Source organism: Tachyglossus aculeatus, unplaced genomic scaffold, assembly GCF_015852505.1.
Source record: "Tachyglossus aculeatus isolate mTacAcu1 unplaced genomic scaffold, mTacAcu1.pri scaffold_122_arrow_ctg1, whole genome shotgun sequence".
Taxonomy (NCBI): Eukaryota; Metazoa; Chordata; class Mammalia; order Monotremata; family Tachyglossidae; genus Tachyglossus; species Tachyglossus aculeatus.
In genome coordinates, this window is record NW_024044851.1 from 295,136 (window position 1) to 367,224 (window position 72,089).

At 46.7% G+C, this 72,089-nt stretch overlaps 2 protein-coding genes across 2 annotated transcripts; both read right to left on the minus strand.

Annotated features, from left to right (window-relative positions):
• Positions 1-20,858: 20,858 nt before the first annotated feature.
• LOC119922721 (olfactory receptor class A-like protein 1) lies at positions 20,859-47,372 on the minus strand. The gene is made up of 7 exons (XM_038742404.1): positions 47,354-47,372; positions 45,266-45,399; positions 30,774-31,151; positions 30,396-30,686; positions 22,189-22,261; positions 21,166-21,239; positions 20,859-20,885 (listed from the first exon to the last, which is right to left on the minus strand). The coding sequence occupies exons 1-7, from the start codon at positions 47,370-47,372 to the stop codon at positions 20,859-20,861; spliced, it is 996 nt and encodes a 331-aa protein (XP_038598332.1).
• Positions 47,373-49,322: 1,950 nt separating this feature from the next.
• Positions 49,323-56,390, minus strand: LOC119922722 (olfactory receptor 14A2-like). The gene is made up of 4 exons (XM_038742405.1): positions 56,106-56,390; positions 50,310-50,468; positions 49,664-49,802; positions 49,323-49,600 (listed from the first exon to the last, which is right to left on the minus strand). The coding sequence occupies exons 1-4, from the start codon at positions 56,388-56,390 to the stop codon at positions 49,323-49,325; spliced, it is 861 nt and encodes a 286-aa protein (XP_038598333.1).
• Positions 56,391-72,089: the final 15,699 nt, after the last annotated feature.

The following is a 72,089-nucleotide window of genomic DNA, read 5'->3' on the forward strand; positions in this document are numbered from 1 at the left end:
TTAGTGGAAAGAGCCTTGGGAGTAAGAGGTCGTGGGTTCTAATCTCACCTGTCAGCTATGTGACTTTGGGCAAGTCACTTAACTTATCTGTGCCTCACCCCATCTGTAAAATGGGAATTTCATTCATTCATTCATTCAATTGTATTTATTGAACGCTTACTGTGTGCAGAGCTGTGTACTGAGAGCTTGGGAAATACAAGTCGGCAACATATAGAGACGGTCCCTACCCAACAACGGGCTCACAGTCTAGAAGGGAGAGACTGTGAGCCAAACGTGGGACACCCCTATTGTGCACAGCGCTTAGAACAATGCTTGGCACAAAATAAGCGCTTAACAAATACCATAGTTATTATTATTATTATTATTACAAGCATACCTCATCATTCATTTAGTCCTTTCCTAAAGCATCGCTCGGCCCACATCTCCCCTCTCCTCAATCTCCCCTCATGACAAGTTGTGTCTTATGGCAAGCAACAAAAATTCACAATCGGCTTGAGGGCTTTCCACCCGATGGCTGTACTTCATACCCTTTCCATTGTCCAAGTCGTCTTCTCATCTTTCAAAGCAACCTTCTAGTTGTTACTCACTATCTACTCTCCCATTTCCATCCTAGTCTGGAACTCCCTCTATTATCCACTCAAAATTACAGAAAGCACAGTTCTTTCCGAATTCTGAGCACTGCTAAAATTCCTCCCTCCTCCAATCACCTACCCCAATTCATTTTCCAGCTCTCTAAACACACTTCACCTAATCAAGGGCGAATCAACTCATTTACATCCTCATTTAGTGGAAAAGGCATGGGCCCAGGAGCTCTTTTCTTGACTGTGGGCTCCTTGAGGTTAGCATACACATCTACCAGCTTTGTTCTATTGTACTCTTCCAAGCATAGCTTAGTGGGTGTCAGAGGACTTGGGTTCTAATCCTGCCCCTGTCTCTTTGCTGCTATGGGACCTTGGGCAACTCGCTTCACTTCTCTGGGCCTCAATTTCCACATCTGTACAATGGTATGCAATAATTGCATATTCATGTTTCCATTGTTTTTTCCTTCTAGAAGGGGTATGGAATGTGTCCGGTACGGAGTTAAAAAGTGGATAGAGCACGGGCCTGGGAGTCAAGAATCAGAAGGACCAGGGTTATGATTCCAGCCCTGCCTCATGGCTTCTGTGTGACCATGGGCAACTCCTTTACATTCTCTGAGCCGCAAGGTACATCATCTGTAAAATGGGCGTTAAGGATGTGAGTCCTAGGTGGAACAAGGACTGCATCCAACCTGCTTAACTTGTATCTACCCCAGCGCTTAGGACAGTGCTTGGGACATGACAAGAGCTTAACAAGTACTGCTGCTACTACATTATTATTATTATTATTAATCTCTCAATGTCTTAGTGTACATAGTAAGCGCTCAATAAATATTATTCAAGATTAATTGTCTGTTACTGAATAATACTGTGAAACCTAGCCCAGGAGATTGCAAAGTTCTTGAGGGCAGAGATTACAACCTTTCCCATTATTTGTCTTCTCCCAACATTTGGGAAGAACTGTTACAGGAAGGATTTTCTGACAGAGCCAGTGGCTGTCCAAAGCGGTCATACTCTCTCACTCCTGCCTGTCATTTACCCTCTACAAGGGATTCTGGAACCCACTGAAGACCGAAGTGACTATCCGTAGTGCTGACACTGTGCTGGAACACCGTAGCCCAGTGGCTGGCATGGTAGCGAGGTTTGAGGAGGAAGGAGGAGAGGTGTGTTATGGTTAGGGCTTACTTAACTGTAAAACACCTCCCCTATTGCTAGCACACCTTCCCCTCTGGGGGCCGAGGCCCTGGTCCGAATCCCAATTTAGGCCCCAGACTGGCTTCATCCCTTCCATCTTCATCCTCGCCCCACCCCGCCCCTCCATCCCACTGACCCCGGGTCGCTCTCACCGGAGCAGCATGGGGCTGAGCGTGGCTGACTTCTGCAGGGCCAGGTTGCTCCTCCCTTTCCCCTCAAACGTCTGGATTCGGTCAGCCAGAAAGGAATAGAGAGGAGTCCTAGGTCCCTCTCTGCTTTCCCTCAGACCCTGAGAAGCTCTCCAGATGGGCCTCTGTCCTAGTATATAAAGGAGGAGCTGCTTTGAGGAGGATCCCTGGAGGATGGCTCTGGACCCTGCCGAGAGACCTCGTGGCCTGGACTAGCCAAGCACCCTTTGGTCACGTGGTTCCTGAGGCTCTTGGGAGACAAGGGCCAGTTCCTTGCAGCGTCAACAATGCTGCCGTCCCTCGGGGTTCACATGGAAACAACGGTATCTGCAACTCAGCTTCCCAACGGATCCTGTTTTCAAAGACAGTCTTTAGCCACTGTGAATGGTTTCACCTTTGTCTAATTCACAACCTGAGACATTCAATCTGCAAGTCAGTCAGCCAGTTGTAACTTTTTCTTATCGTCTTCGTGAATCGCTTACTATATATCAGGCACTATACTAAGTGCTGGAGTAGTTACAAGCTAATTGGATTGGACACAGTCTATGATGCCCGTGGGGCTCACATTTCAATTCCCATTTTACAGATGAGGAAACTGAAGCATTTAGACGTTCAGCGAGTTGTCCAAGGTCACACAGCAGACGAGTGGTGGAACCGACATCAGAACTCATGTCCATTTGAACCTCAGGCTCGTGCTCTACCCACTAGGCAACGCTGCTTCTTATGACTTGTCCTCATAGCAAATCCGTTGAGGCTCTGTTCATACTGTACTCTTAAATCAAGCTAAATTTCTGGCTAGGTCCAAGTGCAGTTCCTTGGTTAAGCAATTATTTGCTGGGTGAGTTACCCTTTTAGGATCCTGCCCATGGTAGCCTTCATGTCCCGGTTCTTGAGGCTGTAGATGAGGGGATTCATGGACGGGGGCACCTCCGTGTAGAACACAGACACCAGCAGTTCCACGATCAAGGAAGAGTCGAAAGGCGGCTTGATGTGGAAAAATGCACCTGCAGAGAGGAAATTCGGTGACGACAGGGAGGTGGGACAGGCAGGTGGAGAAGGCTTTAGCTCAGCTCTTGGTAGCCGGTATCCTCGGCACGGCCTAGAAGATGTGCATGTACGAGATGATGATGAGAATGAAGCAGACGACATCTACCTCTACCCCTGCAGTGACGTTCACGTCGTCAACGACTTGGTCTTTGGAGCAGGTGATCTTCAACAGGACAGAGACGTCAGAGAAAAAGTGCTAGACGATGTTGAACACACATAAGGACAGGGAGAAGGTCGAAGCTGAAAACAAGACTCCAAGAAGGCCCTCACTGAACCACGAGGGGGTGGCCATCTTCCCACAGGATCCTCGAGCCATGACGACCTCGTAGCTCAGGGGGAGGCAGATGACGGCTTCGCAGTCGCTGGACATGTTTGCGAGGACGAACAGGTCTCAGCTGGAATACCATTCATTCATTCATGCATTCAATCGTATTTATTGAGCGCTTACTGTATGCAAAGCACTGTACTAAGCGCTTGGGATGTACAAGTAGGCAACATAAATAGAGTAATAAATCTGTACAAACATACATACAGGTGCTGTGGGGAGGGGAAGGAGTTAGGCCGGGGGGGATGGGGAGGGGGAAAGGAAGAAATGGGCTCAGTCTGTGAATGCCTCCTGGAAGAGGTGAGCTCTCAGCAGGGCTTTGAAGGGAGGAAGAGAACTAGCTTGGTGGATGTGCGGAGGGAGGGCATTCCAGGCCAGGGGGAGGACGTGGACCGAGGGTCGACGGCGGGACAGGCGAGAAAGAGGGACAGTGAGAAGGGTAGCGGCAGGGGAGCGGAGGGTGCGGGCTGGGCTGTAGAAGGAAAGAAGGGAGGTGAGGTAGGCGGGGTCGAGGTGATGGAGAGCCTTGAAGCCGAGAGTGAGGAGTTTTTGCCTGATGCGTAGTTTGACTGGAAGCCACTGGAGATTTTTGAGGAGAGGAATAACATGCCCAGAGCGTTTCTGCAAAAAGATGATCCGGGCAGCAGCGTGAAGTACAGATTGAAGTGGGGAGAGGCAGGAGAATGGAAGATCAGAGAGGAGGCTGATGCAGTAATCCAGTCGGGATAGGATGAGAGATTGAACCAGCAGGGTAGCGGTTTGGATGGAGAGGAAAGGGCGGATCTTGGCTATGTTGCAGAGGTGAGACCGGTAGTTTTTGGGGACGGATTGGATGTGAGGGGTGAACGAGAGAGCAGAGTCGAGGATGACACCAAGGTTGCGGGCTTCTGAGACGGGAAGGATGGTAGTGTCGTCAACAGTGATGGGAAAGTCAGGGAGAGGGCAGGGTTTGGGAGACCCCAAAGGAGACCTGGACAGCACAGACCACTAGGGAGATGGATCTCTTGTCCGTCAGAGAGTTGTGGATGGAGTTGGGGACGGTGACGTAGATGAGGAGGAGGTCGAGGACGTTCAAGTGCCTGAGGAGCAAATGCATGGTGGTGTAGAGGCGCCGGTAGAGGGCGACGACAGCGACGATGAGGAGATTCCCCATCAGGGCCTCCAGGTAGACTAGGTGGAACAGCGCAGCGTGGACCAGCTGCAGCTTCTGGACCTCCAAGAATCTCAACAGGAGGAATTCCCTCACCGTGGAGATGTTGGTCATTGGTGCGTGATGATGACTCTCTGCACAGGAAAAATATCTTCATGAGGTGAAGGAATCAGGAGGAGTTTTGTTTTGCCGGCTAGTCTATGGGAGGATCACTTTATTGTATATTGGAAGATTATAATTACAAATTACAATTACAAAATGATGAAGAAATCTTGGAAAAGACTTACACGTAACTAGGACGGAATTCCAAAGGAGGATTGACACCATAATTATCCAGATGGGGACAACAAGATGACAAAGATATAAAGGGGGAAAGCAGTCACAGTAATAATAGCAGTAATAACAGCAAAAGCCCTAGTAGAAGTTGTACTATCAATCAAGCAATTATGAAATCGTATTTTTGAGCATTTACTGTGTGCAGAGCACTGTACTAAATACTTGGGAGAGTATACCAGAGTTTGTAGACATGTTACCTCCCCACAACAGACTTGCAGTCTAGTGGAAGATAAAGATTGTTAATATAAAATAAATTACGGATATGTACAAAGACTGTAAGGTCATGGTAGTTTGGGCATGTGTCTGTTATATTGTTACTTTGTACTCTCCCGAGCATTAGTACAGTGCTCTACACATAGAGCTCTGCTCTGAGCTCAATAAATATTCATTCATTCACTCGTATGTATTGAGCGCTTTCTGTGTGCAGAGTACTATCCTAAGCTGATTGACAAACTGATTATAGTAGTAACGGTGCTTATAGAGCCCCCAGTGGACAGAAAAGGCAACAATTGAAGGCACTCTGAAGGACACAAATTCATGCCTACACCCAAACGTACAGCTAAATATAGATGTATCCAATCACTTAATGTCCTCACCTGTATTCCCGCTCACTCAGACCGGGGTTCTCCAACAGACAGACAGTCGCAAAGAGTCAATCGTATTGATCGAGTTCTTACTGTGTGCACAACACTTTGTTAACCACTTCGGAGAGTTCGATACAAACAAGTAGATAAGCGCATACACCCGTAAAAGTATCTAGTCACTCATTCGGCTCTTCCCTGACCCCCAAACCTGTTCCCTAGGGAGAGACAGAGAACATTTCTCACTGTTTCCTACCCAGATGTCCCCCTTCCCTTAAGTCTGGGGTTTGCTCCCTCATTCTTTTACCGTGCCCTGAGCATGCGCGCGCGCGCGCACACACACACACACACACACACACACACACACACAGCTGCAGGTCCATGGAATCCGATTGTAGCTGTTTATATACGAGGAAAATGAACTACAGAGTGAGGTCTGGCTAAACAAGAAAGGGTCTGGCGTGGGACCCCAATTACATACGTCGTCTCGGGCTTGGCAGAGGGCTGGGAGAAATAATTAATTGATGGAATTTACTGAGCGCTTACTTTTGCGGAGCACTAGACAAAAGCGTTAAGGAGAGGACAATCCAATACAGGTCGTAGACACGTTCCCTGCCCATACGAGCTGACAGTCTATGAGGATGGAAGGATAATTGGGCGTTGATGAAGGGACGATGGAGGGATGATGGACGGATGACAGAGGGCTGACGGAGGGCAGATGAAGGGATGTCAGCGAGACGATCGGGGGGAGGGGGTCCTAGAACAAACAGCAGATGAGTGTTGGGCCAGATAAAGAAATCATGCGATTGAGAACCTAAGCAGATGAAGTGATTCCAGTACTACAGGCTTGTGCTGCGATACCTGCCACTATCTCGTCCCTACTGAAGCCTGGTGTCTTCTCCTGCAAACCCACATACAATGTAGCCCTGGTCCGAACTTCAACCCGGGGGCAGAGTGCGAGATTCTCCATAGACTCACTACGGGCTGCTGGCCTCTCCCCACCCTTCCATCCCCACCCCAGGGCGCACTCACCAGGTGTGGCTAGGGGTCGTAAGACCTCTGCCAGGCTGAGCTGTTCCCTTGTGTCCCCTTGGACTCCTCGGTTCCGTCAGCCAAGGAGGGACATCAAGGAGCCCTCAGCACCTCTCTGCTCTTCCGCGGACACTGAGATTACTCTCCAGGTGGACCCCATCCCCAAATGTAAAAGCAGCTACCTCTCTGAGCGGAATCCGTGGAGGACAGTCTCGGAGCCCTATCAAGGGGCCTTGGGGTCCAGACGACATGAGAAACCTCTGGTCACGTGGTTCTTGATTCTTGAAACTGATCTACAGGATGAAATATTGTCTCAGATGTTGTTCTGCTGTCTGCCTCCTTGTTTTCAGTTTCTGCTTTCCATTCAGTAGCTGTTTGGGTAATCTGCTGTTGCTCATTCTCCTTTCATCAATCACTCAATCAATGAATCGATAGCATTTATTGAATGTTTTTTGTGTGCGGAACTCTGTACACCACCCCACATAGTAGTGTTCAGGTGAGTATAACATTGATGCTAGGAGACATTCTACCTTCTTGAACTTCATTGTTCATGGAATTCGTTAAGAACTTACTATGTGCCAAGCGGTGTTCTTAGCACAGGGGTAAGTACAAAACAATCAGGTTCCACAAGGGGGTCACAGCCTAAGTGGGGAGGGGTGCTGGGAGACAGGTATTGAATCTCCATTTTACAGATGAGGAAACTTAGGAATGGAGAAATGAAGTGACTTACCCGAAGTCACACAGCAGGGAATTGAAAGAGCTAGGATTAGAATCCAGGTCCTCTGACTTCTGGGCTAGTCCTCTTTCCACTAGGCCACGCTGCTTCGCTGATCTTTTCTTGAGGTTGGAAAGTTAGCCCTAAACAATTAAAGATGCTGGTGGAACTCTGCTTCAGAGGTTGTGGTGCCTGAATGACTTGTTGGATAGAGCACAGGCCTGGAAGTTAGAAGGTCATGGATTGAAATCCCAGTTCTACCACTTGCCTGCTGTGTAATCTGGGACAGGTTACCTCGCTTCTCTGGGTCCCAGTTACCTCACTTGTAAAATGGGAACTAAGACCATGAACCCCAGGGGGGACGGGTACTGTTGTCCAACCTGATTAACTTGTATCTACCCAAGTGCTTAGTGCAGTGCCTGTCACTTAGTAAGTGCTTTACAAATGCCAGTTAGAAAAAAAACAAACACAAAAAAGTATTGATTGACTAATTGATTTATCACTCTGAGCGTCAATAAGAAAAGCAAAAACAAAAACAAAACAAAAATTATTCCATTTCTCTGAGAAAAATTACTTTTTTTAAGCCATACTATGCACAAGCATACAGGCACACGCACAGAGACACACACACACACATATAGACATGAAACATTCCAAAGAAATGCAAAAATAGGAGGAAGGTGCATTCTGCAACTTAGTAATTGGGCCGTGTAAAGTTTAGAAGTTTCAGGTCGGGCTCCACAGCAAGGGGATGAGTCAGTTCAGGAGGTAATCCCAATCGATAACGTTATTTCCCAGGGAAAATCAATTCCGACTGACCAAGGTATGACTTTGAGTGTCACCTTCCATTACAACTCGTGCCCTCCTTCGACGGGTGGCCTTCAGCTCAGGAAGCAGAAGACGAATCCAGTCTCGTCAAGTCCTTCTGTGGAAATGATGATCTTGTTCTAAATAAGTTTTAAAATTGGTTTTCCCTTCCCCTAGGGTGTGAAACACCCACTTAGACGCAAAGAACTGGTCTCTGAAAGATGCTGGGGTCATTCACTGTGGCCATGTTAACTTCAGCAGGAAAAGAATTGTTCCGGAGTTTCAGGCGGGGGGATGGGCGTGAGAGAGAGGTTGGCAGCAGGAGAGGAGAGAACGAGGCTCAGTGGGTAGATTGGCTTGGAGAACAAGAGTGAGAGCTGGAGGTAGTGGGAGGAGAGAGCGGATAAGTGGATAACCCAAGCATTCATCCTATCCCACCCCGATGACGGCGTCACCCTCCTTGCTGACCTCCCTGGCTTCTGTCTCCCCACTCCAATAGTTGACTCATTCAGTCGTATTTAATAAGCGCTTACTGGGTGCAGAGCACAGTACTCCTACTAGTATTAATAATGATGGCATTTATTAAGCGCTTACTATGTTCCAGGCACTGTACTAAGCGCTGGGGGGGGGATCCAAGCAATCCATACGTCACTATGTGCCAGGCACTGTACTAAGCCCTGGGGTGGATCCAAGCAATCCATACTTCACTCTGCTGCCCGGACCAGCGCTTGGAAAGTGCAATACAAGTGCTTATTATGTATCAGGCACTGTACTAAGCACTGGGGTAGATCCATACTTCACACTGCTACCCGGACCATTTTTCTACAGATCCGTTCAGTCTACATTTCCCCACTCCTCAAGAACCTCCAGGGGTTGCCCATCCACCTCCACACCAAGCAAAAGCTCCTTACCGCCGGCTTTTAAGCGTTCAATCACCTCGCCCCCTCCTACCTCACCTCTCTGGTTTCCTACTTATTCTAGATTGTGAGCCCGCTGTTGGGTAGCGATCGTCTCTGTATGTTGCCAACTTGTACTTCCCAAGCTCTTAGTACAGTGCTCTGCACACAGTAAGGGCTCAATAAATACGATTGAATGAATGAATGAATGAATGAGGCCATTCCCTGCCTAGCCCCCCACCGCGGGTGGCCTTCACGTCCCGGTTCCTTAGGCTATAAATGAGAGGGTTCAGGGCTGGGGGCACCACTGTGTAGAGCACGGACACCAGCAGGTCCAGTACCGAGGAGGAATCTGTGAGTGGCTTCAAGTAAGCACAGAAACAAGTCATAAAAAAGAGAGGGATGACGCCGAGGTGAGGCAGGCAGGTGGAGAAGGCTTTGGCCTGGCCCTCGGCGGCTGGCATCCCTAGCACGGCCCGGAAGATGTGCAGGTACGAGATGATGTTGAGAATGAAGCAGACGACGCCTAACGCCAACCCGGCGGTGATGCTCGCGTCAATGGCGACGTAATCTTCAGCAGGGAGGGAACGTCACAGGAAAAGTGCTGGAAGACCTTGGACCCGCAGAAGGACAGGGATAAGGTCGAAGCTGAAAACAAGACTCCTAACAGACCCACACTGAGCCACGAACGGGCCGCCATATTCCCACAGACACTCTGTTCATGCCGACCTCGTAGCGCAGGGGGAGTCAGATGGCAGCGTAGCGGTCATAGGACATCACCGTGAGGACAACATACTCTGGAGCTGCAAAGAAAACCACCAAGAAAACTTGTGTGACACAGCCCAGGAAGAAGATGGTTCTAAGGTCGGTCAGGGAGTTGTGAATGGATTGGGGGACGGTGACGGAGATGTAGCAGAGGTTGAAGACAGACAGATTCCTAAGGAAGAAATACATTGGGATATGGAGGCGCCGGTTTAGCACGGTGACGGTGACCATGAGGAAATTGCCTGTCAGGACCGCCAGGTAGAGCAGGAGAAACAGCGCGAGGTGGACCAGCTGTGACTCCCGGATCTCCGAGAATCCCAGCATTAGGGATTCCCTCACTATGGAGAAGTTGGGCATGTCCTGCAAGATGTCCTTGAGCATCATGATAGGACCTTATTTCAGACAGGGATTAAAAACATTCAGCGAGAAACACACATGACAAGATAATACCCTTGTCCGGGGATGAACATCTATCAATCCATTAATCAATTAATAGTATTTATTGAGCACTTACTTTGTGCATAGGACTGTACTAAGCACTTGGAAAAGTCCACAACAACAGAGTTTGTAGACACGTTCCCTGCCCACAGCCAACTTGCAGTCCGGAAGTGGAACCTCACCTGGTCATCTCGTCCTACCCCTTGTCTTAATTCAGGACAAAACGGAAATGTTTCCACGTTCATGATCTCTATGTCTTTATGAAACAACAGCAGAGATTCTGTCCAGTGTTCTGCACACAGTAAGAGCTCAATAGGTTCTACTGATTGATTTGGTCTTATAAAAATTTGGAATGCAATGGTTGTGTAATCAAAAAACTATGCGTTTAGGAAGGTTGGTTCTGTACAATTCACTATGTCAGACACTACACATATGCACACACGCCATTTCTTCCTGCAACACAGCACACTGCGTCCAAACAGGCTCGAAGTGTAGAATGGAAGTTTGCAAATTTTCAGACAGCTTCCTTGCCAAGACACGTTGCAGCAAAAACAAGGATTACGGCAAAATTAAGTGTATCATCAAGCCCTTACACTCAGCATTTTTAATGGCATTCGTTAAGCGCTTACTATGTGCCGGGCACTGTACTAACCACTGCAAGGGATACAAGCAAATCGGGTTGCACACAGTTCCTGTCCCACACGGGGTACACAGTCTTAATCCCCATTTTACGGATGAGGTAACTGATGCACAAAGAAGTGATGTGACTTGCCCAATGTCACACACTAGATAAGTGGCAGAACTGGGATTAGAAACCGGGTCCTCTTGACTCCCGGGCCCATGCTCTTTCCACTAAGTGACACTGCTTTAAATTTAGAGAAATTGTGTCTCTTACCCTGGTCATCCCAGTTCCCTATTGAAATTTCCCTCACCTTTCCCCTGCTCCTCTCCGGAGTCACCAGTCCTGTCGTAGGCTGGAAAGCATCGACCTCTGTTGAGAGAGGCTCACTCCATCTAGTTGGTCCTGGTCGCGGGTGGCAGTAACAGGAAGTTCTGGGCGAGGGGGGAGAGCTGTCAGGTTCCTCCCTTCCTCTCTCGTGTTTCCGGTTGGCTGTGCCGTCCCCTCAGACGACGGCCGTGTTATTTCCTGGGGGATTCCCCATGGGAGAAAGGGTCCGGGGCTCCGCTGACACAGTTGACCGTCCAGGAATCTCGGAAGGCTGGTATCGTGAGCTCCCTGTGGTCCCGGCCGACACAAACTAATTAAACGTTCATTCCCATGTAGTTCCCACTTTGGGACTCCTTCCTAGGACACCATCAATAGACAAATCATCATTCCTTTTCTCTGATTAATAATAGCGTTCTGGTTAAGCTCTTAGGTTTGGAGCTTCATCTCATGCCAGGGCGTGGGACCATCTGAAATCTGCTGCAATCCAATTTAGACATTCCCCTCTAGACTGTAAACTCATCATGGGCAGGAAATGTGGCTACCAACCCTGCAATGTTGCTATATGGTACTCTCTCAAGCGCTTAGTACCAAGAACTGCACATAGTAATCGCTCAATAGATATGATCGATCAATTGATATGCATTATTTTCCCCTACTGAATTCCTATCTGCATTCTCCATTCCTCCCAAACTCACCATCTCATTGTGCCTCGTTCCCAACTGCACCCACTCAGACCCCTACCTCACCACCTTTCCCCCGCTTGGAATTCCCTTTCCCTTCATCTCCACCAGGCCAGAGGGCATCCCAACTTCAGAACTCCTTCCTGAAACTCTTTTAATTCCTGGGACCTTCCCTGATTATTTAATTCATAATGCTACGTGGTACGTGCTTACTATTTTCCAGGGACCATTCTAAGCACTGAAGTACATACAAGCTAGTCAGGTTGGACACAGTCCTTGTCCCGCATAGGACTTCCAGTCTTAATCCCCACTTTACAGATGATGCAGTTGAGGCACGAAGTGAAATGACTTGCCCAAGGTCACCTGGCAAACATGTGATGGAGGCGAAATTAAAACCCATGTCTTCTGACTCCCATGTCCATGTTCTATCGACTGGGCAATGCTGCTTCCCTGTGCTTCCCTGTGCTAGCATGTTTAATTGTCGTGGGCTGGTACTGTGTAAAAAAATAACCTCACCATCTTTAATAATAATGATAATAATATCAATAATAATGATTGTGGAATTTAATAAGAGTTTACACTATTCCAGGCACTGTACTAAGCGCTGGAGTGGATACAAGCAAATTGGGTCAAACAAGGTCCTGCCCCACAGGGAACTCAGTCTTAATCCCCACTTTACAGGTAAGGTAACCCAGGTCCTTCCGTGCTCTCCTTTTACCTCTCCTGAGAGCTGACTACAGTGCTTTGTACCGAGGATGTGGTCAATAAATACTATGGATGGATGGATGGATGGATAGATGGATGGATGGTTGGGAGGCAAGGATATGACCAGTCGAAAGTGGACAGGAGAATTTCCATGGTTGCTTCCTTTCCCCCTTGTCACTGAGCTATTTTTAGATTTTCATAACCACCAAGAGTGATCTTAAAATTCATATAACACTTGTTTGTATCATTATTAGTTGTATCAACATTATAATTATTGAGTTTATTAACAATTTACTTGACAATGACTGCCAAATGCTGGAGTAGAAACAGAACAATCAGAACAGACATATTTCCACGTCCACAGGGGCTCAGAGGGTAAGAGAAAGAGAGGGCACATATTGAATCATGATTAACAGAGAGGCCCAGAGAGGTGAAGGTGCAGGACCCAGGTCGCCCAGCAGGCCAGTGGCAGAACTGGGCAAACATTTCAAGTCTTAACAACTCCCAGGCACATGCTCATTCCATTAGGTCTTGATGACCCCCAAACCATGAATTGTCAAACACGTCTTATCAGCCTCTCTTCCAGACCCTGACAAATCCTCAGTCGTTGTACACTCTCTTTGGATTTGTAGGCTAGCTGATGAGGGATGGGATAATCGGTGAAAGGAAGCAGACATTTTGTCCCATAGAGTAGGGATTTCCCCTTTAAGATTCTCCCCATAGAAGTCTTCATGTCCCGGTTCTTCAGGCTGTAGATGAGGGGGTTCAGGGAGGGGAGCACCACGTCGTAGAGCACGGGTACTAGAGCTCCAGGACTGAGGTGGAGTCAGACACTAGCTTGAGGTAGGAGATGAAGGCCGTAGAGAGGAAGAAAGTGACGGCAGCGAGGTGAAGCAAGCATATGATGAAGGCTTTGGCCCGGCCCTCGGCGGCCGGCATCCTCAGCACGACCCGGAAGATGCGTACGTAGGAGCCGACAATGGAGACGAAGCAGCTACCCCACTGGTGACGGTCACATAGATGGTGACGTGGTTCCCAGAGCAGGAGATCTTCAGCAGGGAGGGGACGTCACAGGAGAACCGCTGGACAATGTTGGACCCGCAGAAGCTCAGGGAGAAAGTCAAAGCTGAATACAAGACCCCAAATAGCACCCTGCTGAGCCAGAAGGCGGCTGCCATCTTTCCACAGACTGTTTTGTTCATGATGATGTCATAGCGCAGGAGGCGGCAGATGGCGGCATAGTGGTCAAGGGACATCACCGTGAGGACAAAATATTCTGCACCTCCAAAGAAAACGACCAGACTAACGTGCGCTCCATAGCTAAGGAAGGAGTTGTCGACTCCCTGCACAGGAAGATGGAGGGAAGACGTTTTAGGTGAACTAATAGGACTAAGTCAATTAATTCTATTTATTGAGTAACAACAGAGGACACGGTATTAGTAAATATGATCACTGCCCTCAAGGAGCTTTCATTCTATAGGAAGCACCAACCTTAGAACTGCGTAGAAGCAGGGTGCTATTGGGAATAACACAGTCCTGGGAGTCAGAAGAACTGGGTTCTAATCCCAAATCTACTACTTGCTTGCTGCGTAGCCATGGAAAAGTGACAATGTCTCTATGTCTCAGTTTTCTCAATAGTAAAATAAGGATTCAATACCTGTTTTCCCTCCTACTTAGTCTGTGAATCCCGTGTGGGATACGGACTGGGTTCTACCAGATTGTCCTGAATCTCCCCTACCGCTTATTACTTTGCTTGGCACATAGTAAGCAATTAATAAATACTAAGAAAATTATTTTTGGTTGAGGAAACAAACTAAAATTAATAGCAGATATCAGAGGTCACAGAGTATAAAGATATGGACTCGACTTTTGTGAAATTTTTTCGGTGGTTTTAGGGTCAAATAAAAAGTGCTTTTACACATACATTCATCCACTTAGTGGAGGGAAAATGGGCCTGGTAGACAGAAGGACCTGGATTTTAATCCTGTCTCCAATTCTTGTCTGCTGTGTGACCTGAGGCCAGTCACATACCTTCTCCGTTCCTCAGCTACCTCATCTGTAAATAGGGGATTACAACTGCGAGGATCTTATAGGGCATGGACTATGTCCAACCTGATTAGCTTGTAACAACCCTATTGCTTTGTACACTACCTGGCATATAATAAGTACTTAACGTTACCATAAAACAAACAAGAGAAATGAAACCCACATATACACCAAACTGATTCCATTTGCTCACATATCTGCATTCACACTTGTACACACACAAACACAAGCTTACCTCATCATTCATCTAGTCCTTTCCTAAAGCATCTCTCAGCCTACATATCTCCTCTCCTAAACCTCCTTTCATGACAAGTCGTGTCTTCGCAAGCAACAAAAACTCACAATCGGCTTGTAGGCTCTCGCCAAATGACTGCACTTCACTCTCTTTCCATTGTTCAACTCGTCTTAGCTGTCAAAGCAACTTTCTAGTTGTTACTCAAGATCGACTCTCCCATTTCCATCCTAGCCTGCAGCTCCCTCTCTTGGGCACTCAAAATCACAGAGAGCACAGTTCCTTCCGAATTCTGAGCACTGCTAAAATCTTCACTTCTTCAACCACGTTTCTTGATTCATTTTCCAGCCCTCTAAAACCACTTCACCTAACTCAAACGCGAATAAATTCATGTCCATCCTCATTTCATGAAAAAACCATGGACCCAGAAGTTCTCATCTTGACTGTGAGCTCCTTGTGGGCAGCAAACACATCTACCAGCTCTGTTCAGTTGTATTCTCCCAGGCATAGCTTAGTGGAAGTCAGAAGACTTGGGTTCTAATCCTGTCTCTGTCCCTTTGCTGCTTTAGGATCTTGGGCATGTCGCTTCACGTCTCTGGGCTTCTATTTCCTCATCTGTGAAATGCCACGCAATAATTGCATATTCATCTTCCCAATCATTTTTCCTTCTAGAAGTGGCGGGCAGGGAATGTGTCTGCTGTGAATGTGTCACAGTGTGTCTTTTGAAAGTGGATAAAGCACTTCCCCTCTGCCTTCAAACATGCCCACGTCTTCCTCGTCCTAAAATGACCCTCTCTTGACTCCACTACCCCTTTAGGTTATCACTCTTTCTCCCTCCTACCCTTCCTTTCCAGACTCCTAGAGCGAGTCGTCCACACTCGATGCCTCGAATTAGTCAACTCCAACTCTCTCTTGGATCCCCTTCAGTCTCGAATCTGTCCCCTCCATTCCACCGAAACCTCCCTCTCAAAGGTCAATAATGACCTCCTTCTTGACAAATCCAATGACCTCTACTCTATCCCAATCCTCCTCGACCTCTCAGCTTCCTTTGACACTTCCCCTTCTGCTCAACACATTATCCAACCTTGGCTTCACGGACCCCGTCCTCTCCTGGTTCTCTTCTTATCTCACTGGCCGTTCATTCTCGGTCTCCTTCGCGGGATCCTCCCGCTCCCATCCCCTAACTGTAGGGATTCCTCAAGGGTCAGTTCTTGATCCCCTTCTGTTCTCTATCTACACTCACTCCCTTGGTGAACTCATTCGCTCCTACTGCTTCAACTATCATCTCTAGGCAGATGCACCCAAATCTACATCTCCCCTCCCTTGTTCTCTCTCCCTCCTTCCAGGCTCGTATCTCCTCCTGCCTTCAGGTCATCTGCATCTGGCTGTCCGCCCGCCACCTAGGACTCAACATGTCCAAGACTGAGCTCCTTATCTTCCCTCCCAAACCCTGTCCTTTCCCTGACTTTCCCATCACTATGGACAGCACTACCACCCTTCCCATCTCACAAGCCCACATCCTTGGTGTCATCTTTGACCCTGCTCTCCCATTCACCCTACATACCCAATCCGTCAACAAAACTTCCGTGTTACCTTCACAACATCGCCAAGATTCGCCCTTTCCTCTCCATCCAAACCGCTACCTTGTTGGTAGAATTTCTCATCCTATCCCGACTGGATAACTGCATCAGCTTCCTTTCTGATTTCCCATTCCCCTGCCTCTCCCCGCTTCAGTCTCTACTTCACGCTGCTGCCCGGATTATCTTTCTACAGTAACACTCTGGACAAGTCACTCCCCTCATCAAAATCTCCAGTGGTTGCCTATCAACCTTCACATGAAGCAAAAACTCCTCACTATTGTCTTCAATGCTCTCAATCAGCTTTCCCCCTCCTACCTCACCTCGCTTCTCTCCTTCTACAGCCCAGCCCGCACACTCCGCTCCTCTATCGCCAACCTCCGAACTGGGCCTCGCTCTCACCTGTCCTGCCGTCGACCACTGGACAACGTCCTTCATCTGGCCTGGAATGCCCTCCCTCCTCACATCCGCCAAACTAGCTCTCTTCGCTTCTTCAAAGCCCTAGTGATAGCTTACCTCCTCCAGGATGCCCTCCGAGACTGAGCCCCCTTTTTGCTCTGGTCCTCCTCCCCTCCCCATCGTCCCTACTCCCTCCCTCTTCTCTCCCCACCTCCACTCCCGCAACAGTTGTGTATATTTGTACACATTTATTACTATATTTTATTAATGATGTGTATAGATCTATAATTCTATTTATGTATTTTGATGGTATTGACGCCTGCCGATTTGTTTTGTTTTGTTGTCTGCCTCTCCCTTCTAAACTGTGAGCCCGTTGTTGGATAGGGATTGCCCCTATCTGTTGCCGAATTGTACTTTGCAAACTCTTAGTACAGAGCACACAGTAAATGCTCAATAAATACGATTGAATGAATGAATGAATGAATGAATGAATGAGTCAGAAGCACCTGGGTTCTAATTCCGGCTGCGCCTCGTGTCTGCTGTGTGACCATGGCAAGTCATTTAACTTCTCTGAGCCTCAGTTACCTCATCTGTAATATGGGTGTTAAGATTGAGAGCTCCATGTGGAACAAGGACTGATTCCAATCTCCTTAACCTGGTTCTACACCAGCGCGTATTTCAGTACTTGGGACATAGTAAGAGCTTAACAAATACTACTATTATTATTATTACTCTCCCAGTGCTTAGTGCACACAGTAAGCGCTCAATCAAAATGATTCAAGATTAATATATTGAAAGTAAATTAGACTGTGTCATCCTAGACCAGTAGGCTGGACAGCCCATGAGGACAGGGATTACAACCTTTCCTACTATTTCTCTCCTCCCAACATTTGGGAAGAACTCTTACAGGGAGGAATTGCTGATAGTGTTAGTGACTGTCCAAAGCTGGTCCTACTCATTCAGCCCTGCCTATCATTTACCCTCTGCAAGGTATTCTGGGACCCACTGAAGGCCAAAGTGGCTGGCCACAGTGCTGACGCTGAGCCAGAGGCCCGTATCCCGGAGGGTAGTTGGCAGGGTAACGAGGTTTGAGGATGAAGGAGGAGATGTGTGTGATGGTTGGGGGAAAACACCTCCCCTCCTGCTAGCACCCCTGCCTCGCTGGGGGCCGCGGCCCTGACCCGAACCCCAGCGTAGGCCTCAGAATGGCTCCATCTCTTCCATCCTCATCCTCGTCCCCCCCGCCCCTCCATATCACTCATCCCCGGTAACTCTCACCGGGGTAGTGTGGAGCTGGGGGTCGCTGACCTCTGCAGGGCTGAGCTGGTCCCCTTTTTCCCCTCAGACTCGTGGGTTCAATCAACAAGGAGGGAACATAGAGGGGCCCTCAGTCCCTCTCCACTCTCCGTCAGCCCCTGAGAAGCTCTCCAGACTGGACCCCGTCCCTGTAGATATAGCAGAAGCTGCTCTGAGGGGGATCCCTGGAGGATGGCTTGGGACCCTGCCAAGAGACCTCATGGCCTGGATAAGTCACGCACTCTCTGCTCACGTGGTTCCTGAGGCTTCTAGGAGACAACGGCCTCATCCCTGCAGCATCAGCGATATTGCTGGCCCTGAGGGTTCCCGTGGAAACAACGGCATCTGCATCCCAGCTTCCCAACGGTTCCTGTTTTCACCGACAGACTTTAGACACTGTGAATGTTTTCACCTTTGTATAATTCACAACCTGAGACACTCAATCTGTCAATCAGCCTACTTTAACTTTTTCTTATGGTCTTTTTAATGCGCTTACTATATATCAGGCACTATACTAAGTGCTGGAGCAGATACAAACTAATCATATAGGACAGCGTCCATATCCCCCATGAGGCTGACATCTCAATCCCTATTATACAGATGAGGGAATTGAGGAACGGAGATGTTAAGCGACCCTGCCCAAGGTCACACAGCAGACATGAGGTGGACCCGAGATCAGAACCCATGTCCATTTGAATCCCAGGCCCAAGCTGCTTCTTCTGACTTGTTCTATTTGCAAATCTGTTGAGGCTCTGTTCATATTGACTATATAAACTGTATTCTTGAATCAAGCATTCGTCCACTTTCTCATCTTTCCCTTCTCTCCTTCCTACTCCATGTAATTTATTCTGTGTCTATCTTCCCCATTAGATCATAATCTCGTGGAAAGCAGGAACAATGAATTTATGTCTCTTTTCAACTCTTCTGAGAGCTTACTACTGTGCTTTGCACCCAGGATGTGGTCAATAAGTACCATTGCTAATAATAATAGCAATACTTATGGTCTTTGTTAAGCACTTACTATGTGCCAAGCACTGTTAAACGCTTACTATGCTCCAAGTGCTGGAGTAGATACAAGGTAATCAGGGTGGACACATTCCCTGTCCCACAAGGGGCTCAGCCTCAATCCCCATTTTACAGATGAGGTAACTGAGGCACAGAAAAATTAACTGACTTGACCAAGGTCACATGGTACCGGGATTAGAATCCCGACCTCTGACTCCCAGGCCCATGCTCTGGATGGATAGATGGATAGATGAATGGTTGGAAGAATGGATGGATGGAAGAAAGGAAAGATAGATTGATGATAGAGGATGGATTTGACAAGATAGATGGAATGCAGTCATTCTTTCCTCCCTTCTCCCATACCACCTCCCAATTTCCAACTTTCTTTCCCACCCCCAGAGTCATGCTAAAGATCATAACATTATCTTTCCATAGTCATTGCTAATAATAATACCATTATTGTATTTATTAAGAGGTTGTGTGCCTAAATTATTCCACTTGCTGGAATAGAAACAAAAGAGTCAGTTCAGACACAATTCCTGTCCCACAGGGGCTCAGACTGTAAGAGGAAGAGAGATCCTAGGGATGTTAAGTCACTGCCCCTAGGTTATAAAGCAAGCTAGTAGCACAGCAGGCATCAGAACCCAAGTCTCAATCAATCAATCATATTTATTGAGCACTTACTCTGGGCGTAGCACTGTACTAAGCACTTGGAAAAGTTCAATGTAACAGAGTTGTTAGACACGTTCCCTGTTCCCAAACAGCTTACATGAGAGAGCGATTCCCATTCCATGATAAAATTAAGAAAAAAATTATGGTCTTTGTTAAGCACTTGCTATGTGCCAAGCACTGTTCTGAGCACTGGAACAGATACAAGGTAATTGAGTTGTACCAAGTGGGGTTCACAGTCTTAATCCCTATTTTACGGATGAGGTAACTGAGGCATGGAGAAGTTAAGTGGATCGCCCAAATTCACACAGAAGACAAGTGGTAGAGCAGGGATTAGAAACACCCCAAAACAAGATTTACTGTTCTAAGCACTTAGGCGAGTTCAGTTCAACTGAGTTGCTAAACGCATTCCCTGCCCGCAGTGAGATTACAGTCTACAGGGACCCTCCTTCCTTTAGGCTATGATACCTCCCGAAAACTAGATTGTCAGTCATACTTCAATCTTAGCCGCCTCCCGTCGAGACTTTGACAATTCATCAACATCCAGCGTTTTCTGTGAACTCAGTAGGACAGATAAATCTATGTCTAGGTCCAAGGGCAATTACGTCGTCAAGTGGTGGTGTGAGATTATTTGCACGAGAAAGGAGACATTTTGTCCCAGGGCAGAGGCTGGGTGAGTGACCCCTTTAGGATCCTGACCATAATAGCCTTCATGCCCCTGTTCCTCAGGCTGTTGATGAGTGGTTTAAGGGAGTGGAACACTACCGTGTAGAACACGCACACCAGCATGTCCAGTACTTGGGGCGAATCTGAGGGTAGCTTCAGGTAAGCAAAGAAACAAGTCATGACAAAGAGAGTGACGACAATGAGGTGAGGCAGGCAGATGGAGAGGGCTTTAGCCTGGCCCTTGGCAGCCGGCAACTTCAGCACGGCCCGGAAGATATGCACGTACGAGAAGATGATGAGAATGAAGCAGACGAAGCCTAACGTTGCCTCAGCAGTGACACTTACGTCGATGGCGACGTGGTTCTCGGAGCAGGTGATCTTCATCAGGGAGGGGACGTCACAGAAAAACTGCTGTACGACATTAGATCCGCGGAAGAACGGGGAGAAGGTCGAAGCTGAAAACAAGACTCCTAACAGGCCCCACTGAGCCACGAGGTGGCCGCCATCTTCCCACAGGCACTCTGTTCATGAAGGTCTCGTAACACAGTGGGAGGCACATGGTGGCATAGCGGCAATAGGACATTACCGTGAGGAGAACATATTCTGTAGCTGCAAAGAAAACCACCAAGAAAACCTGTGTGACACAGCCTAGTAAGGAGATGGATCTCCGGTTGGTCAGGGAGTTGTGGATGGATTGGGGGACGGTGACGGAGATGTAGCAGAGGTCGAGGACGGACAGGTTACTGAGGAAGAAATACTTGGGAGTATGGAGGTGCCGGTCGAGCGCAGTGACAGTGACCATGAGGAGATTGCCCGTCAGGGCCGCCAGGTAGAGCAGGAGAAACAGCGCGGCATGGACCAGCTGTGGCTCCCGGATCTCCAAGAATACCAGCAGGAGGAATTCTTTCACCGTGTAGACGTTGGGCATGTCCTGCAAGATGTCCTTGGGCATCATGATAGGACCTGATTTCAGACAAGGATTAAAAACATTCTGTGAGAAACTCACAAGGCAAGATAATGCCCTTCTCCTGAGATGAACCTCAATCAATCCATTAATCAATCAATAGTATTTATTGAACGCTTACTGTATGCAGACCACTGTACTAAGCACTTGGGAGAATCCACTTCAACAGAGTTGGTAGACACATTCCCTTCCCACAACAACTTGCAATCTAGAAGGAGAACCTCACTTGGTCAACTCGTCCTGCCTCCGGTTTTATTTCAGGACAAAACGGAAAACCTTCCACGTTGATGATCTCTACGTTATTCTAAAACATCGGCAGAGATTCTGTCCAGTGTTCTCCTTGCAGTAAGTGTTCAATATGTTCCACTGATTGATTTGGGTTTAAAAAAATCTAGAACGCAGGGATTGTGTAATCACAAGACTGTGTGCTTAAGGAAAGTTGGTGTTGTACAATTCACTTTGTCAGACACTACGCACGTGTACACAGGCCATTTCTTCCTGCAACACAGCACACTGCGTCCAAGCAGTCTAGAAATGTAGAATGGAAGTTTGCAAATTCTCAGATGGCTTCCTAGCCAAAACATATTCCAGCAAAAAAAAAAAGGATAAGGGCAAAATTGAGTCTATCACCAAGCTCTTACTCTCAGGATTTTTTATGGTATTTGTTAAGGGCGTTCTATGTGCCGGGCACTGTACTAAGCAGTGGGGGGAAGCAAGCAAATCGGTGTGGACATAGTCTCTGTCCCACAAGGGGCTCACAGTCTTAATCCCCATTTAACAGATGAGTTAACTGAGGCACAAACAAGTGAAGCGACGTACCCAGTGTCACACACCAGACAAGTGGCAGTACTTCCCTGTTCCTTGTAGGATTTTTCCACTCCGGCCTCTGCCACGAGGGCCCGAGATCTCCCTTCCTAAGAAGCCTGCTATCGGACTCCAATGACCTGCCTCCGGGCTCATAATCATCCCCCTCCCGGACATCTGCATCCCCACCCGAGGACGCCGAGGCCAGCCCCCAACCCTGCCGCAGGCCCCGCGACCGGTCAGAAGCTCATGTATCTCCTAGATGACCCTCGAGAGTTGATCTTTCTGCGGACCATCCCACGCCCCTGGACTGAACCACTCCCATGATCACTAGACTCACCCCTCGAAGTGACCATCCTGGTAGCCAACCAGGGCCATGGGACATTGTGTACACCCTGCTTCTCTCCCCCCTCCCCCCTCAAAAGCAACCTTCTTTGGAGAGCCTCCACTCCCTCTTTCCCTGTGTTAGCACCGGATGTGACTTATTCCCCCCACCCCGCTACCCGAATAACAATGGCCTTGTTCTCACTGAGTTACTTTTAGCAACTACCTGTATTCTACCTGGACTCTCCTTGCCATTAGCCTTTTTTATTTGATTGACCCACGGAACTAATTCAACCTTCTACTCTGGGCATCACCCGCTTATTTTATTGTTGCTATTATACGTTAATTGTTAACTGCTCTTAGTGTTGTAATTCACCTCCCTGACCTCTTCATGACCTATCAATTCCACTGTTCCCATCTGCCCTTCCCAGTCCTCACGTTCCCCTTCCCCTCTCCCACCCAGCTGTTTCCCTCCCTTTGATCCGGCCCCACCCCTCCTTCCCGCCCCCTCTCTAGAATCCCACTGTACCAGAGCCAATCCTCATCCCCCTCCCCTTGCGCAGGTCCCCGCCAAAACACTCCCATCCAAACATTTCCCTCACCTCCTCCCCACCCCCATCCCATCCCAGTTTTCCTGTGTCATCGCCAACCCTCATCCCCCTCGTCCCGCCTAGGCCCTTGCCAACTCATTCCCATCCAAACCCTCCCCGCCCTCCGCATCATTCCCCCTCTCTCCCCTCCTTCCGCAGCTGCTGCCAAGTGTGGCCTATGGAATCACCCACTCCATTGTAGGTTAGGTCCCTTTCATCTGTGACCTGTTCCTTTCCCGCTCTTTCCTCCTCCTCGCCCTCACTGAGACCTGGCCTACCCCTGATGACATGGTCTCTCCTCCTGCTCACTCCAGCGTAGGGATCTTCTTCTCCCACTCCCCCAGACTCAACGGGAAAGGAGGAGGTGTCGGCTTCGTTCTCGCACCCGAATGCCGCTTTCGCACTATCCCTCATCCACCTCCCCCTCCTTTGAAGCCCATATTATTCGTCTCTACCATCCCGTTTAGACTCTTGCAGCCGTCACCTACCGCCCCCCTGGTCCCACCTCCAACTTCTTTAAGCATTTTGACCACTTTATCACCTTCCTTCTCTCTATTCCATGCCCACTCTGATCCTCGCAGACCTCAATATCTACATGGATGTACCCGGTGACTCCTTTGCTGCTCACCTTCTATCACTCTATGACTTCGCCAAACTTCTGCTCCACCCCACCTCGCCCACTCACCAACTTGGTCAAACCTTCTATCTCATCATTTCTTACCACTGCACTATCTCCACTCACACCAACTCTGAAATCCTTCTCTCTGACCATAACCTTCTCAAATGCACTGTCTCTCACACTCCTCCCCCTGTAAATGTATATTACTCCCCGATAGAGACCTCCAGTTTCTCGATCCCGTCCATCTCTCTCAGCGCATCACACCCTACCTTGCCTCCCTATCCTCTCTACTCACTCTACTCACTCTTGATGACCAGATTACTGCTCTCAACTCCACCCTCTCTACTCAATTTAACTCTCTCACACCCCTTTCCCTTCATCGCTCTCGCACCACTAACACAGAGCCCAGGATCACTGCCACTGTCCGCCTCCTTCGCTCTTATGCTCGAGCTGCTGAACCCTTCTGGAGAAAGCCTAAACACTGTCAACCTTGTTCACTTAAAGCTTATCCTTTCCTGCCTTAACTCTGTCTTCTCCTCTGGCAGGCAAAACCATTTTTCTTCCCTTATTGACACACATGCCCATCTTCCCCGTCAACTGTTTATGACATTTAAATCACTCCTCAGGCCCCGTTCCTCCCTCTCCTCCATCCCTCACTACCATTCATTCATTCATTCAATCGTATTTATTGAGCGCTTACTGTGTGCAAAGCACTTCACTGAGTGCTTGTGAAGTACAAGTTAGCATCATATAGAGACGGTCCCTACCTAACAAAGGGCTCACAGTCTAGAAGGGGTAGACAGACAAAAAAACAAAACATGTGGACAGGTGTCGAGTCGTCAGAACAAGTACAAATGAAGCTAGATGCACATCATTAATAAATAGAATAGTAAATATGTATAAGTAAAATAGAGTAATAAATCTGTATGAACATATATACAGGTGCTGTGGGTAGGGGAAGGGGGAGGTGGGGATTGGGAAAAGGAGAGGAAAAAGGGGGCTCAGTCTAGGAAGTCCCCTTGGAGGAGGTGAGCTCTCAGTAGAGATTTGAAGGTAGAAAGAGAGCTAGGGTGGCAGATATGTGGAGGGAGGGCATTGCAGGCCAGGGGGAGGACGTGGACCGGGGGTCATTCACGCATTCATTCATTAAATCGTATTTATTGAGCGCTTACTGTGTGCAGAGCACTGCAACTAAGTGCTTGGGAAGTACAAGTTGGCAACAGAAAGAGACGGTCCCTACCCAGCAGTGGGTTCACAGTCTAGAAGGGGGAGACAGAGAACGAAACAAAACATATTTACAAAATAAAATAAATAGAATAAATATGTACAAATAAAATAAATAAAGAGTAATAAATACGTACAAACACATATACATATATACAGGTGCTGTGGGGAAGGGAAGGAGGTAAGGCGGGGGGGATGAGGAGGGCGAGGAGGGGGAGAGGAAGGAGGGGGCTCAGTCTGGGAAGGCCTCCTGAAGGAGGTGAGCTCTCAGTAGGGCTTTGAAGGGAGGAAGAGAGCTAGCTTGGCGGATGTGCGGAAGGAGGCCATTCCAGGCCAGGGGGAGGACGTGGGCCGGGGGTCGGGTCGACGGCGAGACAGGCGAGAACGAGGGACAGTGAGGAGGTTAGCGGTAGAGGAATGGAGGGTGCGGGCTGGGCTGTAGAAGGAGAGAAGGGAGGTGAGGGAGGAGGGGACGAGGTGATGGAAAGCCTTGAAGCCGAGAGTGAGCAGTTTTCGCCTGATGCGTTGGTTGATTGGTAGCCACTGGAGATTTTTGAGGAGGGGAGTAACATGCCCAGAGCGTTTCTGGACAAAGATGATCCGGGCAGCGGCGTGAAATATGGATTGAAGTGGGGAGAGACAGGAGGATGGGAGATCGGGGAGGAGGCCGATGCAGTAATCTAGACGGGATAGGATGAGAGATTGAACGAGCAGGGTAGCAGTTTGGATGGAGAGGAAATGGCGGTTCTTGGCAATGTTGCGGAGGTGAGACCAGCAGGTTTTGGTGACGGATTGGATGTGAGGGGTGAACGAGAGAGCAGAGTCGAGGATGACACCAAGGTTAGGGGCTTGTGAGACGGGAAAGATGGTAGTGCCGTCAACAGTGATGGGAAAGTCAGGGAGAGGGCACGGTTTGGGAGGGAAGATAAGGAGTTCAGTCTTGGACATATTGAGGTTTAGATGATGGACAGACATCCAGATGGAGATGTCCTGAAGGCAGGAGGAGATGCGAGCCTGGAGGGAGGGAGTGAGAGCAGGTGAAGGGTGTCATCAGCGTAGAGATGATAGTTGAAGCCGTGGGAACGAATGAATTCACCAAGGGAGTGAGTGTAGATCGAGAACAGAAGGGGACCAAGAAGTGACCCTTGAGGAACCCCTAGAGTAAGGGGATGGGAGGTGGAGGAGGATCCCGCAAAAGAGACTGAGAATGAACTTCCGGAGAGATAAGAGGAGAACCAGAAGAGGACAGAGTCTGTGAAGCCAAGGTTGGATAGCGTGTTGAGGAGAAGGAGGTGGTCCACAATGTCGAAGGCAGCTGAGCGGTCGAGGAGGATTAGGATAGAGTAGAGGCCGTTGGATTTGGCAAGAAGGAGTCATTGGTGATCTTTGAGAGGGCAGTTTCTGTGAAATGTAGGGGACGGAAGCCAGATTGGAGGGGGTCGAGGAGAGAGTTGGCCTTGAGGAATTTGAGGCAGCGAGTTTAGACGACTCGTTCTAGGAGTTTGAAAAGGAATTGTAGGAGGGGGATAGGATGATAACTAGAAGGGGAGGTGGGGTCAAGAGAGGTTTTCTAGAGTAAACGTGGGAAACGTGGGCATGTTTGAAGGCAGAGGGGAAGGAACCAGTGGAGAGTGAGTGAAGATGGAAGTTAAGGAGGAAAGGAGGGAAGGGGCGAGAGATTTCATAAGATGAGAGGGAATGGGGTCAGAAGCACAGGTGGCTGGAGTAGCACTTGAGAGGAGGGAGGAGATATCATCTAAAGATACTGTTGGGAAGAATGGGAGAATAGCGGAGAGGGTTGAGAGCAGGGGGGTTGGAGAAGGGGGGAGGAGTGACTTTGGAGAGCTCAGACCTGATGGAGTTAATTTTACTAATGACGTAGTAGGCAAGATCTTTGGGGGTGAGGGATGGAGGAGGGGGAGGAACAAGGGGCCTGATAAGGGAGTTAAATGTACGGAAGAGCTAACAGGGATGATGGGCATGGGTGTCAACAATGGAGGAAAAATGGTTTTGCCTGGCAGAGGAGAGGGAAGATTTGAGGCAGGAAAGGATAAACCTGAAGTCAACAAGGTTGGCTTGGTGTTTAGACTTTCGCCAGAAACGTTCATCAGCTCGAGCATTAGAGCGAAGGAGGCGGACAGTGGCAGTGATCGAGGGCTGTGGGTTAGTGGTACGAGAGCGGCGAAGGGAAAGGGGATCGAGCGAGTCTAGCTGAGTAGAGAAGGTAGAGTTGAAAGCAGTAATCTGATCATCAAGATTGGGTAGAGAGGAAATGGCGTGGTGGGGTGTGATGCGCTGAGAAAGATGGATGGGGTTGAGAGAGCAGAGGTCTCTGTGAGGTAGTAATATAGACTTACAGGAGAGAGGAATGTGAATGAGGAGGCAGGTGAGAAGGTTATGATCAGAGTGAGGGATTTCAGAGTTGGTGAGGGTGGAGCTGGTTCAGCGGTAGGAGATGATGAGGTCAAGGGTGTGACCAGGTTGGTGAGTGGGCGAGGTGGGGTGGAGCAGGAGGTTGGCATCATCAAGGAGAGATAGAAGGTGGGCGGCAGAGGAGTCACCAGGGACATGCATGTGGATGTTGCAGTCTCCGAAGGTCAGAGTGGCCATGGAAAAGGAGAGACGGAAAGTAAGTGAGGGGTCAAAATCCTTAAAGAAGTTGGAGGTGGGGCGGGGAGGGCGGTAGATGACGGCTACAGGAATCTGGAGGGGGTGGTAGAGGCGAATAATGTGGGCTTCAAAGGAGGGGAAGGAAAGGAAAGGGGGAGGAGGGATATTTCGAAAGCGACATTGGGGAGCGAGAAGGAAATCAACATCTCCTTTTCCTGTGACTCTGGGGGAGTGTGAGAAGAAGAGGCCTCCACTGGAGAGAGCAGCAGAAGAGTCCGCACGGACTCTTCCGGAGAAAGCCATGTTTCAGTTAGGGCGAGGAGGAATAGAGACCTGGAAAGGAATAGGTCCAGAATGAAAGGGAGCTTACCTATAATGGAGCTGGGGTTCCAAAGGCCACACGTGACAGCAGCTGTGGAGGGAGGGTAGGGAGAGGGAAGGGTGAGAGAGGTGGGGAGGGCTTGGATTGGGATGATTTGGCTCGGGCCTGGGCGGGGAGAGTGAAAAGAGGGATGGCGATGAGAAATGAGAACTGGGATGGGGTTGGGACGGGGAGGAGGGGTGGGAGGGGGCAGGGAGGGAGGAGTTGAGGATTGGCCTGGTACAGAGTCATCCTGGGGAAGGGGGAGGGGGAGGGATGGGGTTTGGGGAAACGGAGGGAAAGAGCTGAGTGGGAGCGGGGAAGGGGAAGGTTAGGAATGGGAAGGGCAGTTGGGAGCAGGGAAATTGATAGCTCATGTTGAGATCAGCAAGGTAAATGACAGCACAGCGGGAAGTTAACCGTTAACATGCAGGAACAATGATGCAGTAGCAATAATAAAATAAGTAGGTGATGACATCACAAAGAGTAGCTAAGAATTAACATGCTATGGCAATAATAAAATACGCAGATGATATCACAGAGAGCAGATAACAGTTAATATGTGATGGCAAAAAATAAGCAGATGATGACATCACAGAGATCAGTTAACAATTAACATGCGATGGAAGTAAAATCAGCAGGTGATGTACCAACGATCTGGCCACCTGCTTCTTTAGGAAAATTAGCACCATCAGGTCTGAGCTCCCCAAAATCACCCCCCACCTTTCTCCATCCCCCCCGCTCTCAACCCTTTCCTCTATTTTCCCATCCTTCCAGCTGTATCTTCAGAGGAGGTCTCCTCCCTCCTCTTGAGTGTCACCCCTCCACCTGTGCTTAGGAACCCATTCCCTCTCATCTTTTAAAAATTCTAACCCATTACACTTCTCCCCTCCTTAACTTCTATCTTCAACTGCTCACTCTCCAACGGCTACTTCCCCTTTGCCTTCAAACATGCCCACGTCTCCCCATCCTAAAAAAACCTCTCTTGACCCCACTTCCCTCCAGTTATTGTCTTGTCTCCCTTCTACCCTTCATTTCCAAACTCCTAGAGCGAGTTTTCCACACTCGCTGCCTCGAATTCCTCAACTGCAGCTCTCTCCTGGACCCCCTCCAATCTGGCTTCTGTTCCTCCACTCCTCCGAAAATGCCCTCTCAAAGGTCGCCAATAACGTCCTTCTTGACAATTCCAATGGCGCCTACTCTATCCCAATCCTCCTCGACATCTCAGCTGCTTTTGACACTGTCGACCATCCCGTTCTCCTCAACACGTTATCCAACCTTGGCTTCACGGACTCATTTTATTTTCACCTACTGAATTCCCATCTGCATTCTCCATTCCTCCCAAGCTCACCATGTCACTGTGCCTCGTTCCCAACTCCCACCATTCAGACTTCTACTTCACCACTTTTCTCCCTCTTGGACTCCACTCTCCCTTCTTATAATAATAATGATAATGATAATGATAATAATAGCATTTGTTAAGCACAGTACGAAGCACTGTTCTATGCGCCGGGGTGGATACAAGGTAATTAGGTTGCCCTACGCGGGGCTCACGGTCTTAATCCCCATTTTACAAATGAGGTAACTGAGGCACAGAGAAGTTAATTGATATGCCCCAAATCACACAGCTGACAAGTGACGGAGCCGGAATTAGAACCCACGACCTCTTACCCCCAAGCCTCTGCTCTTTCCACTGAACCACGCTGCTTATACACCAGACCACGGGCTTCCCATCTTCAAAACTCCTTCCAGAAACTCTATTGCATCAACGGGACCTTTCCTGATTATTTGTTTCATAATGTTACGTGGTAAGTGTTTACTATTTTCCAGGGACCATTCTAAGCACTGAAGTACATACAAGTTAGGCAGGTTGGACACAGTCCCTGTCCCGCATAGGACTTCCATTCTTAATCCCCATTTTACAGGTGAGGTAGTTGAGGCAATAAGTGAAATGATTTTCCCAAGGTCACCTGGCAGACAGGTGGTGGAAGCGGAATTAGGAACCAGGTCCTCTAACTCCCAGGTCCATGCTCTATCAACTCGGCTATGCTGTTTCCCTGTGCTTCCCTGTTTTAGGGCGTTTAATTATCTCGGTCTGGTACTGTGTAAAAAGCCCCCCCGCCCCCCCGCCCCATCCTTAGTAATAATAAGAATAATAATTGTGGTATTTGATAAGTGTTTATAATGTGCCAGGCACTGTACTTAGCGCTGGAGTGGATACAAGCAAATTGGTCAGACAAGTTCCTGTCCCACATGGGGCTCATAGACTTAATCCCCATTTTACTGATAAGGTAACTGAGGCACAGAGAATTGAAGTGACTTACCCAAGGTCAAACAGCAGACAGGTGTTGGAGCCGGGATTAGAATCTAGGACCTTCCGTACTCTATCCTCTTGGCGACACTGCTTCTCTTGTATTGCTGCTACTGGGATCAAGATACCTGAGCTCTTTACCCGAGCAGGATTTAATTGGACTGCAGGCAGCTTCCCTGGGAATCTCTGGAAAATCTATTTTGTAACCAAGTGGTTCTTTTTCCAGATTGTACTCATCCTCTGCTTGTTCTGCATAATCAAAAACGGGCAGACGACTGGAAAGTTGAACTCTAACACCATTTCGCAGCTCACCAGGAGAGGAGATTTTTCTTTCATGTTGAGTATAACACTCAGCATGATGGACTGCTCCCCATAGAGGAGGACACAGAGGGCGGCCAGGGCAGTCACCCTCTTGTCCACCCTGACCTCGGACATCGCCCCGGAGGAGCATCCGGGGCCGTGGAGATTCCGGACCCGCCGGTGGTGTCTGTACAGGATGAACACCAAGTAGCCGCTGGCCGCTCTCACGAGCCCCACGAAGATCAAGTCGCAGAGAGAGAACGTGATGATGATGAGCGGGATGGTTTTCACTCTGACACTGACCTTTACTCAATATTTGAGGTCCAGCAGGAGTTTAACACTGCTGCTGTTCCTGGGGCCTGTCATGTGCATAGAAATACTTAAATCTACGAGCAGACTGAGGCACCAGGACAGGAGGCAGGAGAGGACGACACCCGTGGGTAAACTGGCTTTGATCCGGGCCAACTGGGGGTTCCCAGGGATTATGGTGACTGCCTGGAAGATGCTCAGAAGGCAGGTGGTGCAGATGGGCAGCCCCCGGACCACTCGAGGACTATACATGAGGAATTTACATCCAACGTCACTCAGGAAATTTCTCCACCCCCAGGCTGACAGGGTCTCCAGGATTCCGAGGGTGAGAAGAATCATGGTGTTGGCCACGGTCAGATGGCTGAAAATCAGATCCAAGGAGCTGAACCTGAGGCTGATGGACACCATGCGGATATAAAACGCCAGGAGGAGTACATTCACCAAGGTCCTGATGGTGATCTGAAAGAGCATAGCAGTCCCGAAGGACATGGAATTGCCATCCATTCTCTTTCATTTTTCCTCAAAACTAGAAGAGGCCTCCTGTAAAGAAATTTGGGATGAAGGAGAGACAAGGTGAGACAGGAAATCTACAGATGAATCTGTTCTTTAATTCATTTATTTATATTAATATCTGTCTCCCCCTCTAGTTTGTGAGACTGTTGTTAGCAGAGAACGTGTCTATCAACTCTGTTGTTGTGTAATCCCCCAAGAGTGAAGTACAGGACTCTGCACACAGTAAGCGCTCAATAAATATAACTGATGGATTGATTCACTGACTGTGGTGCGATTTCGCTGTGCTCTGTCCCTTGGAAGATATGGAGGATGAGAATGACCACTGGCCAGTGACATTGGATCTTCCACAACAACCTGACTGTGTTCAATCCCTCAGGCTAATGTCAGGACCGTCACTTGATGACTATGGTATGTTTTAAGCACTTACCATAAGCCAAGCACTGCTCTAAGCGCCGGGATAGATCCATACTAATCAGGTGGGGCACGGCCCCTGTCCCATATGGAGCTCACAGTCTGAGTAGGAAGGAAGATTCAATCCACATTTTGCTGTTGAGGAAACGTAGGCACAGACACGTTCGGTGACCTGTCCAAGTTCACAGAGCAATGTGGCCTAGTGGAAAGGGCATAGACATGGGAGTCAGAAGACTTGAGTTCCAATCCAGGCTGCTGTATGACCTTGGTCAAGCTACTTCACTTCTCTGTACCTCCGTTCCCTCATCTGTAAAATAGGAACTAATACTGTGAGCTCCAAGTGGGACACTGACTGTGTCCAACCTGATTATCTTTTATCTATCCCAGCGTTTAGAACAGTGCCTGGAGCTTACCAAGTACCTTAAAAACCCCAGCAAATGCCTTTTTAAAAAATTAGGGGCAGGGGCTAGCACCTCATTACAGATAGATGACTCCCAAAACTTTCCATCCAGCCGTGTGTTTTCATCCAACCTACAGTTCCCCAACTCCTCTTGTCTTCATGTAATCCCCACTTGGGGGAGAGGCACCTCTCTGTACAAATTCTCCCAGCCAGTCACCACCTTGCTGACATCAGCGTGGGGAAGCAGCATGGCTCATTGGTAAGAGGACGGGTTTTGGAGTCAGAGGTCACGGGTTCAAATCCCAACTCCGCCAATTGTCAGCTGTGTGACTTTGGGCAAGTCATTTCACTTCTCTGTGCCTCAGTTACCTCATCTGTAAAATGGGGATTAAGGCTGTGAGCTCCCTGTGGGACAACCTGACCACCTTGTAACCTCCCCAGCGCTTAGAAAAGTGCGTTGCACATAGTAAGCGCTTAATAAATGCCATCACTATTATTATCAGCGAATGACCATTTTACTGACATCTGGGAGACATTCTGAAGCCACTCTGGCGCTCGTCTGCTGAGTGACCTTAGGCAAGTCACTTCACCTCCCTGTGCCTCAGGTCCTTCATTTGCAAAATGGGGTTTCAATACCTGGTCTCCCTCCTACTTAGCCTGTGAGCCCCATGTGGAGCCACAGCCCTTGATACAGAGCTTGGCATAGAGCAAGCGCTTAACAAATACCACAATCAGTATTTTCTGGAGGGCAACATTTTCCCTTTTAGATATCAAGTTTAAAGTGGAGTCTTTTCCAAAACCTCGGAGGGGTCCCTTCTTCTAAAGTCCTTGGAGTCCCGGGGGAAGGGATAGGGTGACCAGCCCTGATGATGATGATGATGGTGTTTGGTAAGCGCTTACTATGTACCAGGCTGTGACAGATATAAGGCAATCAGGTTGTCTTAAGTACAGTGCTCTGCACACAGTAAGCGCTCAATAAATACGATTGATTGACTGATTGACTGTGTGTCCCAGGTGGGACATGGAATGTGTCCAATCTGATTATTTTGTTTCTACCCCAGTGCTTAGTACAGTGCTTAGCACACAGTAAGTGCTTAACAAATATCATTATATTTTCAAAAAATAAGCAATGCTGACATTGGGCAAGTCACTTAACTTCTCTTAGCTTCAGTTTCCTCACCTCTAAAATATGAATTAAGTCTGTGAGCCCAATATGGGACATGGATTCTGTCCAACCTGATTATCTTGTATCTACCCCAGCACTCAGTAGGAAACTCTAAAACGAGGGTAAATCCAGAATGACTGTACAATGGGAAAATAAGCCCATGTGGGACAGGGACTGTGTCCAACCTAATTGACTTGTATCTATCCCAGTCCATTGAAGAGTGTTTGACCCATAATAAGTGCTCAACAAATATCATTAAAAACATTCCAGGAACAGAGACTATGCCTGATCTGATGACAATATATTCACCCCAATGGTTAGTAGAGTGTTTGGCACAGAGTGTTTAGAAAATACCACATGAGGATCAGCATGGCTTAGTGTCAAGAACACAAGCTTGAGAGTCAGTGGTCATGGGTTCAAATCCCAGCTCTGCCACTTGTCTGATGGATGACCTTGGGCAAGTCACTTCACTTCTCTGTGCCTCAGTTACCTCATCTGTCAAATAGGGTTTAGGATTGTGAGCCCCACGTGGGACAACCTGATTACATCATATCTATCCCACTGCTTAGAACAGTGCTTAGCACATAATAAGCACTTAACAAATGCTATCATTATTATTACTAATGAACAGTTGTTGAGCATGCATTGAGGTGACCATGGAACCTGTTGACATCATTCAGGCCAATTTGCTTACTGTATATAGATCTCATCTATTTCACCTCTGACCCTTTACCCATGCCTTGCCTCTGGACTGGAATGTCCTCCCTCTTAATAGTCAACAGACAATCATTTTTCCCACTCTCAAAGCCTTATTAAAAGCAGATCTCCTCCAGGAGATCTTCCTTGATAGAGCCCTCTTTTAATAGTAGTAATAATATTTATTAAGCACTTACTGTGTGCAGAGAACTATGGTGAACCATGGGAGATAATACACAAATGGAAATTAGATACAGCCCCTGTCTCTGAGGAGGGGGAAGGAAATTTCAATAGTGAAGTATGTGATGGTTGGTACAGGTGACTAATTCTTGTCCCCAACGCCCTATCCCTTCTGCTTTACCCATTCACTTCGATCTGTACCCTCTAAGTAATTGATATTCACCCTATCCTCAGCCGCACCACATTTATGCACATTTCGATAATTTATTCATTTCTATTAATGTCTGTCTCCCCCTCTAGACTAAAAGGACATTGTGAGCAGGGAATTTGTCTGCCAATTCTGTTGTATTGTACTCTCTCAAGTGCTTAATATAGTGCTTTGCACACAATAAGAGCTCAATAAATACAAATGATTGATTGATTGATTAATTGATTGATTCAGGGATCTTGGTAGCAGCTCCTGAGGGCCATTTTGGGGAGATGCACAATGCTGCAAAGAGAGAGCACTTTCTTTCCTGTAGACTGTAAGCTTCTTGTGAGCAGGGAATGTGTCCACCTACTCTGTTGTATTGTCCTCTCCGAAGTGATTAGTTCAGTCATCTGCACACAGTAAGAATTTGATAAATACGATAGATTAATTGATTCCCATGGGAGCTAGGGATACAGAATTCCACTTTCTTGGGAGAGTTTCTGGAGTGTCTAGCTATGTGGTAAAGAGGAGCATGGAGTAGGAGGGAGAACAGGAATTGAATCACTATTTTACAGATGAGATAACTGAGGCACAGAGAAGTGAAGTGACTTGCCCGAGGTCACACAGCAAGGAATTAAGAAGAGCCAGAATTAGAATCCAGGTCCTCTGATACTTTCCACTGAGCCATGTTGCTTCTCTAGTCCACATAGCATTCTAATATGTGGGGAGGATATCAGGGCTGAGGGCTGAGATCGGGGCTGAGATCAGAAGTATTCATGAGTGAAGTAATAATAGTAATAATAATTATTGTATTTAAGTACTTACTATATGCCAGGTACTCCATCAAGCACTGAGTTGGAGACAAGTAAATTGGGTTAGACACAGTCCCTGTCTCATGTGGGGCTCACAGTCTCAATCCCCATTTTAAAGATGAGTTATCTGAAGCACAGAGAATCTAAGTAACTAGCATAAGGTCACACAGCACAGATGTAGAAACCCTTATGATTTTTCCATGTCTAAAACCCATATCCTGGCCCTTGAATCTTGTTATGGACTCATAACCTAAGGAATTAGTATATATAACCAACTACCTGGTTGCATCCTTGAAGAGAGTGAATAGGAAAAATGGATAAGAGATTCTGAAGGAAAATAAAGACATTTGTCAGGATGCACAGTAACTTCAACAATGATGACAATTATCATAAGGACTATTACTATTGGCACTGTTAATAATCCATTATTCTGTGCCAAAGCACTGCATTGGAATAATACTAGTAGTCATAATAATAGTATGTATTATGTGCTCACTTTGTCAACTGTATTGTAATAAACTGGGAGAGAGTATTCAGGTGGGAATTAGACATGGCTCCCGGACCTCAAAGGATTCAGAATCTAAGTATAAAGTGGGGGAGAGGGGAACCTGTGAAACATAAAAATAGAGAAGTAATAATAATAATAATAATGATAATAATAATAATGATAATAATAATAATAATAATAATAATAATAATAATAATAATACTTATGGTATTAGTTAAGTACTTACAGTATGCCAAGCACTGTTTTTAAGTACTGGAGTAGGTACAATATAATCAGGTTGGACACAGATCTTGTCACTCAGTTAATAATTCATTCAGTTCTATTTATTGAGTGCTTGCTATGTGCACAGCACTGTACTAGGTGCTTAAGAAATTACAACATAACCATTAACAGACACATTCCTTGCCCACACCGAGTTTACACCACATGGGGCTCACCGTATTAATCCACATTTTACAGCTGACGTAACTGATGCACAGAGAAGTTGTGACTTTTCCCAGGTCACACAGCAGACAAGTGGTGGTCAGGATTAGAACCCTCGTCCTCTGACTACCAAGCTCATGCTATTTCCACTAGGCCATGCTGCTTCTCATAATAAGAACCCTAAAACAACATAGGAAAGTGACAGATGCATACCAATAAAAACAATCAAAACAAAAGAAGCAGCTTGGTCTAATGTAAATCCATATTGCTCCCTCACAGAGATCTCCGCTCTCTTGACCCCATCCATCTTTCGGAGAGCCTCACACCCCACCTCGCCGCCCTTTCCTCTCTACCCAGTCTTGATGATCAGATTACTGCTCTCAACTCTACCCTTTCTACTCAGCTAGATTCGCTCGCTCCCCTTTCCCTTAGCCGCTCTCGTACCACTAAACCACAGCCCTGGATCACTGCCACTGTCCTCCTCCTTCGCTCTTATGCTCGAGCTGCCGAACGCTGCTGGCGAAAGTCTAAACACCTTGCCAAACTCGTTCACTTCAAGTTTATCCTTTCCTGCCTTAACTCAGCCCTCTCCTCTGCCAGACAAAACTATTTCTCCTCCCTTATTGACACCCATGCCCATCACCACCGCCAGCTCTTCCGTACATTCAACTCCCTTCTCAGGCCCCCGGTTCCTCCCACTCCTCCTTCCCTCACCCCCGACGATCTGGCCTCTTACTTCATTAACAAAATTCGATCCATCAGGTCCGACCTCCCCAAAGTCATTTCCCCACCTTCTTCAACCCCCCGACTCTCAACACTCTCTGCTACTCTCCCATCCTTCCCAGCAATATCCTCAGAGGAACTCTCCTCCCTCCTCTCAAGTGCTACTCCGGCCACCTGTGCTTCTGACCCCATTCCCTCTCATCTCATGAAATCTCTCGCTCCATCCCTTCTCCCCTCCTTAACTTCCATCTTCAACTGCTCACTCTCTACTGGTTCTTTCCCCTCTGCCTTCAAACATGCCCATGTCTCTCCCATCCTAAAAAAACCCTCTCTTGACCCCACCTCACCTTCTAGTTATCGTCCCATATCCCTCTTACCATTCCTTTCCAAACTCCTTGAGCGAGTTGTCTACACGCGCTGCCTCGAACTGCTCAACACCAACTCTCTCATCGACCCCCTCCAGTCTGGCTTCCGTCCCCTACATTCCACGGAAACTGCCCTCTCAAAGGTCACCAATGACCTCCTGCTTGCCAAATCCAACGGCTCATACTCTGTCCTAATCCTCCTCGACCTCTCAGCTGCCTTTGACACTGTGGACCACCCCCTTCTCCTCAACACGCTATCTGACATTGGCTTCACAGACTCCGTCCTCTCCTGGTTCTCCTCTTATCTCTCCGGTCGTTCATTCTCAGTCTCTTTTGCAGGCTCCTCCTCCCCCTCCTATCCCCTTACTGTGGGGGTTCCCCAAGGTTCAGTGCTTGGTCCCCTTCCGTTCTCGATCTACACGCACTCCCTTGGTTACCTCATTCGCTCCCACGGCTTCAACTATCATCTCTACGCTGATGACACCCAGATCTACACCTCTGCCCCTGCTCTCTCCCCCTCTCTCCAGGCTCGCATCTCCTCCTGCCTTCAGGACATCTCCATCTTGATGTCTGCCCGCCACCTAAAGGTCAACATGTCCAAGACTGAACTCCTTGTCTTCCCTCCCAAACCCTGCCCTCTCCCTGACTTTCCCATCTCTGTTGACGGCACTACCATCCCGTCTCACAAGCCCGCAACCTTAGTGTCATCCTCGACTCCGCTCTCTCATTCACCCCTCAAATCCAAGCCGTCACCAAAACCTGCCGGTCTCAGCTCCGCAACATTGCCAAGATCCGCCCTTTCCTCTCCATCCATACCGCTACCCTGCTCATTCAAGCTCTCATCCTATCCCGTCTGGACTACTGCATCAGCCTTCTCTCTGATCTCCCATCCTCTTGTCTCTCCCCACTTCAATCCATACTCCATGCTGCTGCCCGGATTGTCTTTGTCCAGAAATGCTCTGGGCATGTTACTCCCCTCCTCAAAAATCTCCAGTGGCTACCAATCAATCTGCGCATCAGGCAGAAACTCCTCACCCTGGGCTTCAAGGCTCTCCATCACCTCGTCCCCTCCTACCTCACCACCCTTCTCTCCTTCTACAGCCCACCCCGCACCCTCCGCTTCTCTGCTGCTAATCTCCTCACCGTACCTCGTTCCTGCCTGTCCCGCCATCGACCCCCGGCCCACGTCATCCCCCTGGCCTGGAATGCCCTCCCTCTGCCAATCCGTCAAGCTAGCTCTCTTCCTCCCTTCAAGGCCTTACTGAGAGCTCACCTCCTCCAGGAGGCCTTCCCAGACTGAGCCCCTTCCTTCCTCTCCCCCTCGTCCCCCTCTCCATCCCTCCATCTTTCCTCCTTCTCTCCCCACAGCACCTGTATATATGTATATATGTTTGTACATATTTATTACTCTATTTCTTTGTTCATTTATTTTACTTGTACATGTCTATTCTATTTATTTTATTTTGTCAGTATGTTTGGTTTTGATCTCTGTCTCCCCCTTTTAGACTGTGAGCCCATTGTTGGGTAGGGACTGTCTCTATATGTTGCCAACTTGTACTTCCCAAGCGCTTAGTACAGTGCTCTGCACACAGTAAGCACTCAATAAATACGATTGATTGATTGACTGAATGATTAATGGAAAGAACATGGAACTAAGAGTCAGAGGATTTGGGTTCTAATCCCAGCTCTTCCATTTACCAGTATTGTAACCTTGGGTAAGTCACTTCTACAGGCCTCAGTTTCCTCATCTGTAAAATGGGTATTAAACCCTACTCCATCCTACTTAGAACCAAGAAGCAGCATAGCCTAGTGGATAAAGTATGGGTCTGGGAGTCAGAGGAACACTTGTCTGCTGTGTGACCTTGGGCAGGTTACTTCACTTCTCTCGGCCTCAATTACCTGATCTATAAAATGGGAATTCAGATTGTGAGCTCTATGTGGGATGGGGACTGTGTCCAATCCGATTCGCTTGTATTTACCCCAGCACTTAGAACAGTGCTTGTCACAAAGTAAGCACTTAACAAATACAATCATTATTGTTATTATTAGACCACGAGTCCCATATACAATAGTCCCATATACAATAGTTCTGTGACTCAGTTTCCTCATTTGTAAAATGCAGATTCAATACCAGTCCATCCCCTTACCTAGACCATGACCCCCATATGGGACAGGAATTAAGTCTGAAAATTACTTTGTAGCTATCTGAGAGCCTAGTACATCACTTTGCACATAGTTAGTGCTTAACAAATGCCATAATAATAAAAATAGCAGTAGGGTCCTGAGGAGAGAGGAACAGAAGACTCCATTCAGACACAGTTCTTGTTCCACACAGGGTTCAGTAACTAAGAAGGAGGGAGATAAGATGCTTTATCCTCATTTTCCAGAGACCAAAACTGAGTCAGAGAGGTTATGTTGCTTGCCCAAGGTCCCACAGCAGGCTAATGGAAGAGCCAGGATTACAGCTTGTGTCTTCTGGCTCACCCTTGCTCTTTCCATTTGGCCTCAGTGCCTCCCAAATGAAATAGGAGGGGAGCAATTTTTTCATTTACTCATTCATTCAATCATATTTATTGAGCACTTACTGTGTGCAGAGCACTATAGTACGCACTTGAGAAAGTACCATTCAGCAATAAACAGACACAGTCCCTTCCCACAATGAGCTTACAGTCTAGAGAGTGGATAAAAACATCAATAACAGTGAATAAATTGGGTATGTATATAAGTGCTATGGGGCTGGTTCGGGGGAAGAGCAAAGGAAACAAGTCAGGGTGAAGCAGAAGGGAGTGGGGAAAGAGGAAAAGAGGGTCCAGTCTGGAAAGGTCTATTGGAGGCGATGTGCCTGCAATAAGGCTTTGAACGGGGGGAGCGTAATAGCCTGTCAGATTTGAGAAGGGAGGGCGTTACAGGCCAGAGGCAGGACATGAGCCAGGGGGCCTTGGCAGAACAGGAGAAAGCGAGGCACAAAGAGCCAGTTAGCACTAGAGGAGCAAAGTGTGAGGACTGGATTGGAGAAAGAAGGTAGTTAGTTGAGGTTCGGGGTGGGGGGCAAGGTGATGTAGTGCTTTAAATTCAATGATGAGGAGTTTTTGTTTGATATAGAGGTTGGATGGGTAACCACTGGAGTTTCATGAGGAGTGGGGAAATCAATCAATCGTATTTATTGTGCGCTTACTGTGTGCAGAGTACTGTACTAAGCGCCTGGGAAGTACAAGTTGGCAACATATAGAGACAGTCCCTATCCAACAGTGGGCTCACAGTCTAAAAGGGAAGGGAACAAGGGAAGAAAATGGAGGCAATGTTGACACTAAAGAGGAGGATGAAAGAGGTATCCAGGTTTCCAGCATTGCTTGAGGGCAGTTGCCCCTAGCATAGGGGAGAAGTGGTGTGACCTATTGGATAGAGCTCGGGCCTGGGAGTCAGAAAGACCTGGGTTCTAATCTCAGCTCCGCTTCTTGCCTGCTGTGTCACATTAGGCAACTCACCTATTATGGGCCTCAGTTACCTCAGCTGTAAAACAAGGATTAAGACTGTAAGCCCCATGTGGGAAGTAGGCTATGTCCAACCCGATTATCTTGTATCAACCTCCACACAGTAGAGTACCTGGCACACAGTCAGTGTTTAACAAATGCTACAATTTTCATTATTATTATTATTATTGTTTTTTGTTATTTCATGGGATATCCTGCTCCTTTGAAATGAAAGGAAAGAAAGTACAAGGGAAGAAAGAGATCCACTATATGCATATGGTCCTGGGATTCAGGTGACCCACAATCTAATCCCAGCTCTGCCAATGGCCTGTTTTGTGCCCTTGGATAAAACCTCTCTTGGGCCTCAGTTTTCTCATCCTTAAAATCGGGATAAGAAACCTATTCTCCCTTCATCTTGGCCTGGTGTCACCATGTGATACAGGGACTGTGTCAGATAGTATTATCTTGCAACTACTCCAATGTTCTGGCACTTATTCATAATTTTAATAAATATCATCACTATTGGTGCTATGATGGACCAAGACTGCAGTGAAGAGCAGTTTTACGGAGTGGAAAGAGTCCAGCCCTGGGACTCCGAAGTCTTGGGTTCTAATCTTGACCCCACCACTTGCCGGCTGTGAGCTTTTGCCTGTCAATTCCCTTCTGTCTGCCTACTTCCCTTTTCTGAAAAACAGGGATTCAATGGCTGTTCTCCCTTCTACTTAGACTGTGAGCCCAGTGTGGGACCTGATTAGCTTGTATCAACACCGACACTTAGTACAGTGCTTGGAACATAGTAAACTCTTAAAAATACCACTATCACCATTATTATTATTATTGTTACATGGGATATTTACAAGAGCTGGGGGGCATAGGGATGAAAAGGAGTGACCAGAATGGTCTCTGGAAAATTGATTTGACACTTGCCCTTTTGTTGTCAGGGGTTCTAATCTGGGCTCCACCACTTGTCTGCTGTGTGACCTTGGGAAAGTCCCTTAACTTATCTGGGCCTCGGTTATCTCATATTCAAAATGGGGATTGAGACTGTGAGCCCCATGTGAGACAGGAACTGTGTCCAACCCGATTTGCTTGTGTCCAACCTAGCACTTAGTATAGTTCCTGGCATATAGTAAGTGTTTAACTAATACCATTATTATTATTATTATTATTATTATCATTATTATTATTATCATCATCATCATAATCATCACCATCATTGTTATTATTATCAGTATTGTCTCCCTCACCAAAAAATAGAGAGGCTGGTGCAAGAAGGGTATATGGAAGGGCACTGTTTTATGTACCAGGTGACACCCTGTTCGCACTGTCCCGTTCCCAAGGAAGGGGAATGATGGAGAGGGTGAAGGGGTACCAAGATGCCATCATGCCTATCATGACCCAGGTAGCAAGAAGGCAGAGCAGGAGATGGAGAGGAGGCACAGTGGCAGGGAACGGGTCTAGCAACTCTGTTGCAATGTAATCTCTGAGGCGCTTAGTACAGTACTCTGCATGCAGTAACTGCTCAGTAAATATCATCGATGATGATGATTTACTGTATGCCTCTAGAGGGCTAGTCACTGAAAAAAACACATGAGATAGTGCAGCAGTAGCAAGATACACACTTTCTGCCCTCAATTAACTTACCATCTAACAGAAAAGATGCACAGAGAAAAATAATTCGCGACAGTGAAAGCTGGACAGTAAACAAAGATAAAGTGGGAAGCAGCCCCTCTTCCCCCCCAAAAAAACCTTCAGGATGAAACAGCTAATGTATACAAATTAATAGATACATAAAATATTTTTAAAAAATATATGTAGAAAAGTGCTGAATCTTGTCTCTTTCTCTTTTCTTTCATTGCATCCTCATTCCAAAGCACAGGATTTGGAGTCAGAGGTCTTATGGGTTCAAATCCCGGCTCCTCCATCTTTCTGCTTTGTGACCTAGGGCAAGCCACTTTACTTCTCTGTGCCTCAGTTACCTCGTCTGGAAAATGGGGATTAAAACTGTGAGCTCCCCCATGGGACAACTTGATCACCTTGTAACCTCCCCAGAGCTTAGAACAGTTCTTTGTACATAGTAAGCACTTAACAAATACCATCATCATCATCATGATCAGTCCTTCCTACAGACTCATCTCCCCTCCTCTCATTGTCCTTCCCCTCTCCTCTCTTCTCCCCTCTTCTTCCCTTCCTTCCCTGGCTTCTGTCCCCTTCACTCCACAGAAACTGACCTCTCAAGGGTCACCAGTGACCTCCTTCTTGCCAGATCCAACGTCTACAACTCTATTCTAATCTTCCTCTGCCTCTAGGCTGCCTTCGACACTGTGGACAATACCCTTTTCCTGGAAATGTTACCCAACCTTAGTTTCACTGACTCTTTTTTCTCATATTTCTCCTCATCTCTCTGGCCGTTCATTCTCAGTCTCCTTTGTGGGTGCCTCCTCTGCCTCCCTAAATATTGGGGTCCCTCATTGTTCAGTTCTGGAACTCCTTCTATTCTCCATCTACACCCACTCCCTTGGAAAACTCATTCTCTCTCATGGCTTCAACTGCCACCTCAATGCAGATGATGCCGAAATCTACATCTCCAGCCCTGATCTCTCTCCCTCTCTTCAGCTTCGCGTTTCCTCTTGTCTTCAAGACATTTCTACCTGAATGCCCTCCCGTCACCTCTAGCTTAACATGTCCAAAACAGAACTCCTTTATCTTCCTACCCAAAGCCTGTCCTCCTCCTGACTTTGTTATCACTGTAGATAGCAACACCATCCTTCCTGTCTCATAAGCCCATACCCTTGGCATTAACCTTGACTCCTCTCTCACACTCAACCCATATATTCAATCCATCACTAATTCTGTCGGTCCCACCTTCACAACATCTCTAAATCCACCCTTTCACCTCCATCCAAACTGCTATCACATTAATACAAACACTCAACCTATTCTTCCTGGACTACTGCTTCAGCCTCCTTGCTGACCTCCAAACCTCCTGTCTTTCCCCACTCCAGTCCTTACTGTACTCTGTTGCCCAAACCATTTTTCTGCAAAAAACATTGAGAATGTACCACCCCACTCCTCAAAGAACCCATCTACTTCTGCATCAAACATGAAGTCCTCACAATTTGCTTTAAAACACTCAATCACCTTGCCCCCTCAGACCTCACCTTGCTTCTCCCATACTATCATCCAGCCCACACACTTCGTTCTCTAATGTTAACCTTCTCACCGTACCTCGATCTTGTCTGTCTCACCACTGGCCCATCGCCCTCATCCTGCATTTGGCCTGGAACGCCCTCCCTCCTCAAATCCGACAAGCAATTACTCTTCCCACCTTGAAAGCCTTATTGAAGGCACATCTCCTCCAAAAGGCCTTCCCTGACGAGGTACCCCCGCCCATTCAACTTCTCCTACTACCTTCTGTGTCGCCCTGACTTACCCCCTTCATTTTTCCCTCCTCCCAGCCCCACAGCACTTATGCACATATCTGTAATTTATTTATTTATTTATTTATTTATTTATTTATTTATTTATTTATTTATTTGTTTGTTTGTTTATTTATTATTTATATTTATGGTGGTCAGGGAATGTGTCTGTTTATTGTTTTATTGTACTCTCCCAAGAGTTTAGTACCGTGCTCTGCATACAGTAAATGCTCAGTAAATTTTATTGATTTGAATTGAATTCCTTCTCCTTCCCTCTTCTTTCTTTTCCTCTTCCCTCCCCCCCTCCTCTTATCCTTGCCTCCTCTTCTCCTCTCATCTTCCCTCTCCTCCCCTATTATCTTTTTTCTTCTTCAGTCCCTTCTTTTCTTTATTCTCCCCTCCCCTTTCTTCCCTTCATTTCCTCTCCTCTCCTCTCCTCTCCTCTCCTCTCCTCTCCTCTCCTCTCCTCTCCTCTCCTCTTCTCTCCTCTCCTCTCCTCTCCTCTCCTCTCCTCTCCTCTCCTCTCCTCTCCTCTCCTCTCCTCTCCTCTCCCCTCCTTCTCTACTCTCTTCTCCTCACCTTCTCTCCTATCTTTTCCCCCTCCCTCCTCCACTTCCCCACCTCTTTTCTCCTCTCCTCTTCGGTCCTCATTTACTCTCCTCATCTTTACCTCCTCTCCTCCTTTTCCCTTTCCTCTACTCCCCTCTACTCTCCTCTTTCATCCTCTCTCTTCCCTGCCTCCCATCCCCTCTCCTCGCCTTTTCTTCTTTTCTTCCTTTCCTCCCCCGATTTTCTTTCCTCTCCTCCCCTCCTGTCTTTGCTTCTCATTCATTCATTCATTCATTCATTCATTCATTAAATATTCATTGAGAGCTACTGTGTGCAGAACACTGTACAAGCTCTTGGAAAGTGCACTTCTGCAACAAATAACAATTCTCCTCAACTCCTCTCCTATCTTCTCCTCTCCCCTCTACTTCACTCCCCACCCTTCTTCTCCCTTCCTGTCCTCTCCTCTCTCCTCTCCTCTTCATCTCTTTTACTCTCTCTGCCCCCACCTCTGTTTACTCTCCTCTTCTTTCCGCTCCTCTCTTCCTCTTCCCTCCTCTCCCCTCTCCCTATTGACAACTTCTTCCACAGATAAAACAGTACTGTTCCTTTGTCCAGGTAGTGTCACCTCCCTACCCCCACCCCCGCAGCTCTTGGTCCTTGACCCCAGCTACATGCCTCTATCCAGTCCCCGGGGAAAGCTCCAGTCAGTGACCCTGTCCACAGATCTCTCCTGGATGGCGTGGGCAGACCTCAAAGTCATGCATGCAGTGATGTAGCTGCAGCAACAGCAGCCGCAGGAACTGGTCAAAGGGATGGCAGCTGGCTCTGGACATTTCTCTGTGGCTGGTCCTGCTGCTGTCCCCCACCCGGGACACCGGGCAAACTGCAGAGATGGCAACCTCAAGTATCTCCATTGGCCAGGGTCCCTCCATTGGGCATCAGGATGGGGCCTGCTCCCAGAGGCCTCTTCTGTCCAGGACCCACAGAGATGGATCTGGGCTCTCAAAGGCAGGTGGGGATGTTGTCTGGGAGCTGAAAACCCAAGCCGAACCCCCGACAATGCCCCTTCTCCCTGCTTTGGGGTGCTGGAGATGTAGAAGGGTGCCAAGGAGATGGTGGCTTATTCTGCTTTAAGAAAGACCTGGGGATCCCCATCTCCTTGGGATTCTACTGCCTGAAAAAGGATATCCACAGAGGCATTGTGGGCTTAACGTCTCCCCTGAGGAGGTGTGGGCAGGTAATTGAGCTCTGAGGGAGTCACTGGAGCAAAGGTCTAAGATGAAATCTCTCCGTCTTCACCCTGGCACCATCCCTCCAGCCCAAACCTTTGTTCAAACAATCAATAAATGGTATTTATTGAGGTCTTACTGTGTGCAAAACATTGTACTAAGTGTTTGGGAGACTACAGGACAACAGAGTTTTTTATGGTGCTTGTTAAGCACTTACTACATAGACAATAATAACAATAATGGTATTTTGGAAGTGCTTACTATGTGCCAAGCACTGTTCTAAGCGCTGGGATAGATTCGAGGTTATCAGGTTGTCCCACATGAGGCTCAAAGTCTTAATCCCCATTTTACAGATGAGGTAACTGAGGCACAGAGAAGGTAAGTGACTTGCCCAAAGTCACAGAGCTGACAAGTGGCAGAGCCGGGATGAGAATCCATGACCTCTGACTCCCAAGTCCATGCTTTTTCCACTAAACCACATGTCAAGCACTGTTCAAAGCACTGGGGAAGATACAAGTTTATCACGTTGGATACAGTCCCTCTCCTACATGGAACTCATAGTCTAAGTATTTCACCCCCTTTTTATGGTTGAGGAAATTGAGACACAGAGAAGTTACATGATTTACCCAAGGTAACCCAGCAGACAAGTGGAAGACCTGGGATAAGAACCCAGGTCCTTCTGACTCCCAGGCCTATGCTCTATCAACTAGACCACACTGCTTGGTAGATTCGTTCTCTGCCCACAAAACTAGAGGAATTAGTCAATCAATTAAGGTACTTATTGAGCACTTACTGTGTGCAGAGCACTGTACTAAGTGCTTGGGAGAGTACAATGCAACAGAATTGGTAAACATCATCTCTGTCCACAAGGAGCTGACAGTCTAGAGGAGATAGTCATCAATCAATCAAACAATCAGTGGAATTTATTGAGTGCTTACTGTATGCAGGGCCCAGTATTTAGCACTCCTAAGTACTAAGTACTCGTAAGCTTGTTGTGGGCAGGGAATGTGTCTGTTTATTGTTTTTTATACTCTCTCAAGCAGTTAGTACAGTGATCTGCACACAGTAAGTGCTCAATGAATACAATTGAATGCTTGAAGGACACACCATAAAAATATAGTATTAATAGTAGTAGCAGTAGTAGTAGTTGCCTAGTAGTAGCAGCACTAGTGGTAGTACAGTACTAGTAGTAGCAGTAGTAGTGGTAGCAATAGTAGTAGTAATCAGTCAATCATTTATATTCATTGTCCTCTTACCGTTTGTGCAAAGAAATGTACAAAAGGTTTGGGAGAGTACTGCATATAACGGAGCTCCTTGCCCACAAGGAGCTTACAGTCCAGAAGAGAGGACACACATTAATATAAATAAATAAATTGTGTATTTGTATATTAGTGTTTGGGGGCTAAAGGTGAGGTGAATAAAAGGTGAAAATCCAAGTAATAATAGCGGTAATAATGATAGTAATAGTTATAGTAGTAGTCATATAATAGTAATAGTAGTAGTAGTAATAGCAGTAAAGGTAGTATTAGAAATGGTAGCCGTAGTAGCAGTATTCTTCTTCAAATGGCGTCAAATCGTTTTCAATCCAAAGTGACTCCTTGGACACACCTGCTCCAGAATGTCCCATCTTAGCCATAAAGTCATTCCAGTATATGTATCAGTAGAATTTTCTTGGTAAAGATATGGAAGTGGTTTACCATTGCCTTGTTCTAAGCAGGAAAACCCGAGTTCCTGCCGTTGTCTTTGTTCATTGTTTTGATAACGTCATCATCTGTACTTGATTCTTTTCCATGTCACTGCTGCCCAGCATAGGTGAATTGAATGTGATGCTTCAGCTTAGACTCTTCTGTCAAGATAAGGCACTGATTCATAGGAGAAAGTAGTAGTAGTAGCAACATTTATTAAGTGTGGATTTGGTGTGGGGAAGTTCATTATACACTTGGGAAGTAGAAGTGAAAAGTTGTGCACTTCCTGCCGATGGGAAGCTTACACTCTAGAAGTTGAGATACATGTAAGAATACATCAATGTTAAAATAAATGAATTTGGAGGACATATAAACATGAGGACTAATCAGAAATTCCCCTGCCTCCCCTAGATGGCTGGATTCAGTCTGATGGTTGGTTCCAGAGTGCGAGGCGGTGGGGGAAACCCATAGCACAGAAGAGTTTCAAGCCGGTGATGGAGAGATTGGCCGGGGAGGGGGACAACCGTCCTTGTTCTGCTCTGCTGTCCCTTCCCTCCCTTAAATCCCAGGGCTTCTCCCTTGCCTATCCCCATTAGAGCATGTCCTTCTCCATCACCGTTGTCTCTCCACAGGACAGGGGACAGGCCAAATGAGATCTGGAATATCCAGTATGAAACTGGGTGAATGTCCACCAGTGTTCAGGGAGAAATATCATGGGCCTGGGAGTCAGAAGAGTTGGGTTCTGATCCAGCCCTGCCAATTGTTTTCTGAGTGACCTTGGACAAGTCACTTAACTACTCTGTACCTCAGTTCTCCCATTCGTCCTCCTAATTAGACTGTGAACCCCAGGCGGGACAGAGACTGTGTCCAACCTAACTGACTTGTACCTTCCCCAGTGTTTAGAACAGTGTTTGACACATAGTCAGCACTTAACAAATACTATAAAAGAAGCAAAACAAACTAGGAGACTGGAAGCCAGGAAGGGGGAGGGTACCTGTGGGAGAGAAAGGGGAGAGTAGTCACCAGAGAAAGTAAAACCCCTCTTCAAAACCCTACTGAAGGCACATCTCCCCCCAGACGCCTTCCCTGACTAAGTCCTCCTTTCCTATTCTCCCACTCCCTTCTGTGTCTGACTTCCTCCTTTTATTCATCCCCTCCCTCCCTCTGCCCCATAGCACGTGTGCACATATCTGTAATTTCTTTATTTATATTAATGTCGGTCTCCCCTCTAGACTGTAAGCTCATTATGGGTAGGCAATGTGTCTATTGTTATATTGTAGTCTCTCTAGCACTTAGTAAAGTGCTCTGCACGCAGTAAGTGCTCCATAAATACGATAGAATGAATGAATGAATGAAAACCTATTTACATCAGTCCACTTACTAAATCTTGATGAATGCCATTACTGGTTCAAACCCCCACAACTGACAATGGCCTGAATGGCTAGTATATACCACGCAGACCAGTGTCAGAACTAAGAGCAGGTAAGTTTTTATTTTCATGGTATTTGTAAAGCTCTTGCTCTTTGCCAAGTTCAAGATACCACTTGATCAGGTTGATAAGGTTGGACACAGTCCCTGTCCCATAAAGAGCTCCCAGTCTTAATCCCCGGTTTGCAGATGATTGAACGAGGCACAGAGAAGTACAGTGACTCACCCAAGGTCACACAACAGATACATGGCAGAGCAGGGATTAGAACCCAGATGATTCTAACTCCCAGGCCAGTGCTCTATCCACTAGGCCTCACTGCATCTCGGAGGGAATGCATCCCCCACTCCAGGACTTTCTCCAGGGCAGCCTTCACATCCCTGTTTCTCAGGAGGTAGATGAGGGGGTTTAGGGTGGGGGGCACTGGGGTGCAGAACACGGACACCAGCAGGTCTATGGCTGAGGGCTAGTCTGAGGGAGGCTTAAGATACGCAATGGAAGCCATAGAGAGGACAACAGTGAGGACGGCGAGGTGGGGCAAGCAGGTGGAGACGGCCTTAGCCCGGCCCTCGGTTGTCGGCATCCTCAGCATGGCCCAGCAGAGGCGGATGTACGAGGTGACAAAGAAGACAAAGGAGAATGAAGTACAAACAAACCCAGAGGCCAAACTGAAATTAAAAATCACTTGAGTCTCAGAACATGAGACCATCAGCAAGAAAGAGGCGTCACAGAAGAACTGTGGAGCTACAGGGGACCCACAGAAGGGCAGGGAGAATGATCCTGCCATGTACATCACCCCAAACATACCCGCGCCGAGCCAGGAAGAGATGGCAATCTTTACGCAGGCTGCTCGGTTTATGGTGACATCATAGCACAGTGGGAGGCAGATTGCCACGTAGGGGTTGTAGGACATTACCGTGAGGATGACCAGTTCCGCACCAACTAACTTAATAAGTGCATTAAAAAAATAACAAAATCACGAAGAAGACCTGTGCTACACAGCCCAGGCAAAAGATGGATCACGTTTGGGTCGGATTGTGGATGGAATTTGGGACGATGATGGAGATGAGGCAGAGATGATTATGATGATGATGGCATTTGTTAAGCGTTTACTATGTGCAAAGCACTTCTAAGCGCTGGGGGATGCAAGGTGATCAGGTTGTCTCACGCGGGGCTCACAATCTTAATCCCCATTTTACAGATAAGATAACTGTGGCTCATAGAAGTTAAGTGACTTGCCCAAGGTCACATAGCAGACATGTGGAAGATCCGGGATTAAAACCCATGACCTCTGACTCCCAAGCCCGTGCTCTTTACACTGAGCAACGCTGCTTCTCTAAGATCGACAAAGGAGAGGTTCTTGAGGAAGAAGTACATGGGGAATGTGCAGGCGTCGGTCGAGGGCGGTGACTGCAACGATGAGGAGATTTCCCATCAGGTCCACCAGGTAGACCAGGAGGAACAGCGCAGAGTGGACCGGCTGCAGCTCCCGGACCTCTGAGAACCCCAGCAGGAGGAATCTGGTCACAGTGGTGATGCGGGTCGTGTTGTGGTAGAATCTGTGGACTATCCAAGGAAGCTCAGAGAAGGGGCATAATTTACAGAAAGGAATCTGAAAGAAACAAAAAAAAAATCCATTTGGAGTTTCAGCACCCAGCTTTCTCCTATCTCAGCTTCTGCTCCCCGACTTCAGCATTCAGATTTCACAGGGATTTTAGGAAGGCTCTGGAGCTGCAGAATGGGATCTGAGGTCATAGTCCCTTGGTGACCTGCTCGGGAAATACATTTTTTATGGTATTTGGTAAGCACTTACTATATGTCAAACACTGTTCTAAGCACTGGGGTAGAAACAAGCTAATCAGGTTGGACACAGTCCCTGTCCCACATGGGGCTTACAGTCCAAGTAGGAGGGAGAACAAGAGGGCTGGGGCACAGAGAAGTGAAGTGATTTTTCCAAGGCCACACAACAAGCATTTTACAGAGCCGGGATTAGAATCCAGGTCTTCTGACTCCCAGTTCTGTGCTCTTTCCACTAAGGCATGCTGCTTCTGCATTTCTGAAATTATCATGTTTTGTGTGCATCGTTATGGCTCTGTGATAGTACACATTTTAGGGAATGTTATGCATGATTGTGGCTTACACAAAAGGTGTATTGGCAAATGTCTGGATATCCATAGAACCATCAAGGATACCTAAAGTCCCACATGCTCACCTGTGTTCATGAATATAAAACTCTAGTATATCAATCAATCAATGGCATTTATTGAGCACTTACTTTATGCAGAGCATTGTATTAAGTGCTTTGGAGAATACAGTACAAAAGAATCTGTTGACATGTTCCCTGTCCATAACGCGTATAAAGCCTAAAAGGGGAGATAAACATTAACACAGATAAATAATTATTTATTCAGTGCTTCCTCCACGTCAAAGAACTTAGCCAACAGCTGGGGTTGGTGCTGGGTAATCAGATTGGACACATGGCCTGTCACACTCAGGGTTCACGATCTAAGAGTTGCAGAAAGCAGGTATTCATTCAATCGTATTCATTGAACACTTACTGGGTGCAAAGCACTGCACTAAGTGTTTGAATCTAATCTCCTTTTTAAGAATGCAGAAACCCACACGCCAGAGGTTGAGTGTCCTAAAGTCATATACTATGTCAGTGGCAGGGCTGGGATTAGAATCAGCATGGCTCAGTGGATAGAACATGGACCTGACAGTCAGAGGTACCTGGATTCTAATCCCTGCACCCCCACCTGTCTGCTGTGTGTCCTTGGGCAAGTCATTTATCTTCTTTGGATTTCAGTTCCCTCATCTGTAAAATGGGGATTGTGTCCTACCTATCTTGTATCTAATCTAGAGTAATACAGTACCTGGCACATAGTGAGCATTTAACAAGTACCATTTAAAAAAAACCCAAAAGAAATCTGGGTCCTTTCCATATACATGCACACACCTAAACTCATATATACACAAACATTCACTGATAATCTTGTTTGAATACAGATGAACACTCACAGTGCATACTTCTTCATTTCCTCCTCTGCTCAGAATCCTAAATATATACACACATAATGCCAACTCATACACACATTACTTTAAACACATGATCTTACAGATGCATTCTCATAGGTAAACACCTCCTATTAATCACAAATACATTCATGTGTTCGCACAGACACACGAAAACACCAACAAACTTACACACAGATACAGAAACACACACATTCATTCATTCATTCAATCGTACTGATTGAGGGCTTATTGTGTGCAGAGCACTGTACTAAGCGCTTGGGAAAGTACAATACAGCAATACATCTACATACTTGTTCTCCCACAAATAAAAACTTTCATAGTTCCAAGCCCTGCTATATTTTCCCTTTCGTGTCTGGGAATTTCCATTTTTTGAGAGTGGGTGGGGAAAGACAGATCCATTTCCTTCTGTCAGGGCTTGCACCCTGTCCCAAACTAACACCCCCTGAGAGATAGTCTCAGACGATCGACAACTCAGCCTGCTGCTGTCGGGCTTCCCAAGAGAAAAATGAATAAAAGATAGGATCCTAGTTCAGGGCAGGTATCTTCTCCATGAGAAAACTGGTGAACCCGTATTCACCTCGAAGAAACCGTCTGAGATTTTCATCAGGGGAGACTTCTCCTTTAGAGATAGCATGAGCTAGTGGTAAGACTACAGGACCTGGGTTCTGCTACCAGCTCTGCCATTGGCAGTCCTTAGGCACTTCACTGCACCTCTCTGGACCTTGGTTTCCTTCTCCATAAAATGGGATACTGCCCCAGCTCTCTTATTGCTTGGCTCTTGAGTGGCAGAAGGCCTGTCCTGTTCATCCTGTATCTGCCCCACCCGTTGGCTCATAGTAAGCCCCTAATAAATGTCCCAAACAGAAATATCACTTTGAGGTCAGGAAATTGGACGGATTCATTTTCTCCTCTATTTTTGCCACCATTCCCCCGATTCATACTCACTGGAACGATCTAGGGTTAGGGTTTTCTGCTGTTCCTGGATTCCCACCTCTCCTTTTCTCTTCTTGCACATTGGTGGCTGTGACAGGAAAGTCTTTGTGAGATAAATTGTCCTGAATGTTCCCCCAAAGACTTCACGGTACCCTTAAAGCAGCTGCTGTACCGGGCAGGGTTGGGTAGGGGGCCCCACCGGGAGGACCAGCCCTGAGCTCTGCCTGAAAGGCCTTGTTACCTGGGAAACCCCGGAGCCAGTTGGTGGCATCATCCCTGAGGTTCAGCAGGGTTCAGACTGTGCCACGAGTGTTATTTCCCGCACCCATGTTGCCCTGGGGCATTTGAGGGTAGCCATGGACCTTGATTAAGACTGGACAGTCTGCCTTTCAATCAATCAGTGGTATTTATTGATCACTTACTGTGTGCAGAGCACTGTAAGAAGCTCTTGGGAGAGTACAATACAACAGAGCTGGTAGAGAGGTTCCCTGCCTAGAGCTTACAGTCTAGAAGAGGAGACGGATATTAAAATAAATTATGGATATGTACACAAGTGTTCTGGTGCTGAGGGGGGAGTGAGTATGAAGTGCTTTAGTGATACAGATCTGAGTGCAAAGTGACGTAGAAAGGGGAAGAAGTAGGGGAAATGAAGGTTTACATAGGAGAGGCCTCTTGAAAGAGACGTATTTTTAATAAAGCTTTGTAGGTGGAGAGAGTTGGCAGCAGCATGGGATAGTGAAAAAAGCACAGGCCTGGGAGTCAGAAGGACTTTAGTTCTAAACCCAGCTCCGCATTGAGGCTGATGTGCCACCTTGGGCAAGTCACTTCACTACTCTGGGCTTCAATTATTTCATCTGTAAAATAGGAATTAAGATGGTGAGCTCATGTGGGACATGGACTGTGCCCAACCTGATTAGCGACTTGGCACATAGTAAGTACTTAGCAAATACCGTAAAACGGGAGTGTTAGTCTATTGTACATGAAGGAGGATGGAGTTCCAGGCCAGAGCAATGATCTAGATAAGAGATCAGTGCTGAGACAGACGAGACTGAAGTACAATAAGTAGGTTGACAGAGAAGCAAAATATGCAGATTGGGTGTAGTAGGCAATCAGGGAGGTAAGGTAGGAGGAGGTTAGGTGGTGATAAGGAGTTTCTGTTGTTGTGGAACTGGATAGACAACCACTGAAGGTTTTTGAGGAGTGGGGAGATGTGAATTGAATGTCACTTTAGGACAGTGGAACGAAAAATGGACTGGAGTGGGAAGAGACAGAAGGCAGGGAGGTCAACCAGGAGACTGATGCGGTAATCAAAGCACGATAGGATAAATGCTTTGGTACATGTATTGGTAGTTTGGATGAAGAGGAGAGGGCAGAATTTTATCAATGTGGTTCATATAGAACTGATAGGAGTTTGGGCCAGATTGAATATGTGGGTAGAATGAGAGTGGTGAGTGGAGGATAATGCCAAGGTTATGGGTTTGAAAGACAGAAAGGATAGTGGCGCTGTCTACAGTGATGTAATAGTCCGAAGGACATATTTTGGGTGGAATAAATTTAAAGTGTTAATAAATTTGAATAAATTTGAAATATTGATGGGACATCAAAGTAGAGATATGCTGAAGACAGTAGGAAATGCAAGACTTCAGGGAAGGAGGAAAGTAGCATGACCCAGCAGGTAGAGCACAGGCCTGGGAGTCACAAGAAATTGGTTTATAATCCCAGCTCCACCACTTGTCTGCAGTGGAATTTGGGGAAGTCACATTGTTTCTCTGTGCCCCAATTACCTCATCTGTAAAATGGGGATTAAGACTTTGAGCCCCATGAGGGACATGGACTGTGTCTAACCTGATTATCTTGCATCTACCCTAGCACTTAGTACAGTTCCTGGCACATAAGAAGTGCTTAACAAACATCATTTAAGAAAAAAAGGAGAGAAATCTGGCCTGGAGAGGGAGATTTGGGAAACATCTGTGTAGAGGTGTTAGCTTGGTCCAGTCAGATGGTGGCAGAGCCAGGTTGTGAGGTGGTCGTAGAGCAGAACAAGAAGTACCATGGCCTAGTCGATAGAGCACGGGCCTGGGAGTTAGAAGGTCATGGGCTATAATCCAAGCTCCACAACATGTCTGGTATGTGACCTGGGCCAAGTCACTTCACCTCTCTGTGCCTCAGGTACCTCATCTGTAAAATGGGGATTAACTTGTATCCCCCACAGCACTTAGAATAGTGCTAGGCACATAGTAAGCACTTAGCAAGTACCATTATTATTATTATTTTTATCAAATACATTATTATTATTATTATTATTCATCTATTTTGTTAAGATTGTGAGCCCCATGTGCAACAGGGACGGTGTCCAACCCGATTAGATTGCATCTACCCCAGTGCGTAGAACACTGACACATAGTAAGCATTTAACTAATACCATTAATATTGTCATTAATAAAATACCTCATCTGTAAAATAGGGATTAAGAAAGTGAGCCCCACGTGGGACCAAAGTACCTTGTATCTACCCCAGCACTTAGAACAGTGTCTGGTACGTGGAAAGCACTTAACAAATACTATAAAAATAGCATGAGTGTAGAGAGAGTCAGGTGGAGGGGCAGCCCTTCTCGTTCGTATTTATTGAGCGCTTACTGTGTGCAGAGCACTGTACTAAGCGCTTGGGAAGTACAAATTGGCAACATATAGAGACAGTCCCTACCCAACAGTGGGCTCACAGTCTAGAAAGGGGAGACAGAAAACAAAACAAAACATATTAACAAAATAAAATAAATAGAATATGTACAAGTAAAATAAATAAATAAATAGAGTAATAAATACGTACAGACATATATACATATATACAGGTGCTGTGGGGAAGGGAAGGAGGTAAGGCGGGGGTATGGAGGGGGGAAGAGGGGAAGAGGAAGGAGGGGGCTCAGTCTGGGAATGCCTCCTGTAGGAGGTGAGCTCTCAGTAGGGCCTTGAAGAGAGGAAGAGAGCTAGCTTGGCCGATGTGGGGAGGGAGGGCATTCCAGGCCAGGGGGATGACGTGTGCCGGGGGTCGACGGCCGGACAGGCGAGAACGAGGCACGGTGAGGAGATTAGCGGCAGAGGAGTGGAGGGTGCGGGCTGGGCTGTAGAAGGAGAGAAGGGAGGTGAGGTAGGAGGGGGCGAGGTGATGGACAGCCCTGATTCCGAAGGTGAGGAGTTGGCGATGTAGCAGCTGTAGGGTATTGTCTTGAGTACAGACAAGTATGAAGCAGCAAAAAAACTGATTGGGAAATGCTGGGTGGCACAGCCTTGGAGTATATCAAGCTGTTATTGGTTAAGGAGTTGAGGATAGATTTGGGGACAATGATGGAGATGTAACAGGCATCTATGAAGGATAAGTGCCTGAGGAATAAATACATGGGGCTGCGGAAGTGCCAGTCGAGGACGGTAACCGCAATGATGACGAGATCCCCCTTCAGGGCCGCCAGGTAGAACAGGAGGAACAACATATCGTAGACCAGCTGCAGTTCCTGGGAGCCTTCCGAGAATCCCAGGAAGACTAATCCTGTCACCGTGGAGACATTGGTCATTTTCTAGGGGAATCTGTGGATTGCCCGAGGAGGCACAGAATTAAGGATAATTAGAATAAGAGGTTCACCACTTTGAATTTCTTGCCTCCATCTCATTTTCTGCCCCCGAATTCAATGGTTCAAAAAGCAGCATCCGGTTTTCAGAAGGACCTGTGAGGTGGGAGGATCAAATGGCTTTGGAGAAATGGGGGTCAGAGGCGTCTTCTTTCCCCAACACCTGCTAAGAATAATAATGTTAATAATGGTATTTATTAAGCACTCACTATGTGCGAAGCACTGTTCTAAGCACTGGGGGGATACAAGGTGATCAGGTTGTCCGACGTGGGGCTACAGTCTTAATCCCCATTATACAGATGAGGTAACTGAGGCACAGAGAAGTTAAGTGACTTGCCCAAAATCACACAGCTGACAATTGGCAGAGCTGGGATTTGAACTGGTGACTTCTGACTCCAAAGCCTGGGCTCTTTCCACTGAGCCACGCTGCTTCTTTGCTAACATGCTCAGTAACTCTATTTCTGCTGATTCCTTTTTTGTGTGTGCCACTATGGTTCCCTGATATTGTTTTGCATCTCAGTGACTTGAACAAAGAAGCGGATTGGCCAAGGGCTTTCTGTACATTTGCTCACATTCCTATACATATACACATGTGCACCAATGTACACACATTAATTCATTCACGTGGCCTCACATATACACCTGCAAATTTGTAAACACACTCCACTACATCAGTAATGGAGAAGCAGCATGGCCGAGTGGAAAAAGCCCGAGAGGATGATTTGACATTGAACAGTATGGGTTTCCCCTAGTCTATGTCCAGTCTGGTGTTTTTATTTTGAATGCCAGGCTCCCACCTCCCTTCTAAACTCAATAACTGCTGACAGATGTCATGGCCCAGAAACCACATGTGTGCTTAGGGGTAGCATAACAGGTTTGGAGGAATGGAGGTGGTCAGAGACCCCACAGGGAACATGTTTTAATTTGGGGTCCTTAGGTTATGTTACATTCCTATTATATAACACACTCGTTCACATATGTTTGTGTATCCAGTAATTTTGTGTGCCATGGTTGGCCAACCTGAATGTGCCTGAACCCCGCTCTGTACCAGCATAAATACTCCAGGGTACGACCTAGGCTATAGTCATTGGTTTTATTGCTCTTTTATTTGCTTATTCCATATTCCCTTTACCCAAAGCAAAGATAGCCTGATTTTTATCTCAAAGATCCACTCTCAGTCCATTCACAGAAAGTAAGAGTGCTAAGGTCATTCACTCCTGTTGACTAATGCCGAGTGGTGTCCGTAAACATCAGTCCTCCATCATCCCCACTCTTTTCTTCCCCTTGCTTTGCCCCCTGCTGCCTCCAGCACTTTCATCCACCTCTCAATGCCCTTTGCCTCACCACCCAATCACCCTGATTCCGGACACAGGGCTGTATTCAAGTGGTTGGGGCCAGATATTATGGGGTTTGGGGAACCACACAACGAAGGACACTGTGGTATTTGTTAAGCACTTAGTATGTGCCCAGCACTCTTCTAAGTGCTGGGCTAAATATAAGGTAATCAGGTTGTCCCACATGGGGCTCACAATCTTAATCCCCATTTTACAGTTAAGGTAACTGAGGCACAGATAATTAAGTGGTTTACCCTAGGTCACACGATGATGGAGTGTTAAGTAAGGAGTATTCTTCCTTAGTGTGGTCGCTTACAATCTCCCTCTACAATCTCCCAGGTCCTTTCCCTTGTCCATCCCCGTTAGGACATCTCCATCTCCCTCACCATTGTCTCCAAAACCAGACAGGGACTGGACTCTAGACTATAAACTGGTTTCTAGATTGGAAACTCGTTGTGGGCAGGGAGTTGGGAAGGCAGCGTGGCTTAGTGGAAAGAGCAAGGACTTGGAAGACAGAGGACATGGGTTCTAATCCTGGCTCTGCAACTTGTCTGCTGTGTAACATTGGGGAAGCCACTTGACTGCTCTGTGCCTCAGTTATCTCATCTGTAAAGTGGGTATTAAAACTGTGGGATAACCTGATTGTATTGTATCTACTCCAGTGTTTAGAAGAGTGCTTGGCACATAATAATAATAATTATTATTATTGTTATTAGCAACACTGTTGTATCGCACTCTTCCAAGAACTTCATCAAGTGCACTGCACACAATTAGTGCTCAGTAAATACCATTGATTGATTGATTGCATAATTAAATAATGCCTGTCTCCCTCTCTAGACCATAAGCTCGCAATTGACAGGGAATGTGTCTACCACCTCTGTTGTATTGTACTCTCCCAGGCTCTTAATACAGTGCTCTTCACACAATAAGCACCCAATAAATACCATTGATTTGGTATTATACCATTAATTAATTAATTAATACCATTAATTAATATCTGTCTCTCCCATCTCTTCTATGAATCAACATCTTATCGTGGCAGGAGAGTTTGTGTATGCTGATGAACCTCAGAGCTATGCCAGATAGGGTTATCCATAATGGAAAGTTCTAAGCCGAAGAACCAAAGTCGCTTCACCTGTGCCAGGCAGCAGTGGTGTGGGCAAGAGTCAAAGGCGGATGATCAAGTGATCAAAACGTTGATCAAGGACAATGGCAGAGACTCAAGTTTTACTGCATGGTAGAAGGCCACTTCTGTATCTTTACCAAGAAAAATCTACAGATACATATACCAGAATGACCTAATGACAGACAATTCCATGGAATTTGAAGATATGTCTCTCCCTATAGACTGTAAACTCACTGTAGGCAGGGCGCATATAAGCCAATTCTGTTGTATTGTACTCTTCTGTTCCATATTATGCTTTGCACACAGTAAGTACTCAATAAATACCGCTGATAATAGTAATGATGACCGCATGAGATCCACACTGTTCAGTAGGAAATAGGACAAATGGCCACCAAAGTCAGGGAAGTCAGTGGAGGGGAAATGAGATTAAGGAAAGGAAAAACTGGCCACAAGGGAACGTAAAAAATCACTTAATCAATGAATCAATGGTCTTTATGGATCACTTACTGGGTGCAGAACATTGTACTATGCGCTTGAGGGAGTACAGTATAACAGAGTTGGTAGACACATTCCCTGCCCACAAGAAGCTCACAGTCTAAAGGGGGAGGCAGATAATTAATCAATCAATAAATGGTATTTATTGAATGCTTACTGGTTACAGAGCACTGTACTAAGTGCTTGGGAGAGTGCAATATAACAGAGTTTGTAGGCACATTCTTTGTCCAAAATGAGTTTACAGTTGAGACGGGGAGACCACCAATGAAATAAAAATCAGATTGGTACAGAAGTGCACTGGGGCCGAGGGTAGGATAAATAAAGAGTGCAAATCCAAGTGCAAGAGGAATGAAGAAGGAAAAGGGAGTAGAGGAAATGAGATCTTAGTCAGGAAAGACCTCCTGAAGAAGATGTGATTTTAATAAGGCTTTGAAGGCAGGGAGAGCAAGCGCATGTCATATATGAAGGTTGAGGACATTCCAGGCCAGAGGCAGGACGTTTGCAAGGTGTTTGCAGAGAGAATCCAGGTCCTCCTGACTCCCAGGCACATGCAGCATGAAAAGTATCATGGCCTGGTGGAAAGAAAGCATGGGACTGGGAGCCAGAAGGACCTGGGTTCTAATCCTAGCTCCATCACTTGTCTGATGTATGACCTTGGGTAAGTCACTTAACTTCTCTGTGCCTTAATTCCCTCATCTGTAAAAAGAGGATTAAGACTGTGAGCCCTATTTGGGACAGGGACATTGTCCATCCCGATTATCTTGTATCTACCCCAGTGCTGAGAACAGTGCCTGGCACAAAGTAAGCACTTAACAAATACCATTATTATTGTTAATAAATTGAAAGGCAGTGTGGCCTTGTCCCTAGAGCCTAGCCTGGGAGTCAGAAGGACCCACGTTCTAATCTGACTCTGCCATTTGTATGCTGTATGACCTTGGGCAAGTCACTTTACTCCTCTGGACCTCAGATCCCCATATGTAAAATGGCCATTAAGACTGTGAGCCCTATGTGGGATAGGGACTGTGTCCTACCTGATTAGCTTGTATCTACCCTAGTGCTTAGAACAGTGCCTGGAACATTGCAAACGTTTATCGAACATTATTATTATTATTATTATTATTATCATTAATATTATTCAGTGCCTAGAACATAGGGAAATCTTAACAAATATTATTATTTTCGTTATTTTTAATAATTATAATAAGAAATACCATTGATTGATTAATTGAAACGGAGGTCCAGAGACATTAAGTGAGTTGCTCGAGGTCACCAAGGTAATAAAAGGCAGAGCTGGGACTAGAACGATTCTGCCTCTTGACATTAGGCCATTACATCTGCTCACTGGTTTGATCAGCAGAGCCCAGAAGGAAATCCCATGGGGAAGAACAACTAATCCATGTGGAGCCTCGGGAGACACAGGACAAGAAAACACTAGAGACATCGGGGTACTCAGCTCCTCCTGAGACACAGTGGCTGCTCTTCTTTAGGGAAAAATTGAGACATCTTGGCAAGGTAACCTGGGAAATTCGTCCTCATGAAGAAGCTTTCCCAGCTTCTCCAGGAACTCAAATACAATGATGAGCAGAAGGAGGCATCCTAGACTAGTGGAGGTTGTCCCCTTCAAACCTGGACAGATGCAGTAAGTCTTGATGTTTCAGGGGTTGGGAGGAGAGATGGTTAACTGGGTCCGTGGAATCAGGAGAAAGAGGAGGAAAATTGTTCCAGTCCCGGCATCACGTCTTGCTTCATGACCCGCCCACCGAGCTTCTCTGCCTTACTTGGTCAATAGATCCAGCAAGGTATTTATTGAATGCTTAGTTTGTGCAGAGAACTGTGCTAAGTACCTAGGCAACTACAACAATAAAGAGTGGGTAGATAAGATCCCTGCCCAAAGTGAGCCTGCCAGTTTTTTTCTGGCTGGATTGTTTTGGGGGGTTTTCTTTTGGTCCGGGGGTGTTTATGGCATTTGTTAAGCTCTTACTATGGGACAGGAACTGTACTAAGCTCTGGGGCAGATACGAGCTTGTCCTAAACAAGGCATACAGCTTTAATCCCCATTTTACGGATGAGGTAACTGAGTCCCAGGGAAGTTAAATGGCTTGCCCCAGGTCACATAACAGACAAGTGGTGAAGCTAGAATTAGAATCCAGGTCCTCTGTTTCTTAAACTTGTGCTCTATCCACTAGAACATGCTGCTTCTGAAGTACATGAAGTCATGGAACTAGGGAGCTGGGAGCACTCGGATAGATAGTCATGGGATAAGAGAGAGAAGGAAGCAAGCTAGAAGAACCCGAGAGGACCAGAAAAGCAATGGTTCACTTATTCAGTTAGTTATTGTATTTGTTAACCACTTACTCTGCAGAAGTGCTAAGCACTGAAGTAGATTTGAGATTATCAATCAGGAAACAGTCAGATATGGAAGTTGGGGGGCTAAAAATGAGCTTACAGTCTAGATGATCAGTCAATCAATCTGTGGTACTGAGGCCTTCCCAGACTGAGCCCCTTCTTTCCTCTCCCCCTCGTCCCCCTCTCCATCCCCCCATCTTACCTCCTTCCCTTCCCCACAGCACCTGTATATATGTATATATGGTTGTACATATTTATTACTCTATTTATTTATTTATTTATTTATTTATTTATTTATTTTACTTGTACATTTCTATTTTGTTGGTATGTTTGGTTCTGTTCTCTGTCTCCCCCTTTTAGACTGTGAGCCCACTGTTGGGTAGGGACTGTCTCTATGTGATGCTAATTTGTACTTCCCAAGCGCTTAGTACAGTGCTCTGCACATAGTAAACGCTCAATAAATACGATTGATTGATTGATTGATTGATTGATTGGTATTTATCGAGAACTTACTGTGTTCAGAGAACTGTATTAAGCTCTAGGGAGAGTACAACAGTCAGTCAGCCAGTCCATCGTATTTATTGAGCACTTACTGCGTGCCAAGCACTATACTGTACTGGGGAGAGCACTGTACTACACTGGAGAGAGTACACTATAAAATAAAGACACATTCCTTTCCCACAAGGAGCTTACACTCTATGGAAGGAGGTAGACATTAGTATAAATAAATAAATTATGGTTATGAACATAATTCTTGGGGGGGCTGAAGGTGGGATGAATACAGGGAGCAAATCCAAGTGCAAGGGTGACTCAGAATGGAGAAGAAATCAGGTGAAAGACGGGGTAATCAGGCTAAGCCATTGGAAGGAGATGTGTCTTTAAATAAGGCTTTGAAATTGGGGAGACTGGTGGTGTAGTGTATATGCAATAGAAGCAGAATGGTGTAGTGGATAGAGCACGGGCCTGGGAGTAAGAAGATCATGGGTTCTATTCCTGGCTCCACCACTTGTCTGCTATGTGACCTTGGGCAATTCATTTCACTTCTCTGTACCTCAGTTACCTCATCTGTAAAAACTGGAGATTAAGAGCATGAGCCCCACGGGGGCTAGGGATTGTGTCCAGCCTGGTTAACTTGTATCTACCCCAGATCTTAGAACAGTGCTTGGCACATAGAAAGCGCTTAACTATCATTATTATTATTATTATTGTTACTGGGGAGATAATTCCAGACCAAAAAGGAGGACAAAGGAAAGGAAAGAGAGTAGCAGAAAACAATTTAGCATCAGGGAAAATTTGGCAGATAGGGAGAGGGCCGGGAGGTTTTCTGGAGTGTGGAACAAGATTGACAAACCCTTAGACTACCTGGGTGGAAAATCCAGGATGGATCAGTAATAACAGTATTATTTCTACTGCAGTGATATTTATTCGGAACCTTCTGAGCGCACAGCAGTTACCTCTCTTTATAGGGACAATAGGATCAGTTTGGGGAGCAGAGGACTTAACCCTACATCTGGGAGGAGAAACTAAGCAATAATAATCATTGTGGTATGTTTTAAGTGCTACCATGTGCCAGGCACTGTGGTGTGGTCAATACAGGAAAACTAGGTTGAACACAGTCCCTGTCTCACGAGGGACTCACAGTCTATGTAGGAGGGAGAACAGGTATTGAATCCCCATTGTATAGGTGAGGAAACAGAGGCACAGAAAAATTGAGGGACTTGTTCAAAGTCACAAACTAAGTAAATGATGGAGACAGGATTAGAGCCCAGGTCTTCTGAGTCCCAGGCTAATGCTCTTTGCACTGCTTCGGCTTCCTATTTCACCTGCCTAGAACTCCTTCCCAACACATATACGTTCTACCTGCTTTCAGAGCCTTCCTCAAATCCTACTTGTTTTTAAAAAATGGATTTTGTTAAGTGCTTACTATATGTCAAGCACTGTTCTAAGCACTGGAGTAGATTCAACTTTTTCGGGTTGGACACAGTCTCTGTCCCAAGTCACTTCACTTCCCTGTGCCTCAGTTCCCTTACTTGTAAAATGGGGATTAAGACTGAGCCCCATATGAGATATGAACTCTGTCCAAAATTATTAGCTTGTGTCTATCCCAGTGCTTCGTATAGTGTCGAGCACTTCGTAAGGGCTGAACAAATACCATTAAAAAAAGAAGAAACTGAACTCCTCATCTTCCCTCTCAAATCATCTCCGCCACCTAGCTTTCCCAGCATAGTTGACCACAAACCCTTCCTTCTTGTCTCAGAAGACTGCAACTTTGACATTATATTTGATTCCTCCCTCCTCTTCAACTCTCGCATCCCGGCCATCGGCATATCCAGTAAGTTTTTCTTTGACAATGTTTCCTAGATCCACCGCTTACTCTCCATCCAACTGGCCACCACCCAGATCTGGACACTAGCCAGACCCCAGCTAGAATACTGTATCAACTTTCTAATTAGTCTGAAATTGTTCAGTCTCCCCATTTAATACATAACTGTGCTGCTCAGATCATCTTTTAATAGCATCTTTCTGCACACATTCCCCCCTCCTCCTTTAATGGTGACGCACACACCTCCAAATCCAGCAGAAATTTTTGACCTTTGATTTAAGCTACTCCATCATTCCTTTCCCTCTTACCTATCCACCCTGTTCTCCCACCTCACCTTAGTTAATACTCCCAAGTGCTTAGCAGAGTGCTTGGCACAAAATAAGTGCTCAATAACTAATGTGGGTTAGTGGAAAGAGAACGGCACTGGGAGTCAGAGGAAATGGATTCTATTCCTCCCCCCCACCCACCCACCAGAATTCCCCTATTCCCCACCTCTAGACCAAAAGCTCATAGCGGGCAGAGAATGTGCCTGTTACATTGTTATGTTGTACTTTCCCAAGTGCTTAGTACAGTGCTCTGTACACAGTAAGTGCTCAATAAATACGATTGACTGATGTACTATTCCTGGCTCTGTCACTTACCTGCTCTATGACCTTGGGCAAGTCACTTCACCTCCTCTGTGCCTGACAAAAATGAGAATTCAATGTCTGTACTCCATCCTACTTGAAATGTGAGCCCCATATGGGACCTGATTATCTTGTTTGGAATCATCATGCTGTAATGGAAAGAGCATGGTCCTGGGACTAAGGGGATCTAGGTTCTACGCCCAGCTCCACCACTTCTCTGCTGTGTGACCTTGGGTAAGTCACATAAATTCTCTGTTCTTCATTTACCTCACCTGTAAAATGGGGATTAAAATTGTGAGTCCCATGTGGAACCATATTCCATATTCCACTGGGTTCAGTCTGGTTAGCTTGTATCTACCCCAGAGAATTGTACAGTGCCTAACACATAGTAAGTGTTTAGCGAATACCCCCTCCCAAAAAAGTAAAAATAAATACTACTGATTGATTGATTGATCCCACTTCCTCCAAGAGTCCTTCCCTAATTAATCTCTAATCTTCCCATCTTGTATCAATGCCTGCAACCTCAGCCCTTCCACTCCACCTAAGGACTTGTCACAGGTCCTGCAAAACTTATTCATATCTTATATATCCTATTACTCCCCCTATCTGTAATTGTTATAGGCATTTGTCTTCTCTGCTAGACTTCAGGGTCAGGGACCATATCTTAAAACGTTTTGCACTCTTCTAAGAGCTTAGTAGAATGTTCTGAACCAAGTGTTTTCCCAATACATGGTGTTAAGATGATAATGATGATGAAATGAGGGAAGTTGTAAAACAGCTGTCCTGGTAAATATCTCAAAGTGGGAGCAAACCATCGAATTTGTGATTTTTTATGGGGAGCTTGGGACTGGGAGTCAGGGGATCTGGGTTTCAATCCCAGCTCTGCCACTTACCTTCTGAGTGATCTTGGACAATTCATTTCTTTGTACCTCAGTTCTCTCATCTGTAAAAATGGAAATTCAAAATCTATTATCTCTACTACTTAGACTGTGAGCCCCATGTGGGACCTGATCATCTTTTATATAACCCAACGCTCAATACATTGTTTAGCACATACTAAGTGCTTAAAAAGTAACACAGTTATTATTAATGGGTAGTCCAGATATGTGAGAGTGAGGTACATGGTTGCATGTTCTCCTGAACAAGAGATCTTCAGAAAAGAGGGGACATCACAGAAGAGCTGTTGGATCTCACGGGACCCACAGACTCATTCATTCATTCATTCATTCAATCGTATTTATTGAGCGCTTACTATATGCAGAGCACTGTACTAAGCGCTTGGGAAGTACAAGTTGGGAACATATAGAGATGGTCCCTACCCAACAGCGGGCTCACAGTCTAGAAGGGGGAGACAGACAACAAAACAAAACATATTAACAAAATGAAATAACACAGGTGGGAAGGGGGCACAGGGGTGTGGAGGTCAGCGATCCTTCCCCCTTGTCTGTGAGTCTGGAGGGGTTGACCCACTTCAGACTTCTGGTGCCTTGCTGCTGCCTCTCACAGTTCTGATGCCATCAACACCATCTTGAATTGACTGAATAGATTTTGAGTCAGCTTGGACTAGTGGATAGAGGATGGGCCTGGGAGTCAGAAGGACCTGGGTTCTAATCCCGAATTCATTCATTCGTTCATTCATTCATTCAATCGTATTTATTGAGTGCTTACTGTGTGCAGAGCACTGTACTAAACGCTTGGGAAGTACAATTTGGCAACATATAGAGACGGTCCCTACCCAACAGTGGCCTTACAGTCTAGAAGTTGGAGACAGAGAACAAAACAAAGCATATTAACAGAATAAAATAGATAAATACGTACAAGTAAAATAGATAAATAAATAGAGTAATAAGTACGTACAAACATATATACATACATACAGGTGCTATGGGGAAGGGAAGGAGGTACGGCGGGGGGGATGGAGCGGGGAGGAGGGGGAGAGGAAGGAGGGGGATCAGTCTGGTAAGGCCTCCTGGAGGAGGTGAGCTCTCAGTAGAGCCTTGAAGGGAGGAAGAGAGCTAGCTTGGCGGATGAGTGGAGGGAGGGCATTCCAGGCCAGGGGGATGACGTGGGCCGGGAGTCGACGGCGGGACAGGTGAGAACGAGGCACGGTGAGGAGATTAGTGACAGAGGAGCAGAGGGTGCGGGTTGGGCTGTAGAAGGACAGAAGGGAGGTGAGATAGGAGGGGGAGAGGTGATGGAGAGCCTTGAAGCCGAGGGTGAGGAGTTTTTGCCTTATGTTATGGTTATGGTTATAAACATGTTATGGTTCTCAGCGATTCCATCTTGTCAGATGTTCTGATAGAGATGTTTCCCTTCTCTATGTCTGGTTAACATTGACAGATCATGGTCAACCACACCACGGTGATGGAATTCCTCCTCCTGGGTTTCTCAAAGGTTCCGGAGCTGCTCTACCTGGTGGCCCTGACAGGGAGTCTCCTCATCGTCGTCATCACCACCCTTGACAGGCGCCTCCACACACCCATTTACTTCTTCCTCAGATGCCCGTCCATCCTCGACCTCTGCCTCATCTCCATCACTGTCCCCACGTCCATCCTGGTCTATCTGACCACCTGCCGCTCCATCTCTTTCCTGAATTGTTGTTTGCAAGTCCTTCTGGTGCTTTTGCTTGCCACCTCAGAGCTGTTCATCCTCACGGCGATGTCCTACGACCTCTACACAGCCATCTGCCGCTCTCTGTGCTACGAGGTCATCATGGCCAAGGGAGCCTGTGGGAAGATGGTGGCCACTATCTGGCTCAGCGGATGCCTCCTTGGAGCGTCCCTCTCAGTTGGTGCATTATCCTTGCCCATCTATGGGTCCCGTGAGATCCAACAGCTCTTCTGTGATGTCCCCTCTTTGCTGAAGATCTCTTGTTCAGAACATGCAACCCTCCATATGATTGTATCCATTGGTTTCTGTTTGACTTTGTTCTGCTTTGTTTCCATCGTTGTCTCTTATGTTCACATCTTCTCCACTGTGCTCAGGATCCATTCTGCCGAGGGACGGTCCATAGTCTTCTCCACCTGCCTGCCCCACCTCACCATTACCTCTGGTTTTTTCACTACTGGTTCCTTCCCTTATTTAGCGCCTCCCTCAGAGTTCCCCTCGGCCCTGGATCTGTTGGTAACCGTGTTTTACACGGTGGTGCCGCCGGCCCTGAACCCCCTCATCTACATCCCAAGGAACAGGTACATAATGGCCGCCCTGGGGAGGGTCCTAAAAGGGGAAATTAATCTCTGAGAAGAGGCGGCCCCTCCTCTTTGCGGATTTACCACAACCTCGCAACCAATGAGTTTCAGTCAATCGATCAATGGTATTTACTGAGGGCTTATTGTGTGCACAAAAGTGTACTAAGCGCTTGGAAGATTACAACGGAATTGCACTTAGATTTGCTCCTTCTTGTCACACAACCCTCAGACCCACAACACATGTATTAATCTGTAATTTATTTATTTATTTGAACGTTTGTCTCCCCCTACATATTGTAAGCTCACTGTGGGTAGGGAACATGTCTTCCAACTCCATGATATTTTCCTCTCCCAAGCACTTAATACGATGATCTGCACACAGTAAGCACTCAAAACTACAATTGATTGATTGATTGGTAGACACCATTCCTTCCCTCAAGGAGCTTACAGTCCCCAGGGAGAACACCAGCAAAGGCCATTCTGTTCTCTTTCAGTCTCTTCTCTCTAGTTTTTACTGGCTGAATAGAGTCACAACCCACATTTCCCACCACATTCATGCACTAACGCCTCTCCTCTTTCCTTTCTGATAATGTCCAAAAAATGACAACTCAACTGTGTGGGCTTCCACTCTCATGATCTCCCTCCACTGTCCGATTTTTATTCACCCGAATTTCAGCACTACCGATTTTCGGAAGGACAAGGCTCATCCTGCCCATTCTCCCCCATTGGTTTAGTCCCTACTCTTTCATCGATCTCTTATCACTAACCCACATCCCTGTGTGACCGGCACAGTCTGCTTCCTTTGCTCTTGTGAAAGAGGAGCAGATTGCTGCAGTTGGAAATCTAAATATCAGGCCGATTTTGTCCACTTCAAGTTTATCCTTGAGTGATTTAACACTGCCCTCTTCTGCACCCTTATTAACACCTATGCCCATCACCCTCTCCAGTTGTTCTAGACATTTAACTCTCTCTTCTGGCCCCCTGGCCCCTTGCCTCCCCGACCCCTTGCCCCCAAAGACCTAGCCACCTATTAAGAAAATTGACACTATCAGGTGTAATCTTCCTAAAATCTCCCCTGACCCACCTCAGTCCCTCCACCCTCCTGCCCCCTCTTCAAATGTCCCATTTTTTTTCAGAAATATCTCTAGAGGAAATCTCCTGCCTTTTCTGAAATCCACCTCCTCCACCTATGCATCTGACCTTATTTCTTTGCACCTTATCAAAACTCATGTCCTCTCCCTTCTTCACACCCTAACAGCCATCTACAACTTTTTGCTTTCCAATCGCTTTACCCCTACTCTTATCAAACATGCCTAATTATCCCCTATGCTAAAAAACTCTTCCTTGACTCCAAGGCTCCCTCCAGTTAACACCCCACCTCCTCCTACCATTGCTTTCCAAACTCCAAGAGCAAGTTGTCTGAACCCACTGTCTCAAATTCCTCTCCTCCAATTCTCTCTCTTCACTCCAGAGAAACCGTCCGTCCTCTTCACTCCATAGAAACTGCCCTCTCAAAGTTCACCAATGATCTCCTTCTTGACAAATCCAAAGGCCTCTAATCCATCCTAATCCTGCTCAACCTCTCGGGTGCCTTCAGCACTGTCAACCACCCCCTACTCCTGGAAACATTATCCAACCTTGGCTTCACTGACGCTGTCCTCTTCTTGTTCTACTCTAATCTCTCTGGCCACTAATTTTCAGACTCCTTTGCAGGCTCCTCCTCAGCCTTCCACCCCCTACGTGTGGAGGTCCCTCAAGGTTTAGCTCTGGGTCTCCTTCTATTCTCCATCTACACCCACTTCCTTGGAGAACTCATTCGCTCCCAATAGCTTCAAATACCACCTCTATGTGGATGATATCCAGATCTACATTTCCAGCCCTGATCTATCTCCCTCTCTGCAGTATTACATTTCTTTCTGCCTTCAATACACCTCTACTTGGATGTCTTCCCACCACCTCCAGTTTACCATGTCCAAAACAGAATTCCTTATCTTCCCTTCTAAACCCTGCCCTCTCCCTGACTTTTCCATCACTGCTGATGGCACTGACATCCTTCCTGTCTCACAAGCCCGCAACCTTGGTGTCATGAAATGACACCATTGAGCAGCATGGCTCAATGGAAAGAGCACGGGCCTGGGAGTCAGAGATCATGGGTTCAAATCCCGGCTCCGCCAGTTGTCAGCTGTGTGACCTTGGGCAAGTCACTTAACTTCTCTGGGCCTCAGTTACCTCATCTGTAAAGTGGGGATTAAGACTGTGAGCCCCACGTGGGACAACCTGATCACCTTGTATCCTCCCCAGCGCTTAGAACAGTGTTTTGCACATAGTAAGCGCTTAACAAATGCCATCATTGTTATTATTATTATTATTATTATTATTATTATTATTATTATTATCCTCGACTCCGCTCGTTCACCCCTCACATCTGGGATTAGAACCCAGATCTTTAGAATCTCAAGTGTGTGCTCTTTCCAGTTGGCCACACTGCTTCTCTTCCATTAAACTATTAGTCACTTGGAAACAGGGGTTATATGTCTTCGTTTATGGTATTCGCTAAATTCTTATTATGTGCCAGGCACTGTTCTAATTGCTGGGATAGATGCAAGCTAATCAGGTTGGAAACAGTCCTTGTCCCACACGGGTCTCACAGTCCGAATTTCTATTTCACAGATGAGATAATTGAGGCACAGATAAATTAAGAGACTTTCCCAAGGTTGCACAGCAGATAAATGGCAGAGCTGGGATTATAACCCTCATCCTCTGAATCCCAAGTCCTGTTGCCACTAGGCCATGCTGCTTCATAGTATAGGATATAGTATAGTATAGATAGATATCTATATCTCTATACCTATCTCTATCTCTCTATTTTTATCTATCTCTCTATATATCTATCTACTATCTCTAGAATGTCACCTCCTTATGGACAGGGAACATGTAATAATAATAATCATAATAATCATAATAACATTTATTAAGCGCTTACTATTTGCAAAGCACTGTTCTAAGCGCTGGGGAGATTACAAGGAGGTTAAGAGGTCCCACAAGCCTTCAACCTTGGTGTCATCCTCGACTCCAATCTCTCGTTCACCCCTCACATCCAATCCATCACCAAAACCTGCCAGTCTCACCTTCGCAGCATCTCCAAGATCCGCCCTTTCCCCTCCATCCAAACCGCTCCCTTGCTGGTTCAATCTCTCATCCTATCCCGACTGGATTACTGCATCAGCCTCCGCTATAATGTCCCATCCTCCTGTTTCTCCCCGCTTCAGTCTATACTTCACGCTGCTGCCCTGATCATCTTTGTACAGAAACGCTTTGGGAATGTTACTCCCCTCCTCATAAATCTCCAGTGGTTACCTGTCAACCTATGCATCAAGCAAAAACTCCTCACTCTCCGCTTCAAGGCTCTCCATCACCTCTACCCTTCCTACCTCACCTCCCTTCTCTCCTTCTACAGCCCAGCCCACACCCACTGCTCCTCTGTTGCTAACCTCCTCACTGTACCTCGTTCTCACCTGTCCCACCATCGACCCCAGGCCCACGTCCTCCCCATGGCCTGGAATGTCCTCCCTCCGCACATCCGCCAAACAACCTCTCTTCCTCCCTTCAAAGCCCTACTGAGAGCTCACCTCCTCCAAGAGGCCTTCCCAGACTGAGCCCTCTCCTTCCTCTCGCCTTACCTCCTTCCCCTCCCCACAGCACCTGTATATATGTTTGTACATATTTATTACTCTATTTTACTTGTTCATATTTACTATTCTATTTATTTTATTTTGTTAATATGTTTTGTTTTGTTGTCTGTCTGTCTCTTCTAGACTGTGAGTCCGCTGCTAGGTTGGGTCCGTCTCTATATGTTGCCAACTTGTACTTCCCAAGCGCTTAGTAGAGTGCTCTGCACACAGTAAGCGCTCAATAAATACGATTGAATGAATGAATGAATGTCCTCCCCTGACTTTTTAATCACTGTAGATGGCACCACCATCCTTCCTGTCTCACAAACCCACAACATCGGCATTATCCTTGACTTTGCTTTCTCATTCAACCCACATATTCAATCCATCACTAAATCATGTAGGTTCCACCTTCACAACATTGTTAAAATCAACCCTTTCATCTCCATCCAAACTGCTACCATGTTAATACAATCACTTATCCTATCCCTCCCGGATTAATGCATCAGCTTCCTTGCTGACCTCCCAGCCTTCTG

Bases quoted from the DNA above. Each gene is read 5' to 3' on its own strand.
- LOC119922721 (XM_038742404.1), bottom strand. The intron at 22,262-30,395 runs GTGAGCTGCGAA...GGCCTGCGGCAG, and splicing joins AAGAAAAATCTCCTCTCCTG to GGTTGGGGGCTGGCCTCGGC. The intron at 21,240-22,188 runs GCAGGTCATTGG...GTCTGAAATCAG, and splicing joins GGATGATTATGAGCCCGGAG to GTCCTATCATGATGCCCAAG.
- LOC119922722 (XM_038742405.1), bottom strand. From the start codon at position 56,390: ATGACCAATGTCTCCACGGTGACAGGATTAGTCTTCCTGGGATTCTCG. The intron at 50,469-56,105 runs GTGCCACCCAGC...TGTTTCTTTCAG, and splicing joins GCTTGATATACTCCAAGGCT to ATTCCTTTCTGTAAATTATG. The intron at 49,803-50,309 runs GTCTACCTGGTG...GCACTTATTAAG, and splicing joins ACTCTGCGCTGTTCCTCCTG to TTAGTTGGTGCGGAACTGGT.